The sequence below is a fragment of the Cucumis melo genome, chromosome 6 (genome assembly GCF_025177605.1).
Source record: "Cucumis melo cultivar AY chromosome 6, USDA_Cmelo_AY_1.0, whole genome shotgun sequence".
Taxonomy (NCBI): Eukaryota; Viridiplantae; Streptophyta; class Magnoliopsida; order Cucurbitales; family Cucurbitaceae; genus Cucumis; species Cucumis melo.
Genome location: NC_066862.1, coordinates 22,342,368 through 22,414,456, shown reverse-complemented (window position 1 = coordinate 22,414,456; position 72,089 = coordinate 22,342,368). Strand labels below are relative to the sequence as shown.

Genomic DNA, 72,089 nt, shown 5'->3' with positions numbered 1-72,089 from the left:
TTACTATATCGTGACCCAGTACTATTATACAAACTCATTGCATAGGATACCCTCATTCACATGTCACCTACACGAAATCGTCAGATTATTGTGTTTGTATCAAATACAAAGTGAGTCGTATCCATAATATTATCAAAATAAGGTACCCAACCCTATACTATAGACCCTTTAACATGTACCTCAAACGTTGATCCCTGTATGCCTCTATATACTGTTCAAGACTCATCAAACAACTTAGGATGTTAGTTTATTGGATTTAGGTTATTAAGAAAAAAACTAATAATATAATCAATAACGTTTTATTAAAATTATAATAATCACACTTTATTAATAACGATCAACATATTACATTTACTATCTACGCGTTAGGACATAAAATCCAACAAAAGTATCAAAAATTCAAGGAGAGCATTACACACCTTTCACCGCTAGTATAAATACAAGATGACAAAGATGGGGAGTTCATCATGGGGCATGAATGGTTAACAAATATTCAGACCCGTGTCATGAAGAAACTAAATAATTGAACATATCATGCTGACCCAATATACAATTACATGCAAAGTATGCATGAAACAAATTTCAACTTTATGTACACTAATGACAACGATTGCAATGATCACAATGACTATAGTGATAACCATGTTGCATCGGTTGACTTGGGTAATGACAACCATTCTTGCGATCATGACACTTCACATCCAACTGACAATAACGATCAATACTAGAGGAACCACTAGATGAGAATCCACAGTTATGTATGTAGTAGAACGACGAAACAAAAAATTATGAACAAAACAAACAAAAACAAAAATCGAAATAAAAATAATAAAAATAAACCATAAAATAGATACTTATTTTTCAGAGCATATTTTCTAGAAAAAAAAAAGAAAAAAGAAAAATAGAGTTATGTTATGAAATAAAGAATAATGAAACAAACAAAGAGAAGAATAGAGAAGAGAAACAATTGAACTCAATTGTGGTGTGTCTTACAAAGACACCACTCCTCTATTTATAGGACATATATTAGTATAGGTTACATTACGGAATTCAATGGGATGGATGTTACAATATGGAATTGAATGTGAGAGTTATATGAAAATTGTAACCAATGTAGGTTATGGATATCTACATTTATAATATATCATTATATTTCCAATACTCCCCCTTAGATATCCATATTATATAAAAATAAAGCCTCGTTAAAACTTTACTAGGAAAAAACCCGATGGGAAAAAATCCTAGTGAAGGAAAAAGAGTACACCATTTTATACATTAATAACTGTCTCATTAAAAACCTTGCTAGGAAAAATTCAATGAGAAAAATCATAGTCAAGGAAAAAAGTGCAGTACTCCTATTCCTTGAGGACAATATTTCTACTCCCCCTTATGGATACATCACTTAAGTTCTCTGAGTCGTCGCATTCCAATGTTGTGCACTAGCTTTTCAAATGTTGATGTGGGTAATGCTTTTGTGAATAAGTCCTCCAAATTATCTTTTGAAGAAATTTGTTGAGCACTCATGTCACCATTTTCTTCAAGGTCATGCGTATAGAAGAGTTTTAGTGAGATATGCTTTGTTCTATCTCCTTTTATATACCCTCCTTTGATTTGTGCTATACATGCAGTATTATCTTCAAATAATATTGTTGGTAAATTTTTACTAAAAGACAAACCACATGTTTCTCGAATATGATGAGTCATTAACCTCAACAATACATATTTTATACTAGCTTTATGAATTGCAAGAATTTCTGCATGATTCGATGAAGTGGCCGTCATGGTTTGCTTTAGAGACCGCCAAGATATAGCAGTTCCTTCACATGTAAACAGATAACCTGTTTGAGATCTTGCTTTGTGTGGATCAGATAAATATCCAGCATCTGCATAACCAACTAGATCAAAGTTTGATTTATTTGAATAAAACAAACTCATATCAATTGTCCCTCGAAGATAACAAAGTACATGCTTAACTCCATTTCAATGTCTTTTTGTTAAGAAGAACTATATCTTGCTAACAAATTTACTGAAAATGATATATCTGGTCTTGTGTTATTAGCAAGATAAATTAGTGCACCTATTGGACTAAGGTATGGTACTATAGGACCAAGCAATTCTTCATTATCTTCTCGAGGTCGAAAGATATCCTTTTTTTACATCTAGTGATCGAACCACCATTGGAATGTTCAATGAGTGTGCTTTGTCTATGTAGAAGCTTTTTAAAATCTTTTTTGTATATGTCGATTGATGAATAAAAATTCTATCGGCTAAATGCTCGATTTGTAAGCCAAGGCAAAATTTTGTCTTACCAAGATCTTTCATTTCAAATTCCTTTTTGAGATATTCTATTGCCTTTGAAAGCTCTTCAGGAGTTCCAATTATATTTAAATCATCAACATATACAGCTATAATCGCAAATCCTGACTGTGTTTTCTTAATAAAAAACACATAGACAAATTAAATTATTTTGATAACCTTCTTTCAATAAATATTCACTCAAGCGATTGTACCACATTCGTTCTAATTATTTCAATTTATATAATGATCTTTGTAATTTGATTGAACATAATTCTCTAGAGTTTGAATTATTTGATTTAGGTATCTTAAATCATTCAGGGATTTTCATATAGATTTCATTTTCCAAAGATCCATACAAGTATGTTGTAACTATATTTATAAGATGCATATCAAGATTTTCACATACAGTCAGACTCATTAAATATCTTAATGTAATAGCATCCACCACAGGAGAATATGTTTCCTCATAATCAATGTCTGGTCTTTGAGAAAATCCTTGTGCAACAAGTCGTGCTTTATATCTAGTGACCTCATTATTTTCATTTCGTTTACACACAAATACCCATTTAAATCCCACAAGTTTTACACCTTTAGGTGTATAAACTACAGGTCCAAAAACTTCACGTTTTGTGAGTGAGTTTAGTTCTGCTTGGATGACTTCTTTCTACTTGGGTCAATTCTTTCTATTACGACATTCATCAACAGATTTAGGTTGATAATCCTCATTTTCATGAATGATATTATGTGTAACATTAAACGCAAAAATGTTGTCCACAATTACATTAATTCTATTCCACCTTTTTCCTGTCATGGTATAATTTATCGAGATCTCATTGTTATCTTCATATACTTGAGTCTCTTCTAAATTTTTACCACTAGTCGTGTCCATGACTTTTTCTTGAATGTTTCTATTGTCAATTAAGTCATTTCGATTATTGGTCACTTTTCTTTTTCCAGGATTTTTTTCTTTTGAACCCATCGATCTACCATGCTTTTGGCACAGCGCTAATTCATTAATTGTATCAACTTGCTAAGTTGGGATTTCAATTCTAGATTGAGCATTTGCAGCTGGAATATATGACTTGGTCACTTTTTCAATATCTGTAAATGCATCTGCCATTTGGTTTGCTACACTTTGTAAATGAATTATCTTTTGAACTTCTAGTTCACATTGCTTTGTATGAAGATCTAAATGAGACAATAACGATACATTCCAGGCAATTTCATTTTCCAACTTCTTTATTCCTCCCTCTAATGTTGAAAAAATTGTCTCATTAAAATGACAATCAGCGAATCGTGCAGTAAATACATCCCCGTCAAGGGTTCAAGATATCTAATAATTGATGGGGATTCAAATCCGACATATATTCTCAACCTTCTTGAGGTCCCATTTTAGTACGTTGTGGTGGGAAAATTAGAATAATAAGTGACACTGTATGCAGAACCATTTTGTGATTTTGCCAAACCATTTTGGAATAATAAGTGATTCTGCCAAATCTTTTGTGCATGAACATGAGCTATAGAATGTTCAATTTTATCCCAATTGACATGCAATAATTATTAAATGTTTGGGATGTAAATTCACCAACATTATCAAGTCGAATGTTTTTTATTGTATAATCAGAAAATTGTGCTCTTAATTTGATTATTTGAGCAAGTAATCTTGCAAATGCAAGATCTCGACTTGATAATAAACACACATGTGACCATCTACTTGATGAGTCAATTAAAATCATGAACTATCTAAATGGTCCACTTGGTAGATTGATTGGGCCATATATGTCACCATGAATCCGTTCTAACAATGTAGATGACTCAACTCCCACTTTGGCTGGTGATGGCCTAATAATTAATTTTCTTTGAGAGCAAGCAATACATGATAATTCATTGGATTTGAAGAATCTTCTGGTTCTTTAGTAGATGTCCATGAAAATTTTCAATAATTCTTCTCGTCATTATTGACCCGGGATGACCCAATTGATCATGCTAAAAAGTAAACATATTTAAATTCATGACCTTCGGGTTCACGGTGGCATATGTTTCAATTACTCGTATATTAGTATAATATAATCCAGAAGAAAAAGCAGACAATGTTTCCAATATACGCTTCTCATGTGAAACAATAAATGTAATATAAAAATATTCTTATTGTAAGTATAATGATATTATAAATGTAGACATTCATAACCTACATAGATTACAATTTTCATATAACTCCCGCATTCAATTCCATATTGTAACATCCATCCCATTGAATTCCATAATGTAACTTATACATAAGATGTCCTATAAATAGAGGAGTGTGGTGCCTTTGTAAGACACACCACAATTGAGTTCAATTGTATTCTCTTCTCCCTCTCTTCTTTATTCTTCACTTTTTTTTGTTTCATTATCCTTTATTTCATAACACGTTATCAGCACGACGCTCTACAATTTTGTTATTTACAAAATGTAGGTTATAATATTAGTTTGTTTTTTTTTTTTATTTGTGAATATTGCATGAAATAATCCATGTATACATCATGCATAGTTTAAATGCTTGAGAATGTAATATTTTATACCTATTGCATGTTGTAATTTTACATATTACGTTTACATGGTTATTGTTTGTTAAAAAAATATATATATTTTTAGTTCATGATAAGATTATGAATTAGTTCATCTTTAATTTCTTTATGATTTATATGATCGTTTATGTTTGGTTCTTATATCAATTATTTTAAGATCTATGTATAGTTTATGAGTTCTTTATAATTTGTGTTTATAATTTAATTGTTTATTTTATATTAGTATAAGTTTTGTAATTGTTTTTATGATCTAAATACTTTTATCAATTTACTTAAGTATGTTGTAAAATTAACATTTTTGGTGTGTATTGTTGTTAATTTTCCATAATATGTATATGTAATTTTTATTTGTAATTTTAATTATGGTACATTAACATGCATGTTTTGAATTATTATATATGGTTTCCATTGATTTTTGTATCATGTGCATAATATGATATTTATCTAAGTTGTCTTAGAATGCATGTTTGACATGTTTATTAAATTTCTAATATAAGTTAGTTTATTTGTTCTTTGTTATAGTTTTACCATGTCAAGTCTTACCAAATTAGAATTTCTAGCTCTTGATATCAATGGTGATAATTATTTATCATGGGTACTTGATGCTGAAATTCATTTGGATGCCATGAATCTTGGAGAAACGATTAAATAAGGAAACACGACTTCAAGTCAAGAAAAGGCAAAAGCAATGATTTTCCTTCAACATCATCATCATGAGGGACTAAAGATTGAATATCTTACGATAAAAGATCCCTATGAACTATGGCAAAGTTTAAAAAAAAAGTATGATCATCAAAAAAGTTTGATTCTTCCTAAAGCTCGATATGATTGGATGCACTTAAGGTTGCAAGATTTTAAATCAGTAAGTGATTATAATTCCGCATTATTTAAAATTTGTTCAAAATTATTATTATGCGGAGAAAAAGTTACTGATGAAGATATGTTAGAGAAAACCTTTTCAATATTTCATGTCTCGAATATGCTCTTGCAGCAGCAATATCGAGAAAGAGGTTTTAAAAAATATTCCGAACTCATATCATGTCTTCTTGTGGCTGAACAAAATAATGAGTTATTAATGAAAAACCATGAATCTCGACCAACTGGAGCAACACCATTCCCTGAAGCGAATGTTGTATTTTTAAATAATATTAATGGTCGAGGTCGAGGTCGAGGTCGTAATCGTGGCCGAGGTCGTGACCGTGGTAGAGGAAGAAGTAATTATACTTTACGTGGTAATAATCATTTAGATTTCAAGAAAACCACAAATGATGATCATAGAAGGAAGACTCCACAAAATAAGAAAATTAAAAGTGGTGAAAATCAATGTTTCCGTTGTGGTATGAATGGTCATTGGACTCGTACTTGTCGTACATCCAAGCACTTAGTCGACCTCTATCAAGCCTCATTAAAGGAAAAAGGAAATAATGTGGAAGTAAACTTTGTCTATCCAGATGATGTATTTGACCCTTCCAACATGACCCATTTAGATGTGGCAGACTTCTTTGAGTCTCCTGAAGAGAAAAATGATGTTAATGAAGGAGTAGCAAATACTTCTTTTAATTATGATACTGTCCAAAACTAATATTTGCATTATGTTTTCTTTATTTAACATTTACCAGTTTATTTACATTATTTACATTTCAAGGTTAGTTTTTTTTTAACAAGAGACTTATTGTAATCGTTTTTTTTTTTTAATGAAGAGTTATGGACATTTCTCATATTTTGGTTGATTCAAAGATGAATAATGAAGACTTATGTTTGACAGATAGTGCAACTACGCACACAATACTTAAAAGTAAAAAATATTTTTCTACATTGACAATGCTTGAAGCAAATGTCAATACAATATCAGGTTCTACAAACTTGATTGAAGGTTTTGGTAGAGCAAACCTTATTTTGCCTAGAGGAATAAAATTCACAATTAGTAATGCTTTGTTCTCTAGTAAGTCAAAAAGAAACTTATTGAGTTTCGAAGATATACGTCAAAACGGTTATCATGTTGAAACTAACAATAAAAATAATATAGAATATCTTTATATTACATTTATTGTTTCACATGAGAAGCGTATATTGGAAACATTGCCTGCCTTTTCTTCTGGATTATATTATACTTATATACGAGTAGTTGAAACATATTCCACTATGAACCCGAAGTTCATGAATTTAATATGTTTACTGTTTGGCATGATCGATTGGGTCATCCTGGGTCAATAATGATGAGAAGAATTATTGAAAATTCTCACGGACATCCACTAAAGAACCAGAAGATTCTTCAATCCAAAGAATTATCATTTATTGCTTGCTCTCAAGGAAAATTAATTATTAGGCCATCACCAGCCAAAGTGGGAGTGGAGTCACCTACATTTTTAGAACGAATTCATGGTGACATATGTGGACCAATCAATCCACCAAGTGGACCATTTAGATATTTCATGGTTTTAATTGACGCATCAAGTAGATGGTCACATGTGTGTTTATTATTAAGTCGAAACCTTGCATTTGCACGATTACTTGCTCAAATAATCAAACTAAGAGCACAGTTTCCGGATTATACAATAAAAAACATTCGACTTGATAATGCTGGTGAATTTACATCCCAAGCATTTAATAATTATTGTATGTCAACTGGGATAAATATTGAGCATCCTGTAGCTCATGTTCATACACAAAATGGTTTAGTAGAATCATTTATCAAGCATTTACAATTGATTGCCAGACCATTACTTATGAGAGCAAAACTTCCATTATCTATATGGGGTCATGCTATTTTGCATGCAGCGTCACTTATATGCATAATACCGACATCTTAGCATAAGTATTCCCCAACACAATTAGCTTATGGCCAGGAACCAAATATTTCTCATTTGCGAATTTTTGGTTGTGCAGTATATGTTCCAATTTCCCCACCACAACGTACTAAAATGGGGCCTCAAAGAAGGTTAGGAATATATGTCAGATTTGAATCCCCATCAATTATTAGATATCGTGAACCCTTGACGAGAGATGTATTTATTGCACGATTCGCTGATTGTCATTTTAATGAGACAAATTTTTCAACATTAGGGGAAGGAATTAAGAAGTTGGAAAATGAAATTGCCTGGAATGTATCGTTATTGTCTCATTTAGATCCTTGTACAAAGCAATGTGAACTAGAAGTTCAAAAGATAATTCATTTACAAAGTGTAGCAAACAAAATGCCAGATGCATTTACAAATACTAAGAAAGTGACCAAGTCATATATTCCAGCTGCAAATGCTCCATCTAGAATTGAAATCCCAACTCAGCAAGTTGATACAATTAATGAATCATCGTTGCGCCAAAAGCGTGGTAGACCGATGGGTTCAAAGGATAAAAATCCTCAAAAAAGAAAAGTGACAAATAGTCGAAATGACTTAATTGACAATAGAAACATTCAAGAAAAAGTCATGGACACGACTAGTGGTAAAAATGTAGAAGAGACTCAAGTATATGAAGATAACAATGAGATCTCGATAAATTATACCATGACAGAAAAAATGTGGAATAGAATTAATGTAGTTGTGGACAACATTTTTGCGTATAATGTTGCACATAATATCATTCATGAAAATGAGGATTATAAACCTAAATCTGTTGACGAATGTCGTAATAGAAAAGATTGGCCCAAGTGGAAAGAAGCCATACAAGCAGAACTAAACTCACTCACGAAACATGAAGATTTTGGACCTTAGTTTATACACCTAAAGGTGTAAAACCTATGGGATTTAAATGGGTATTTGTGTGTGAATGAAATAAAAATAATGAGGTCACTAGATATAAAGCACGACTTGTTGCACAAGGATTTTCTCAAAGACCAGGCATTGATTATGAGAAAACATATTGTCCTGTGGTTGATGCTATTACATTAAGATATTTAATTAGTCTGACTGTATGTGAAAATCTTGATATGCATCTTATGAATGTAGTTACAGCATACTTGTATGGATCTTTGGAAAATGAAATCTATATGAAAATCCCTAAAGGATTTAAGATACTTGAATCATATAATTCAAGCTTTAGATAATTATGTTCAATCAAATTACAAAGATCATTATATGGATTGAAACAATCAGGACAAATGTGGTACAATCGCTTAAGTGAATATTTATTGAAAGAAGGTTATCAAAATAATCCAATTTGTCCATGTGTTTTTATTAAGAAATCACAGTCAGGATTTGCGATTATAGTTGTATATGTTGATGATATAAATATAATTGGAACTCCTGAAGAGCTTTCAAAGGTAATAGAATATCTCAAAAAGGAATTTGAAATGAAAGATCTTGGTAAGACAAAATTTTGACTTGGCTTACAAATCAAGCATTTAGCCGATGGAATTTTTATTCATCAATCAACATATATAGAAAAGATTTTAAAAAGATTCTACATGGACAAAGCACACCCATTAAACATTCCAATGGTGGTTCGATCACTAGATGTAAAAAAGGATATCTTTCGACCTCGAGAAGATAATGAAGAATTACTTGGTCCTGAAGTACCGTACCTTAGTGCAATAGGTGCACTAATGTATCTTGCTAATAACACAAGACCAGATATAGCATTTTCAGTAAATTTGTTAGTAAGATATAGTTCTTCTCTAACAAAAAGACATTGGAATGAAGTTAAGCATGTACTTCGTTATCTTCGAGGGACAATTGATATGGGTTTGTTTTATTCAAATAAATCAAATTTTGATCTAGTTGGTTATGCGGATGCTGGATATGTATCTGATCCACACAAAGCAAGATCTTAAACAGGTTATTTGTTTACATGTGGAGGAACTGCTATATCTTGGCGATTTGTAAAGCAAACCATGACGGCCACTTCATCGAATGATGCAGAAATTCTTGCAATTCATGAAGCTAGTAGAGAATGTGTATGGTTGAGGTCAATAAGTCATCATATTCGAGAAACATGTGGTTTGTCTTTCAGTAAAAATTTACCAACAATATTATTTGAAGATAATACCGCATGTATAGCACAAATCAAAGGAGGGTATATAAAAGGAGATAGAACAAAGCATATCTCACCCAAACTCTTCTATACGCATGACCTTGAAGAAAATGGTGACATCAGTGTTCAACAAATTTCTTCAAAAGACAACTTGGCGGACTTATTCACAAAAGCATTACCCACACCAACATTTGAAAAGCTAGTGCACAACATTGGAATGCGACGACTCAGAGAACTTAAGTGATGTATCCATAAGGGGGAGTAGAAATATTGTTCTTAAGGAATAGGAGTAATGCATTTTTTTTCCTTTGACTATGATTTTTCTCATTGAATTTTCCTAGCAAGGTTTTTATGAGGTAGTTATTAATGTATAAAAATGATGTACTTTTTTTCCTTCTCTAGGTTTTTTTTCCCATCGGGTTTTTTCCTAGTAAGGTTTTAACAAGGCATTTATTTTTATATAATATGGATATCTAAGGGGGAGTATTGTAAATATAATGATATTATAAATGTAGATATCCATAACCTACATAGGTTACAATTTTCATATAACTCTCACATTCAATTCCATATTGTAACATCCATCCCATTGAATTCCATAATGTAACTTATACATAAGATGTCCTATAAATAGAGGAGTGTGGTGCCTTTGTAAGACACACCACAATTGAGTTCAATTGTATTCTCTTCTCCCTCTCTTCTCTATTCTTCACTTTGTTTGTTTCATTATCCTTTATTTCATAACAATTCTATATTATTTTTATTGTTAGTTTCAACATGATAACTATTTTGACGTATATCTTTTAAACTCAATAAGTTTCATTAACATCATTTTCTCTTCAAGAGACTTAAAGAAGTCTGCCACATCCAAATGGGTCATGTTAGAAGGGTTAAATACATCATATTGATAGGCAAAGTTTACTTCCACATTATTCCTTTTTTCCTTCAATGAGGCTTGATAGAGGTCGACTAAGTGCTTGGATGTACAACAAGTACGAGTCCAATGACCATTCATACAACAACAGAAGCATTGATTTTCACCACTTTTAATTTTCTTATTTTGTGGAGTCTTCCTTCTATGATCATCATTTGTGGCTTTCTTAAAATCTAAATGATTATTACCATGTAAAGTATAATTATTTGTTCCTCTACCACGGTCACGACCTCGGTCACGATTACGACCACGACCTCGACCATTAATATTATTTAAAAATACAACATTCGCTTCAGGGAATGGTGTTGCTCGAGTTGGTCGAGATTCATGGTTTTTCATTAATAACTCATTATTTTGTTCAGCCACAAGAAGACATGATATGAGTTAGGAATACTTTTTAAAACCTCTTTCTCGATATTGCTGCTGCAAGAGCATATTCGAGACATGAAATGTTGAAAATGTTTTCTCTAACATATCTTCATTAGTAACTTTTTCTCCGCATAACAATAATTTTGAACAAATTTTAAATAATGCGGAATTATAATCACTTACTGATTTAAAATCTTGCAACCTTAAGTGCATCCAATCATATCGAGCTTTAGGAAGAATCACATTTTTTTTTATGACCATACCTTTTTTTTAAACTTTGCCATAGTTTATAGGGATCTTTTATCGTACAATATTCAATTTTTAGTCCCTCATGAATATGATGTCAAAGAAAAATTATGATTTTCGCCTTTTCTTGACTTGAAGTCGTGTTTCCTTCTTTAATCGTTTCTCCAAGATTCATGGCATCCAAATGAATTTCACCATTAAGCACCCATGATAAATAGTTATCACTATTGATATCAAAAACTAGAAATTCTAATTTGGTAAGACTTGACATAGTAAAACTATAACAAAGAACAAAGAAACTAACTTATATTAGAAAGTTAATAAACATGTCAAACATGCATTCTAAGACAACTTAGATAAATATCATACTATGCAAATGATTCAAAAGTCAATGGAATCCATATATAATAATTTAAAACATACATGTTAATGTACAATAATTAAAATTGTTATGGAAAATTAACAACAATACACACCAAAAATGTTAATTTTACAACATACTTAAGTAAATTGATAAAAGCATTTAAATCATAAAAACAATTACAAAACTTATACTAATAGAAAGTAAACAACTAAATTATAAACAGAAATTATAAAGAACCCATAAACTATACATTGATCTTAAAATAATTGATATAAGAACCAAACATAAACAATCACATAAATCATAAAAAGATTAAAGATGAATTAAATCATAATCTTATCATAAACTAAAAATATTTTTTTAACAAACAATAACCATGTAAACGTAATATGTAAAATTACAACATGAAATAGGTATAAAATATTACATTCTCAAACATTTAAATTATGCATGATGTATACATGGATTGCGTTTCATGCAATATTCACAAATACCATAAAAACAAACTAATATTATAACCTACCTTTTGCAAATAATAAAATTGTAGAGTGTCGTGTTGATAACGTGTTATGAAATAAAGAATAATGAAACAAACAAAGAGAAGAATAGAGAAGAGAGGAAGAAGAGAAACAGTTGAACTCAACTGTGGTGTGTCTTACAAAGACACCACACTCTTCTATTTATAGGACATATTATGGTATAGGTTACATTATGGAATTCAAAGGGATAGATGTTACAATATGGAATTGAATGTGAGAGTTATATGATAATTGTAACCTACGTAGGTTATGGATATCTACATTTATAATATATCATTATATTTCCAATAAGTTATGTTTTTTCATAATTCTCCAAATTGGAGAAATTGAAAGTGGCATTATTTTTTAAAAAATATAGTCATATTTCATTGGAGGGGATTCCATTAAAAGAAAATTAATGATAGATAAAATGTAGAGCAAGAAGAAGAAGAAAAATAAGAAGATCATGATAAAAAAAATTCTTGAAAAGAATAATAAGGAAAACATAGTTGGTTAATTGTTTTTCTTTCTTTTTTTTTCTTTTTTTTTCTTTTTTTTCTTTTTTTTTATTAAAAAAATACTAATTGTTATCCTGGTTCATTACTAAAAGTTAAAAATAAAATAAAATAAAATTGTAATTCATATTTTAGTCCAACGAAGATTCGTAGAATTATTGAAAAATAATCAAAACAAAAATAGTAATAAAAAATAGATTATAAAGAGTTTATGAGATTAGACAAAACAACTTTTACCACAAACATAGACATATAAGACCTATTTGGGCCTCAGGTTGTAGTGCTGTGGAGTGGGCTATATATTTGGCTTGCATATTATGCTAAAATTGGGGGTTAGGATTATTTTATTGTTTCCTCCCCATCTTCTCTTCATGCTACACTACTCCCCTCTCCCTCTTCACTCCATGTTGTACTCTCTTATCCCAAATACAAGTCCTTCCCTCTCCTTCTCGTACTCCCTTCTTCGAAAACGATGGTCGTTCTTTTGTCTCCCTCTCGTACTCCCTTCTCTGAAAACGATGGTCGTTCTTTCGTCTCTTTCTCATACTCCCTTCTCTGAAAGCTATCGTTGTCCTTCCTTCTCCCTCTCATACTCCTTTCTCTAAAAGCGATTGTTGTCCTTCCCTCTCCCTCTTCTTCTCGTGCTCCTATCTATCTCGAAATGTCGTTCTTTACCAAAATATTTTGAGATTCTAACTAACCTCACTTTCGATTTCATAGTATTTCACCATATTTTTGTGCCTATCGACTTTTCCTCCCTCCTAGACTATTTTGGGGGTTTAGTTGTCGATCTCTCTCCCTCTTGAGTGTTCTAATTTTTTGGGGTTATTGTTCTATCATTTTTTCCCTTGTTGCTCATTTTTCCACTTGCCGCCCATTGTTCTCCTTGTCGCTTATTTTTCCCACTTGTCGCTCTAATGGAAACCCCAAGAATTTTCCTTTTCCAGTCCATTTGGTTGTAACCGTTTACAAATCCAGTTGATTAAGGATGTTAGATATTTTCGTTTGGAGCGTAGTAGGGGTTCTCTTTCGGATATGAGTATGGTTGGGATGAAAAGAGCATGGTAGGGAGATCATCCCTTCAATTCAAACTTTGTATCCCTTTCTTTGTTATTTTGTAAATGTCTATGATAAGGTCTTTACTCTTCTTATTATTCTTTGTTAATCAATTTTTTTCCTGATTTGTGATTTCTGTGATTGTTTTTTGTTCAAGCCCATGATGAGTTGGAATATATATACTTTTCTAATATGGGATCTTATTGTATTGTTGTTTGTATTCCTTGAGCTATTTTCGATCTGTCATTGTAGTATTAGGAGTTTGTGATTCTTCTTAATATCTCGATTAGTCTTTGATTTTTTTTTTTTTTCTGAATTTGTGACCATCTGAAATTTATTTTGCTTTTGTTTTCTGATATGTCATCCTTGTGCTTCTATTTCGTTTCTTTTTATCATGTATGCTTGTTCTATGAATTTAATTATGTTCAATCATATTATGAGCTAAAAAATGAGAATGAGATGATATGTACTATCGTTGGTATTCCTTGAGTTGTTTCAAATTAGTCATTGTAGTTCTGGGAGTTCACGATTGTTTTTAGTATCCCGATTGGTCTATGATCTTTTTCCCTAATTTGTGACCATTTGAAATTTATTTTCTTTTGGTTTTTGATATGTGATCCTTGGGCTTGTATTCAATTGTTTAAAAGGAAAATCATACTACCTAGTCCAAATCCAATGTCGAACTATCATGGCATATTGTCTTTTCATAATCTTATCAATAAAGAGATGACTAACAATGAAATAACCGACGATTTGGATATGGGTGATTCAAGCTACGCTACAACTGGAGGTGACGAGATTAGTTACATTGAGACTTCAAACAAATCAAGTCATGGAGGGATCGATTGGCGCATCTGATGTTCAATGAATGAAAGTTACATAACCAGTAGTGACTTTAAGCTTATTTAACTATTGTAAACAAATTTGGTATTTTGTCATTTGTTATGAACTGTCAATTTGTTGTGAAATGTCTGCACTAGTAATGCAATTCATGTATGTTTGTATTATGATATTTACTAAATGCCAAATTTAACTGTCTACAATTAATTATGTTAAATACTAACGCTTTTTGTTTCATTTTATTAAATTGTGTATGTTGGAATTTATGTCCTAAAACTCGTACTTTGTTATTTGATTCAATAAAATTTATTATTATAATCTTAAAACCAAATAAATTAAGGTCCCGAGGCTATTTTACTAAGTTTGTCAATACCCTTAAACTTTATGTAAAGACATAAACATGGATTAAGTTCGAGTTAATAGCCCAAATAGTCTATAGTGTATGAATAAGGTCGGACGCCTTCTTTGGAAAAACACTATGGAGGTGCCCTGCTCCGTAGTTAGTACAAATGATTTAATCCTAAATCGTTTATGTAGAGACATGGGAGTAGGGGCGTCTTATCTAAATGGTTTGCATAAGACTAGAACCCCGAAATAGTCACTTTTAGTTATAACACTGTAAACTATAAACTGACTATTTCAATTATGATGACCTAGGTAATCCTGAGCTAATTATGAACTTCTATTCATTCGGTAGTATCCTGAGATCTACATAGGTGAGGGCAACTCATCATCGCTGATCCAATAAGCCTCCTGTTTCAGAGATAAGACTTAGTGGATAGTTAGGGACATAGGGTGCAAGATGGAATTCACTCTTACCCATTTCTTGGATAGTAGATAGGTTGTTCCCTTAAGGACTGAATCCAAGTCTTGAACAAGGAGCCCTACCTTCTCATTGGCTCGAGAAGGACACAAATTTATAGGTTAGACCTTAAACCAATTGTTCAATAGTGGATCAGTGGGTCTTAAGAAGCAAGATGTAATCTTGGGGGTAAAACGGTATTTTGACCCAGCCAAGATTACGAACAACCTGTGAAGGATCAACTTACTCATCATGGTTATATCAGATGAACAGAAATATATCTATAGTGAGGGAAGTGCAACTAAGAGTCTTTAGTGGAATGATTCTTTAGTTAACGAATGTTGATTAAGCTTGGTATAAAAGAGTTTAGCCAGTTAATCTCGAATCATTGGAGCCCATGATCTATAGGTCCATTAGGTTCCCCTACTAGCTCATATGGATTCAACTAAGAACAATACGTTGAAGTAACTCGAATTGTTCGAATTAGGAAAAGAAAGAGAAACTGACAAATATATAAGATATAAGTCGGTAGATATAAACTTTAATCTTTGTGTTTAAATATGATTTAAATAAATATAAATATAGATTTATATCTAGAAGCTTGGAAAGTTTTGAAACGGTCAAAGTTGTAAAAGTCAACATGTTGACTTTTGACTTTAAAAAACAAAACTTTAACCGAATTTATATTCAAATATGATTTGAATTTTAGAAAAATGAATGTGGATTCATACTCGGGAGGTTAGAATTAGTCAAGACGGGTAAAATAGCAAAAAGTCAAAAAGGTTGACTTTTGACTAAGAAAAGTCAAAGTTTGACATTGACTTAATTGACCAAATGGCCAAATTGCTCTTTGACTAATTTCCTTTTTAACTAAATGTTAGTGGGAAATGTGGTAGCTTATAATGAATTAGAAACCACCGATTCCATTAATAGTTAATGGATTAATTAGGTGTTGAGATTATATGAAATAAATTGCATGCATTTTGCATGTAATTTTAAACCTCTCATTTCAGAATGAGAAGAGGACGATGATTCTCATAAAATTATCTAAACGATACACCTACCTCCATCCTTCTCTCTAAAAGATTTACTTCACATAAAGCGAGTCCTACAACTCGGTTCTTGGTCTTGAGATTAGTAGGTCAACATAGAGGTTGTCCTATGCTCGTGATCTATAGGCAGAGAAGTTTTTTGGAACGAAGAAGAAGTTGAGAACTACAAAGGTAAGCTCATCGTTTACTTTTTATATTCTTCGTTTAGGTCTATCACTTAGTAGTTGCATGTTAATTTCTAAATCGTTTAGATGCATATAGAGTAAAGCATGATCCTTTTCTTTTGCTACTGCATGCTCTTTGTTGTTTTTCCCATCAGTGTACGTATATATGCTAAAATAACAAGTTCTTCAAGAGCACTGAAACGCTTGGACTAAAGAGGAAGAAGTAAAACTGGTAGAGTGCTTGGTGAAATTGCTTTCATTTGGTGGATGGAGATCAGATAATGGGATTTTTCAACCTGGGTACTTGGCACGATTACAACGGATGATTGATGGTAGAGAAGTTGCCCGACAATAATATCCAAGGATTGCCAACTATATATTATTATGTGAAATTCCTGAAAAGACCTACCAAGAAATTGCAGAGATGAGAGGGCCATCGTGTGTAGTGACTTTAGATGGAAAGAAAAATACCAATGCATCATCGCAGAAGGATAATTATTCGATAGTTGGGTCAAGGTATTCATTTTATGTACGATGTTATACATTTATAATCACAATCATCAACTAATCTATTTAAATGTTCATATAAAGTCATCCTGCAACCAAATGCCTTCTACACAAATCATGTTCATACTATGTTGGTCTTATGTCTTCGGCAAATATCGAGCTACGAGAGCACGTTTAGAAACTTTTGCTAATGTTAGGTCTAATGTGCCAAACAATTTTAATGATGGTGTGCTCCCCTTGGTGATTCACATAACCCAGACATTCTCATGATGTATAGTCAAGGAGTATATACGACACTAGATAAGATGTAGGGGTGTATATAAGCTAAGTTGAATCAGATTGGAGGAAAATTATGGACCAACCCAAACTATCCTAGTTGACAAAAAATGAACCCTGTCGGTTCAATATGCAAGGGTCAACCCAACCTAACCCAACCCAAAAAATTAGATTGTGTCGGGTTGGGTTGGCGGGTTGGTTTTTTTTTTTCATCTCTCCATAATTTAGACAACTTTTTATATTGTTTTTCAATATGCAATGTGAACAAGTTGTCACTCAAACACATGCACACATACACATATATAATCAAATTGGTCCACGTCAACCTGACCCCTTACTTGCACAATCCTGCAACCCAACTTAACTTGTTTTTCTCCAATTTTCGAATCCAACCCAACCTAACATAAATTTAACTCAATCCTTATGGTTTAGGTTGGGTAATCCGAGTTGGTCGAGTTATCGATTTTCTTGAACACTCCTAATAAGATGTTAGGAACACATGCAAGTTGCGATCAAGTGAAGGAAGAAATGGTTCGAGTGGAAGCAAGAAGAAACGAGGTGGGCAACATTATGAAACGGTAGAGGTGACTAGTTAAAGGCAATTGCAGATTGGCCAAAAGAAAAGTGTGCAACAGAAGTCGAACTGTGTGCCGAATTTGTGCAACAGCTATAAGATATCACTAAACTACAAAGCTGAGAGAGGGTAAAGCTTATGTGAATCATATATTGCAATGTGGATGACATAGAGAGATTCTTATCGATTCCCACGACCTGAAATTGGGGTATTGTAACATTCTCTTGGAAGACAATCTTTGACCAATTGTGCATTTTATTGCTTTCTATTTGCTTTAGGTGATTGTATTTCATTCGGTTTATTTTATGAACTTGTTATCTAACTTCGTATTCTACCAAGTTAATTACGAATGTTATCTAAATTTATATAATATTTAAATTTGGTTAAGCTCATATTCAATAATTTTTTTGTGTTGTTTTCTTATCTAATAAATTCGTCCACAATTTGTAGGAATGTATCTGTAACATAATTTCAAACACAATCACCTGGAGAATATAGTTAAATTTATTAAAAGAACAACCAATTAACAAGATTTAATAAAATCACGTGTATTTCATGTAACATAAATCTATATGATAAAAAGGAATAGTGAAAAAAATAGATATGATATAATCTGTCTCCTGTAATAATCTATATTCTAAACACAGATTAGATTAGATTAGATTGTAATAAACCATGCTATAAAACTCTGCCAAAATAGTCCGAGAATTCCATGTCAATTCACCTATGCCCAAAGTTAAAATGTACTTTTTCATGGGAAGATACAAGATTGAGAGATATTTTTGTTATAATTTAGCATTTCTTAAACAATCATCTATAATTCGGCCGTTTCTATTCTATATCAACTCTTCGTTTAACTGGTCGCCCGCCCCCTGTCTCGAGTCTTTTCGTTCTGTTAGGTTTCCTCCTCCGCCGCACCTGCTCGCCGGAACGCTGTACACCATCTTATTCTTCTTATATCCCTCTCCAGCAACCGCACGCCTCCACTGCCTTCAACGCCAGCTGATCGACGCGGAGTCCCATTTCCCAGTCGCTCGCCGCTTATCTTTTCTTTTCATTTTTGGAATCTTTGATATTAGAGTCGATTTGTTGGAGTATCTAATTTTCCTCAACTCTTCAGATACAGAGAAACCCTAAAGAATTCTCGAAGAAATTTCAATGGGGAAGAACGAATTTCTGACCCCTAAAGCAATCGCAAACAGAATTAAGGCAAAAGGGCTACAGAAGCTGAGATGGTATTGCCAGATGTGTCAAAAGCAGTGTCGGGATGAGAATGGCTTTAAATGTCACTGTATGAGTGAAAGCCACCAGCGCCAGATGCAGATCTTTGGCCAAAATCCCCATCGTATTGTTGAAGGCTACTCTGAAGAGTTCGAGAGTTCTTTCATGGAGCACATTAAGCGTAGCCATCGGTTCAGTCGTGTGGCAGCTACAGTTGTCTATAATGAATACATTAACGACAGACATCATATTCATATGAATTCAACGCAGTGGGCTACTCTTACTGAGTTTGTTAAACATTTGGGTCGAACTGGGCAATGTAAAGTAGAGGAAACTCCCAAGGGTTGGTTCATTACTTACATAGATAGAGATTCAGAGACGCTTTTTAAAGAGAGAATGAAGAACAAGAGGATGCGGGCTGATTTAGCTGAAGAAGAGAAGCAAGAGAGAGAGATAAAGAGGCAAATTGAGAGGGCTGAGCAATTAGCACCTTTGGCTTCTGCATCTGCCGAGCTTTTGGAGGCTGAACAAACAAGAGAGTTGAAATTAGAGAGTGGGGTTAAGCTAGGATTTGCTTTAGGAACAACATCAAAATTGAAGGAGAAGAAAGGAGAGAGTTCCAGGGTGGTTTTTGATGAGGATGAGACGTATGAAACTGCCAAGGGGAAACCTGAAGGGACTTCCAAAAACAGGATAGGTACCGGTGGTGGTCTGTCATCTTTGGAGGAATTGATGAAAGAAGAAGAGATGAAGAAGGAGAAGCTTAATAGGAAGGATTACTGGCTTTGTGATGGAATAATTGTAAAAATTATGAGCAAGGATTTGGCTGAGAAGGGGTACTATAAGCAGAAGGGAGTTGTGCGCAAAGTGATTGATAAATATGTTGGAGAGATTGAAATGCTTGACGGCAAGCATGTGTTGAGAGTTGATCAAGAAGAATTAGAAACAGTGATACCACAAATTGGTGGCTTAGTAAGGATAGTAAATGGCGCATATCGTGGATCAAATGCTAGGTTGTTAAGTGTTGACACCGATAAGTTTTGTGCTAAAGTGCAAATTGAGAAGGGTGTATACGATGGCAGGGTGCTTAAGGCTGTTGAATATGAAGATATTTGTAAACTTGCATCATAACTTTGAGATAGAAGATGAAACTCACTATTTGTAATTTTGTACTCATATTTTCTTTAAGCATATTTGTGCTAGTATGAGATTTGATGTCTTCCAAATACTTCTGCTTCTTTTTTTTCATGACTCTTTTTCTTTTAAAACAAAATGCATAGGGATGTCTGCCCTCCCTCTCCCACCCCACCCTGAATTGTGATCACACATTCTACATATTTCATGTATTTATTCATGGATTTAGTCAATCAAGTTTCTTGGTTTTTTATATTTATGAAGATGTTGAGTATGATCATGTGCGGCCCTAACATTTACTTGAAGAGGGTCTGCTCTAAGAGTTCTATTGTTCAAGTAATAAACCCATAGATTATTTAAACGTGCTCTCTGTTTAGTATCCTTTTGCCTTTGCACCATTAACGTGAAGTAGGATCTCAACTAGCTCTAACTTGCTACATCTCATACTTTTGACAGCATTGAAGAAAAAACTCCGCCCTTTTGGCAGGTACGGGACACAGGTTTGCAAGTATCTCTTTCTTCTTTCTAGAGACGTATAGCTACCCTTACCCCATTTTGTTGCATTGGTTCTCTATCTAGTAGATTGAACATAAAAGGATTGCAATATTAGTTCTTCCCCACTATTTGAGTACAACCGCAAGGATGAGGAATCAAACCTTTGTGTGACTTTTAAGAAGGTTATTTCAGTTACCATTGAACTAAACTCACTTTGTCTGGTAATATTGTTTCTTAGCTTCAAGGGATATGGTACAATCAATCCTACCTACTGAGTGTTGTTGATGAGGAAGTCGTTATTTGACATTCATAACCTCTAATCCTATTTGCAAGAGTGGAATCATAGTTATCTTGAATTATCTTGAATATACTATCTGGTGGAACATGTTGACTAAGGCACTGAAAAAAGCTTTCGGGCTCGAGGAAATCATCATGATCATCATTTTGTTGCAAGTTGATAATGTCATGGAAATCAAAAGAATTGCCATATTGATGCTCAAAGTTTTGGAAATGTTCTATTTCTCTTTTCTTTATGTTTTTAAATAGCGAGAGAGGATTCCTGTAGAACTAGTTAGGGAAGGATCTAAGTTTGCACTTATTTAATAAGAATCATTCTACACTAGTTCATTGCACTAACCTCACTGGAATAATTATTACTTGTATTATTGCTCATATTTTTGCAACACTGAATCGACAGTCTTCATTTTCGTTGCAATGTTTTACTATAGTTTGGGATTTTTTCGATATATATCCAAATCAATGAATCTATTCAATGATGTTGAGGCGACCTGAGGTCTTCTCGCCTCTGTGCCAGTCAAGGCAAGCACCTTCAGTCAGGTGCTTGCCTGCCTGTGTCTTCACCATTGACAAAGGCGTGCGCCTAAATTGAAAATGAGCCAAAAACAGGTTTTATTTTTTATTTTTATTTATTTTATTTACTTTTCTTCTCCTTATTTTTTTTTCTTTTCTGAATTGAAGTTATTTTCCTAAAATGAAAAGAGATGGAAATATGATAGAGGGTTCACTGGTCATGGAGCCGAAACGACAAAAACTCGTCAAGCCATATTCAAAGAACTAAGAGCTAAGGTTTAAGGAAAAAGGGTGGATGGAATGCACATGCGTGCATAATAGAAGTTGTAGACTAAACACACCTATAACATGAAAACAAAAGAAGGAAAAGGAAATCTGGAAAGGTGCATGAACCAAGTCTGAAGACTGTAGTGAATACACTGAAACTAAAAGAAAGAAAGAAAAATTGAAAGGTCGGATTACAGCAAAGGGATAGAAAGTTTCAAAATGGGAATTCAGGTGGTCAAACGTAAATAAATTTTAATTAATTACTGCACTAAAAATGGGTGGGTGAGTGTGTGAGACGTGGTGTTTTAACCTTTGTTACAGTTGTTTCACTGATTTTTTTTTTTTGCCTGTGAAAAAAGGTGGGAACACTCCACGAAGGACGCCTTGGAGATAGAAATTCAATTAATACTCGACATATATTTAGTACTTATTTATCTATTTTAAGGTTTTATTCCTGTTATACTTAATTACTATATTTGATTATTTTGTTGTGTTAAGTTTTTGGTCATATATTTCATTTATATATTTAAAGACTTGACATTTGAATGTTTTTGCTATCTATCTATTTATTTATATTTTCATTCATTCTAGGTTGGTGTGTAAGAGTGTTGAAAATATATGAGGGAATTTTTTTTGGGAAGGGGTGGATGATGGACAAGGATCTCATTTACCCCCTGAGTCAAGGGGCTTAGAGATTGGTAACTTAAAAAATTGCAACAGAGCTTTGTTGGCTAAGTGGCTCTGCCACTTTCCCTTTGAACCCGACTTTTTATGGCGTTGAATCATCGTGAGTAAACATGGCACCCATCCGCATAAATGAATGGAGAAAGGGCTTAAAAGCACTTACCAAAATCCCTGGAAAGATATCTCTTTTGAGTTTTGAGGTTCCAATAGTCCAAGATATCTCTTTTGAGTTTTGAGGTTCCAATCGTCCAAGATATCTCTTTTGAGTTTTGAGTTTCCAACCTTCTCTTGGTATACTCATTGTTCTGTGAGGGATGGGAAGGACACGTATTTTTGGGAGGATCTGTAGGTGGGGGAGAGAAGACATCAAAACTGTTGTTTTTTCTTTATTTCCACATCTTTGTCATTTATCCTCTTCCAAAAACTGTATGATCTCGGTTCTTTTAGTTGGGTATGAGAATCTTGTGTCTTTTTCTTTTGGGTTTCGTTGACCAATAGGGAAACAAAAGAGGTTGCCTCTCTTCTTTCTTTGCTCGAGGGGTGCAGTTTTTAGGGAGGGAAGAAGGGATGTTCGTGCTTGGAGTCATAACCTGAGTCAGGACTATATGTGTCAATTGTTGTTCAATTTGTTATTAGATTACTCCCCTCCTAGGTAGTTTGTTTTTGACGTGGTTTGGAGGACTAAGGTTCCCAAGAAAGTCAAATTCTTTATCTGGCAAGCCTTGCTTGGCTGCGTTAACATTTGTTGATAGGCTTGTTAGGAGAAGGACCTCGCTTGTTGGGTCTTTTTGTTTGCTTTGTCGGAAGGCGGAGGAAGACCTTGATAATCTTTTTTGGGATTGTCAGTATGCTCGAGCTTTGTGGAGTTCTTTTCTGTAGGGGTTCAGAGTTAGCTACGTTTTCCTTCAGAGCGTTCGTGTGACAATTAAGGAATTCCTCCTCCATCCACCTTTCAGGGAGAGGATGATTTTTGTAGTTGGCTGGAGTGTGTGTTGTTATATGAGATGTTTGAGGGAATAAGAACGATTAGGTGTTTCATGGTAGGGAAAGAGTTAGTGAGGTTATGTTCTTGGTTAGATTTCATGTGTCCCTTTGAACTTTGATTTCGAAGACCTTTTGTAACTATTTCATTAGTAACATTTTACTTAGTTGGACTCCCTTCTTGAAGTTGGGGTGTTTTGGTGGGCTGATTTTTTTGTATGCCCTTGTATTCTTTTATTTTTTTTCTCAATGAAAGTCGTTGCTTCTATAAATAGAAATCTATATTCATTCTTTATGCCTTACTTTACTCATGCCTCATCTTTTTGTCTTCTCTTGTCTTGAGGCGATCAAAGGCCTTGTCACCTTTGTTTTGCACCAGACTGAATCTATTATAGTTTGGTTGCACTTATCCAAATTGATAAATCTATTACAGTTTGGTTGCTTTATCCAAATCAATGTTGGATAGGACATAAGCCATATGTCTAACAGAAATTGTTCAATGAGAAGAACCATATTTTGTGAGAATTGTTGGGTGGGAGATTAACCTCTTTGCTATGGATATCTTGGTTGTATCACCTGTCCAAAAAACAAGTTGTATGTGGTGATGGTTCTACCCTCCTTAGACTCTCTCTTCAACTTCTTCGGATTCTTTGGATTTTAGTCGTCTATTGATAGATAAAGAAGCTGTAGATGTGGCAGTCCTCCTTGGTGTGACTCTTGTGTGAGTCCAAGGAGAAAAGATGTTTGGTTTTAGGCCCTATCCTTTCAAGGAGCTTTTCTTCTAGTGTTCCTTTTTACTTAAGTTATGTGGCTCTGCTTGTTTAAATTCTTCAAAAAGGTTGTTTCACTCTTATCCATAGTGATGTTTTGGGATCGTCTAAGGTTACAACCGCTTTTGGGAAACGGTAGTTTGTGACCTACATTGATGACCATGCCCGTCTTACCTGGGTCTTTCTCATCTCTGACAAATCTGAGGTCACTTCCATATTTTGGGACTTTTATCACACCGTAGAAAAGCAATTCAATGTGAAAATTATTATTCTACGGAGTGACAATGGTTGTGAGTTTCAAAACCATCCCTTTAATGAGTTTCTATCCTCTAAAGGGATTGTTCTCCAAAGCTCCTGTGCTTACACTTCCTAACAAAATGGAGTTGTCGAGAGAAAAAATTGTCACCTTATGGAAGTAGCACACTTCCTTATGTTGTCTACTTTCCTTTCCTTCTATCTGTGGGACGATGCTGTTCTTACGGCAACTCATCTTATAATTGGATGCCCTCTCGTGTCCTTCACCTCCAGATTCCCTTAGAATGGAGTCTTTTCCCTCTACCTATCTCATTCCTGATGTTCCTCTTCAGGTGTTTGGGTGCACGACCTACGTTCATAGCCATGGCCTTAGCCAAACCAAGTTCACCCCTCGAGCTCAGACGTGTGTGTTTGTCGGGTATCCTCTTCATGAACGGAGCTATAAATTTCTCCATCCTATTCCCCATAAGTACTTTCTCTCCATGAATATCACCTTCCCTGAGGATTGTCCTTTCTTTCTTGTTAGCCTGCTTCACGAGGTTAAGGTTTGGCTAGTTCTATTCATTCATAAAATAGGTGAGAATGACAAGTCCGATATAGTTGTTTCTGAAGACATGGGTGAAAAGGGCATTGTTGATGAGATTGAGGTCATGGCAGACAAGTGATAGGCTAAACAGGATCGTTTGGGTAACCTCGATGACTATGATCCATCTCCTGACATACCTATTGTGCTAAAGAAAGGTACTAGGTTTGCACGAAGCACTCCATCTGTAACTATGTCTCTTACGAGAATTTTTCACTCTCATTTTAAAGCTTTTACAACCAGTCTTGACTCTACCATGATACCTAAGAACATCCACGCTGCATTAAAGTGCCCTGAGTGGAAAACTGCAATCATGGAAGAGATGAGAGCCCTTGAAAAGAACAAGACTTGGGAGCTCTATGCTCTTCCTAAGGGGCATAAAACTGTGTAATGTAAATGGATGTTTACTCTAAAGTACAAAGCAGATGAAACTCTAGATAGACATAAGAACAGGTTAGTTGGAAAAGGGTTCACTTAGACTTATGAGGTTGACTACTCTGAGACTTTTTCTCTTGTTGCGAAGTTCAAAACTGTTAGGGTTTTGCTGTCTGTTGTTGTGAATAAAGACTGACCCCTATATCAACTAGATGTTAAGAGCACTTTCTTGAATGGAGACTTCAAAGAGCAAGTGTATATGAGCCCTTCTATGGGATTTGCAACCTAGTTTGACCATCGGGTTTGCAAGCTTCGGGAATCCTTGTATAGGTTGAAGTAGTCACCAAGAGCTTGGTTTGACAGGTTTACCACCTTTGTTGTCAAATTCCAAGGATATAGTCAAGGGCACTCTGATCACACTTTGTTCACTAAAGTTTTCAAGGCTGGGAAAATTGATGTGTTGATTGTATACGTTGATGACATTGTGTTATCTGGGGATGACACCATTGATATCATCCAACTAAGAAGATGGGGGATGAGTTTGGGATTAAAGACTTGGGGAATCTAAAATTCTTCCTTGGATAGAGGTGGTTAGATCTAAAGAAGGTATCTCTGTATCTTAGAGAAAGTACACCCTTGATTTGTTGGTTGAAACAAATATGATGGGATGCCGAAATCAGCCTATCGATTTCAATGCTAAATTGGGAAATTTAGTTGCTAAAGTTCCAGTTGATAAAGAAATATTAGTGTCTGATGGGGAAGTTGATTTACTTATCTCACACTAGACTTGATATCCACTATGCTGTGAGTTTTGTTAGTCAGTTCATGTAGGCCCCTTACAAAAAACTCATGGAGGCAGTTAACAGAAATGTGAGGTATTTGCAAACTACTATTGGTAAAGGGTTGATATTCAGGAAGACTAACAGAAGGTGTATTGAGGCCTATACTGATTTTGAGTGAGCAGGGTTTGTTGTTGATAGAAAGTTCACCTCAGGATATTATACTTTTGTGTGGGTGCAATCTCATTACTTAGAGGAGTAAGAAGCAAGGGGTTGTGGTCAGAAGCAGCATTGAAGTTGAGTATAGGGCTATGAGTTTGGGGATATGTGAGGAAATCTGTTTCTAAAAGGTTTTATTCGATCTTTATCAGGATTATGAGGTGCCTATGAAATTATTCTGCAATAAGGCTGCTATTAGCATGATAGAACCAAACATGTGAAGATGGATAGACACTTTATCAAAGAGAGACTGGAAAATGGTGGCATCTGTATTGCTTACATTCCCTCAAGCCAACAGATTACTGATGTCCTCACTAAGGGGCTTCTTGGATAGAGTTTCGATTCTTGCATTAGCAAGTTGGGTCTTATTGACATTTACATCTCAACTTGAGGGGAAGTGTTAGAATTAGTGGGCTTGTGTGTTGAAAGCCCAAGGGTAGTTTTTTAATTTGTGTTACCCTAATTATTCTTTTCTTTTTTAATTAGACTCTTGTTGCCTGTTAGTTTCCCCTCTCGTACTGTTTTTTTTAATAAGAGAAATTAATAAGAAAACTCTAGTGTGGTGTTTCTCCTTGTACTAGGGTTTCTACCTAAATTAGTGTATTATTTTTTCATAGTCGCTTTCAATAGAATTTGTTTTTAATTGATCTTTTAAGTATAAAATTAAAATTCAACTTATTAAAAAGTATATGTTTTCTAAGTCTAGTTAACATACGTAAATTTTGTTATCATTTCACTAGGTCAATTATCAGTCAGCTACGGGATAAGGAAACTAGTTCCAAATTTGGGACCAATTGACATCTTTTTCAATTTTCATGGATCAAACATGCCACTTGAGAATTAAATGGAAACTGCCTTCTAAAGAACAAAAACATATTTGGCTTTAAAATCTATAGATCAAAGATGTATTTATCCCTGGGACTGGGAGTGGAGAAATTTGAATTTTTCAATGTTTAGGAAACTAAGTATTGTTTGAATTTCACTCACTGATTTATTTTTATTTGTTTTTAGTTTGATTTTTTTTTTATCTTGTTCCTTCTCTAATGGTTGGTTTGGTGTTTGGGATAGCCAGGAACTGTCTTAAGTGTTCGATTTTGGTGGTTTTGGGGGTGGATTTTCCATCTGTTTTTGGTTTTTGGATGTAGATTTTTTAGATTAGCCCTTAAGGTGTTTGTTTCTTTGTTTGACCGAAAAGTAATTTGAAATCTTTGTTGTAGAGTTTGTTTATTTGTTTTTGTGAAAGTGCTTCTTGGATGTTTAGCCTTTGCGTGTTGTTTTCTTTGAAGGGATTGGTTAGAAACTGATGAGTTGATTGAATATTTAATAAGGACAAAGTTTTAATTGTTTAAAGGGTAAAGAAGGACGAGGGAAGTTGCGTAGGTGTCAGTGAGGTTCAATGAAGAATAAAAATATGCTGTTTGCGGATTTAGCTCCCCACCACAATCCACCAAGGATTGTGTTGCTGGTGAATCCTCTGATTTAAAACCTTAGGATGCAGATTATTATATTCCTTTATTTGATGACGAGTTGCACTTTCTATCTTGACTAGGTTTCCTCAATCCGAGCAATGAAAGTTGTCTTGTTTGTGCATGAGATATTTAACTCTTGTCAAGAGTGGTGAACTATATAGGATTAGGAAAGCAATTGGGTGCCAAGAGCCACCGGTCTTCTTGTTACCAAGTGGGGAGAGCAGTTGGATGATGTTCAATTGGACTTTCCAGGGATTGTGTTTTTTGTCCTTCCCTCAGATACTTGCTTTTTGGATGCACAAGGAATCCCTTTGTGCTGGCACAGATCTTGTTGTTACAGGTCGAGGACATACTGGGGGTGTCATTTGGAGGTATCCGCTGGTAGGGAACAAATGGATCATTTTATGATCAGCCCAAGCACTACAAGAAATATGCATTTTTAGCATTTTTAAAATATTGCTGTGGTAGAAAATGAAAGAAGTGGAGACTTGGTGCTCAAATTTTAGGAAAAAAAATGAAAATTGGAGTTTTTCCCCTCTCCTCTCATTTTCAATCATTGCCATTTTTCCTCTCTTTTCCTCTCATCTCTCTTCCTGTCTCATTTTCGACCACAACCATTTCTTCCTCTCTCCTCCTCTCATCATCTTCAAAATAATGAAAATTAGGGCTGACTCTTTGGCCTATCCCATCCCCCCTTATCCTTTCATATTTGAATGATGAAAATTAGGGTTCATTTATCAGCTTCTCGCCTTTTCTTCTCTCATTTTCTTTATCCTCTTTAGAGGATGCCTTCAAAACCTCAAGTCAACAAAGATGCCTTTGTGTCATCAATTTCGACACCTAAAGAGCGATTTCTATGGATGTGCGCACTCAATCCGTAATTGATAGTTTCATCAATGTCTTGTTTAGCAATGTTACAGTGGTGGCGAGGTGCAGGCCAGTCCAAGTCTAGTAGCCTTGAGGTAAGTTCTTTGGTGTTGGTTTCATTCACGTAGTATATGTCTATGCGTTGGTGTTCTTTCTGTATGGATTCCAGATCTGAAATGTTTCATAGTTGGAAAAATACTTTACTTTTTGGCAATGTGAACTTTGGTACTGGCTCCCTTTTAATGAGAAACAGTATTTTAATTTGGAGGTTTTTGTTTCTCATATTTCTTGCAATTGATAAGGGACTTTCCCATTTGAGCCAACTGTTAAACATTGTTACAGTATGTTATCACAATTGAAATACGGGTCTTCCTAATTTGGGGTTCTATTTCCATTTGAGAGGCAGTTTTTTGTTTGGTTTATCTGTATACAACGATTGTATTAGATTTTCAATCTTAGCCTGTGGATACTTGAACAGGTGTCCTAAGTTAGATGTATAGAACCACAATCAATTACATATGGTTTTTATTATCGTGTTTGGGGTTTCTAACCAAGAATGAAAGCTGGGGTAGGAGAGGCGCTGGAGTTTGGTGGAGGGGGCCGGACTAATTGGTCTATCTGTATATTTTTGGGTAGGAAACAAAAGATACAAGCGGTAGTGACAATGCCAATTTTTTCCTTTCCTTTCTTTTTTAAACAACCTACTGTTAGATACCTAGATTAGCATACGTGTGTTTATCTTGTATAAGGGTAATTAGATTAGTATAGAGTTAGGGGTATAAGGGTAGTTAGACACTTAGGATGTTACTAGTAGTTATTGCGTAAGTGTGGTTACTAGGGTGGTTACATCTTGTTATAAATGGAGGGAGGGTAAGTGAGAGAGGGGTTATTCTTTGGAGTGATTTAGAGCTTGGGTGAGAGTACTCAAGAGGGAGGTTCCAAGTGCCTTATACTTGGGTTTATCTTGTACTTTCTTATAGTTCATTATAAATTAAGATCTGGTTCTTGTTAGCAAGTGTTCTAACACCTACTAGACCACTGTTAGATAAAAATGAGTCCACTTCTCGATAGGTCAGAAACGAAATTGCAGAATACTGAATCATATCTCTTGGAGGTGTAAGCTATCAGGAGTAGACCTAATGGTTATTGGGGGTGTGAAAAAAAAAAGAGAAGAAAAAGTAAAGGCCAAAAGAGAGAATGAGTTTGAACTAGTTACCCACTTAATTTAATGACAAACACACATAAAAAGGTTAAACTATTGCCTTCCGAGATTTTTTTGGGTGATGACAAGAAGTATTTATTACATTTACTTGCTAATTGAACTCTTGAATGTAAGTTGGTTTTGCATTTTCTTATAGTTTCTTCATATTTCTAGAATTTAAAATAAAAATTTTGAACTATCATTAATTTCTTGATGTAGGAAGGATTCTCTTTCATGAATGATGCTACAAATTCTGAAGATTAATGATACACCCGTGTGGAGATTCCAGGAAGGGAAGTTCATCTCTCTTTGGATTATGTTTCTTGAGTTTGTTGATATTGGCTTTGGTTTTTTGGACTTCATTTTGCATTGCTATGAGTTTTATGAGTTCAAGGATCTAGCTTCATTGTCTTTGTTTGTAGATTTTGAGAAGATGGATTCTTTTTAGTCCTTAATTGTTTTCTTTTTTTATGGTTGTGAGTGATGGAGGGAAAGGTTGGGCTAGATTATGTTTGGGATGAATGATGCATGTAAAGTATTAATTAGAAAACTACTGTTTATGATTTTTTTATTGGAGACAAACATGAATAGTAGCCTTCTTGTATCAAACATATTTTGTATAAGTTCGATTTTTGTTTTTTTTCTCTCATCAGTTATTGGTGATTTGTGCTTTTGAAGCTTGGTCTTGAGTTTATGTTTGTCTTGTTTGTAAGGAATTAAGTACATGGGAATGGGAATCTGAATTTAATTAGGTTTGTGATTGAAGTGTCAAATTCAAATATCATTGTTTTATGGGTTACTAGATTGCATTGATTGTGTAAATGGCTAGTAATTTCTGTGCACTGAGTTTCTGAGTCTACCCTTCAAATCTTGATTTTGTTTGATTGTCTTATTGATTTGTTCTCATCTCTATTTTTTTCTTTAATATGATTGAATTTTGAATGCACTCTTCAAGTTTGATTTTGGTTATTGAGAAAATGGAGACGCTTTTAAGGGGACGATTTTACATCTTATTCTTTTCGTTACTTGACGGCGGAAGCCTTAAAATTATTGTTTTCCATAATATAACCCAATGTATTCATTTAGTTGAGGAGTTAATGACGGATATCAATCTTCTCTGCCTAGTTTTTCAGTTAATAAATAGGCAATGGAATATGCTTTTTATACGTAGGGTAGGTATGTGTTAGCTACTAAAGTATCTTGAATGCTTATTCACCCCATTTGTGGTTCCATTCTCATTCTAAGCGCCATGGGACAAAGAAGCCGGTATTCTGGCGGCTAGACCAACGGTACTTCTCTCGAAAACACCCGGTTAGAGCACTCTATTGGTGCTTCTTTCTGAAATGTTAGAAAACTGACCTTGATACTGTTAGGGTTTTAAGCACTTTGGAGAACCCAAAAGCCGATCGTTGAGGTGGGAGAGCAAACCCATTTAAGTACTACTTGGTCTTCCTATTCTAATCGATGTGGGACAAAGGTAGCTTATACTACCTTGGTTTCTAATTATACGACTGTAAGATTTAGGTGTTTATTTGATCCTTTTTGTTTGTATTGGGTTTCCCTTTGTTTTCTTTATACATTAGCTACTCCCACCTTTTCACAATTTCTGAAGTTTAGTGTAAAACTTCTCTGACTAATTGATGGTTTTAGAGAGTTTTGCTTTTGAGCCAGCAACTGCAAAATGTAGATAAATGCAATAGGTAATTTTAGCTTGGCTGCAAAGAGTTTTAATTGTATGTGCAGATGTTTATTGGGCTGCTCTCTCAACTTGATTTCTCTTTCTTCTTTTCTGTGCATCTCCATCCGCAATCTATATGACTTCACTCTGCTTTTTATTCTCAGCATTACTCAAAGGTGACATTCAATTATTTCATTCTTTTGGGCAACTTGCGTTCCCTCTTTCTTTGAACTTTATGAGTTAGTTTTTCTCGATCTGGCATTATATATACATACATATATATTTTAAGCTGCTTTTGCTTTTGTTAAGGTGACTTTGTCTATTTCATTGTCATTTTAACTTTGTTCAATCTCGTTTTCTGAATTTTTTTTTTTTTTTTTTTTTGAAAATGGAGTTTATATCCATCCATCTCCTAAAGACTATTTGTCTATTTTCAGTTACGATTTTGATGAAGATTCAAATGTTGGTTTAAACAGTGAGAATATTATGTACTCTCTAGCATAAGATGCTTTTGTTGAGGAGTCTAGTGGTTTTCTTTGCAAATGGTTTTGATATTTTGTTTGAGAAGTGTGAAAGTGTTCAAGCAGTATTGCAACCCATAATTCTTACGAAGTTCTCTGCTCCTGCTTTGATTAACAAAAGTAGTTTTCAGAAGGAATCAATTCCTCATTCCCTTTCAGTTAAAGCACAAATTGGTGGTTTTTGAACTAATTTTTTGGATTTCTTGGGTTTATGTGCCTAAGTTTTACTGTTTGTCCTTTTGATTTGTAGTTTGAAAGTTTCGACCTTATTGGACTTCTTACCTCCTCTGCTCATTGCATTTGTATTGTTTTTGGCTTTTTAGTCTGTGTTCTCTAGTTTTAGTTTTATTTCTGAAGTTGGTTTGTGGTTTTAAGTCATTGATAGAGTCATCCAATCTAATAATAATTGTGAATTGTGTGTTGACGGTTTAGGAGACATTTACTTAAGAAGGTATTTACTTAAGAATAGGAAATTAAGTCTAAAACAACATTCCATAACATTTTGCAGTAAAAAATGTTGGTAGTTAAACACTTATGTACATCAAAAGTGATGTCTCATTCCTCTAAAATCCTGTAAATTATATCTTTGATTGCGAAATGGTGTTAAAATTTTTAGGCATATTTAAATATTGGAGCTGGCAAAATGGTACTATTCTGCTTAAAATAAAAGAAAAAGAAAAACTATTATGAAGTTGAATGTTGAATTAAACCTATACTTCTTTTAGGCGTAATAAGAATCATTGACAAATTCTTTCCAACTAGATATGACATGTGGATAACGTATCAAATGAACAAATACATTTCATGTTGTGTTAGTTTTTCTTCCATGAAATGGTATTTGCCCGTTATGGGGAATACATATAGCAATAGGAGTACCATAAAAAACACCAATATGACCAGAAATGTAAGCATAAACGTAAATATATTTTCAACATATTATATTTTTGAAAAATGGATCAAAAGTACTAGAAAGGGTAATATTTTTGTTATCATATGATCTCTAGTGGTACAGTGTCCATCTTGGTAGTTTAAGAAATAGTATGACTTGAAGTTGGAACCTGGAATCTTTTGTTGCTATACTAGTGCTTTCATTATGTGATATAATTAATAAAGGGGTTTAACTCAAATAGCCTAATTTGGCATATGAATTTACACAATGTGCCTAATTTGCCTATATATTACATAAAGGTTTTAAATGGGCTTGTTTTTTACACAAAAGTCTGAACTAAATTACTACACTACCCATCTTTAATAATTTACGAATTAAAAAAAAGGGTAACTGATATGTTAATAGTGTGAAAAAGGGGAAAATTTGAAACACGTACAGAAAGCGGATAACGGACAAAGGCGGAAATCATTCTACTCTCTTTCAACGTTCGTTCGATCATTAGGGTTTTCTCCAGCTCGTTCTTTCGCAGACATTGTACGTTCGGGCAAGTCGACTCTGCAGACATTCTTCCCTTTCGATGCGTGTTTTCCTTTCTATATGGAACTCTATTTCATCAACATTCTTATCTGAAATTAAAGCGGGTATATATGAAACTCCGTTTCATCATTGTTCTTATATGAATTTCCATTACTGTGTTCGATCATTAGCGTTTCCAAAAGCTCATTCTTTCCCAGACATTCAACGTTCGGGCAAGTCGGTTCGATCACTCTATTCGGAAACATTCTACACTTTCGGTTAGTGTTTTTTTTTTGTTCTAATATGAAATTAAATGAGGTATATATGGGATCAAAACGTATTTATTTAACAGTCTTCCATCACTGTGTTTAGAATGTCGAAGAAATTAGGGTTATGGTGATGATTATCTTTTTAAATCACCTTAAAGTGTAGAGACTCTGTGTATAACAAAGCTCAAAAGTAATGCATGTTGTATATATTGAAAGATTAAACCTCTACTTTGAAGTCTGTATATATTGAAGTGTTGATTTAGTGTTTAAACAACCAATTTTAAGTTCAAATTCTCTGTGTAAACCATAAATTAAGCAATGCTTGATGTACATATTTTTTCCTGATGTTTATATTCTTAAATATTAAATGAAATAGGAAACACGAAGTGATTGAGCAGGATAAGGTTGTATTGTATTATATAATATGTAGGACAATATACCAATTTAAAAGTTAATAGTTTATATTGTATGATAATATGTAGGACAATATACCAATTTAAAAGTTAATAGTTTATATTGTATGATAATATGTAGGATAAGGTTGAAAAAAATGATTCGTAGAAGCGAAAGATGCCTAGGATCGAGACTGAAAAATATTAAATCAAACAAGGATGGTCCTATTGTGATCGACGAATATATAAATGTATATTTCTTATTTACTGAATTTAACTTTTAAATTGTAGAAATAGCTAAATACAAATATAATATGCGTATATATGGTAGGAGGAAGTAAGAAATGAAGAACAAATGGAATACCGACCACTATAAACTATATATTCAGAAGATGATGAAGAAGATTTAAGAGGACCGATAGGTACACAGATTGTTGTGTATCAGGACTAGAAGTTTGTGAAAATGGATGTGGTGTTCGAAACTCTGGAAGAAAAATGACAAAAAACAACAAAGGAAAACAATTTAAAACAGTAAGTATATGTTATATTTACTGATGTATATATTTTATATGATTTTTGCTGATTATATATTTTATATGTTTGTAGATTAATGAAGGAGAAATATCGTATGATGTACCACTAAACTTATTTATGATCTGTACAAATTAAAAAATATTTTTTTATACAAATGATATTCAGTTTTATGTATAAATAGAAACTAACGTTAATAATATTCGATTATATGCAGAACAATGTATCAATAGCCAAAAGGAGATTGTTCGAACGTTTGTTGAAGGGAAAATGGAAGGAAATTCAAACTGAAAATATACGTATATATGAAATGTAGGTATGTAAGAAACTATCATTATTACTATAAGTTTTTTATTGTTTATACAAAATGTGGGTATCTAAGAAGAGAAAGTTAAAGAAAGTGGTGAAAGCAAGGGAACAGAAGAAGGATAATAGTAGGAAGATAAAAAAAAAAAAGTGATAAGAAAGAAGAGGTCGAACAAGAAAATACTAATGTGAAGAAATGAGCAAGAAAATCAATTAAAAAGATATATAAAATATATGTATATATAATAATTTAGTTGAGTAAAGTGCAGTTAGTTATCACTAACAAATGATCTTATGTATATAAAATGTATATTTACTAATATTGATTCAGAAATCGACTCAGGAGAAAAGAAAGAAAAAAAAAACAGCCGACGTAGGGGAAGATTATGAGATAGTCATTAAGTTATTAAAATATACTTTTGGTAATGTAATTTAATAGTATATATTAAGTATACATATAATGATATTGTCTTTGAAATTATGTGGGTGGGGTTCATCATTGATCCTAAAAAGAAATCAATAGTCAAGAGTGCAAAAATTAAATATTTATGCAAGATTAGACGTAATTAGAAATATAAAAATAAAATTAAATAGTAGGGGAATAGAAGTATTTAGATATATGACTTTTGGTAGTTTTCTAGACCTCAAATTCTCTAAAATCCAGAGCCGACTCCTGTACTACATAATCGGATGTACATTGACGAAGGATGATTAGTTGTGGTTTAACTTTGAAGGAACTATATCCAAATTTGGCATTAGGGAATTCGAGGCAATAACCGGTTTGAATTGTGATCCATTGCCAACCGTAGATAATTCTAAGGTGAAGGAAAAATTTCTTTTCAAGTACTTCAAGAATGAAGATCCTCTACCGAGGTCAAGAGTCTCATTTTTATTTAATGAATCAAAAAAACTTAATGAGGAAGATAAAATAAAAATGGCAAAAATATAATTCTTAGAGAATTTCCTCCTTGAAAAACAATTCACCACTAGATATGATTTGGAACACATCAAACTACTAGATGATAAACAACAGTTTGATGCTTATCCATGGGGAAGGATAGGGTATAATGTGCTGATCGATTTTATTAAAAAAATCTATAAAAAACCCTTCTGCCCTATCTGTTGAAATTTATGGTTTTGCTTACTCTTTATTAGTATGGATGTATGAGTGCATCCCACTGTTGACCGGTCCTTCAATATTTTGTGCACAAAGAATTGATGATAATAAGATATGCATGCTGAACTACGTAGTTGACAGCCACCCAGAATAGAAAGAACTGGCAGAAAGGGTCTTCAACCATGGACATGTTTGATAGGAACTGTATATTTTATACTTACTGATAATATTTTATATGTATATGCATATAATATAAACTCATATCTGAATGTAATTTCTGAAATAGTTCCAATACAAGACAATGTTTTCTGAGGATGATTTTGTGGAACGAAGCATGTTCCATGAAACGAAAATGAGAGAAGAAACTGATGAAAGATTTTAGCGAGGTGAATGCTCATGACAACCTAAGCAATCCAATGAGGAAGTTCTTGAATACTTCCTCAAATTTCAAGAAATAATGATGGCCAACAATCAATGTTTAAACATGAAATTGGACAAACTTATTCTGGAGGTCGAATGTCTAAAAAATATGTTGAAAAAGAAGGAAAGGGAAACAGTGGAAAATAATGAAACCATACAAGGGGATGACAATAATGATGGAGGTGAAAGGGGTAGAAATAATGAGAATGATGGAGGTGAAGTTGATAGGGATGAGAATAATCAACAGGTGAATTTCTATTCATCTCTATATTATGATTTATGTATGTATGTATGTATGTATGTGAAGGTAAGTAATTAAGTCATTATAGTTATTATTTTTTAATATATATGTAGTTTGAAATTATTATAAATTACGCCTTATGTGTTTTATGTAGAAGAAAAATTTGGAAAAAAGACTTGCTCAAAGACCTGTAGCTGTTAAGACTGCTACAATTACTGTATGTATATTTCAAATGTTGATCATATGTATGTCGTCATATTGATAATGTACATTACTAATTCTTCACTGGAATAATAGGCTAGAGGTAAAGATATTGCTTATCAACAAGCAGTGAGAAAGAGCATGAGGAGAGGAAATTTACCTTCTAGGATATTGAAATCGTCATTCACAACGAAATTTGGTTCGACAAGGCCAAAGAAGAAAAAAATACAGTTGAATAGTCAAGGATTTGAATCACCAAGTTTTAAATTGCTCTCTCAAGGACGGTAGAACATTGTGTTTGCTAATAACTAAAAAAAAAATAAAGAACAACTTTTGAGATTTGGATTTGAAGGAACAACTTTGAAATTTAGAATCTAGCAATTTGGATTATGTTATTTGCAGGAAAATTTGGACGGTAGTAATATGATAATAGACTTTTTGACTGAGATGGTATATATTAAATAATATGGTGTATATCAGGTTATTATACATTATAATTTCAAGTTAACTAAAATGGAAACTATGATAAAATGTTTATGTTAAGTATATTTACAATATTATTACCTATATGATTTTGAAATGCAAAGTTTGATATAGAAAACTAAGGCAAATAATGTATATATCATTTAGAAATATGGAATTTTAAGGAAATTAGTGCATATACAAAAAAATAATTTGGAATGTTCTGTATAATATTTTTCCTATATATGTAATAATATTGTGTATATAATTTGTTATACATTAAAATGGAAAGAATATCATGTGGTTGAAAAATAGGAAAATGTTGCATTGTATATTTTCAATAATATGAAGTATATAAGATTAGATAAGTAAGGAAAATAATGTAAAGATAATTCTAGACATATGGATTTTTTTTCTAAACATAAAATTGAGGATACGTGTATATTGAAATTAAAATTTTAACAACATTATAATATAAAAAATATAATTATAAATATAAAACATAATAAATCAAGAACAATCTAGTTCAATAAAGAAAACTTGTATCTCTTGCGGTTATGACCGACACGTCCACAACGGTCACATTTAACGTGTCTCTTGAACTCCATTCTTGAAGGAATTCTGATCTTCTTCGGTCGACCAACAACACGTTTTACATTAGGTGGAAGGATGACAATGGACATAATATCATCAGGTATTTGCCATTGACGATGATCGCCTAAGGGATTTATTACTTCTTTATATATTAAACTCAAAGTGCTATTCAAGTAAAGGGATGAGACATATGACTTAATTGATAAATGTTTCATGGTCAAAACAACATATGCATGCGCACAAGGTATTTCCAATATATCTCACATCCTGCAACTACAAACCTTCGTAGGTAAGTAAATAACATATTAGGAGGTTCTATCTATGACCTAGTATTTCATGTTATTAGCCGAATTAACCTACATTGCAAATATATAAAAGAATTATATAATGTATATATGAAAAATGGTGATGTATATTAAGCATGCGTAAGTTGAAATAAATTGAGCATACCTTCATTGATCGACTACGTTCAATCTGTTCCTTTAATATACCTTCAATGGTTTTGGTAAAATCATTCACTTGATAATCAACTTCATTTCTTCGTTCAAAAAACCATCTTTGCAACATCATTCGCAAAACCTCAAGCATTGAACATATTGCTAACTCCCTAGCCTTCAGCATCACAGAATTCAAACCCTCGGATATATTAGTGGTCATGACATTATATCTCCTACGTTGTGAATAGGCAAGACCACTTAACAAAACCAATGGATTCAAGCTCCTCATGTATACCAGAGGCAAACGATTCCAACAAACACATTTAGTATTTGAAGTCTACAATATTAAATACCTTCCCACATGCATGAAATACAATATCGACTATTCTTTTATTCTTCAACTTTAGGTTCCTAAGTAAATGAACAAGGCACATGCAATGTAAAACGTTGGAAAATACTACTTCTATGACTTTGCATATACTTTTATGCCTATCAGATACTATGACAACCTCATTCTTGCCACTTATAATTCTCTTCAGTTGGTTGCAAAACCAGGTCTATAAGGAATCATTCTCAGAATCGAAAACATAAAAGGCTAGTGGAAAAATTTGATCATTGGCATCAGGTGTTGAAGTAGTTAACAAAGTACCACCGTACTTATTCTTCATACTTGTTTTATCAACAAAATGACTGGATGACAATGTTGCCAACAAAAGATGGAAGCATGAATAAGTAAAGAAATCTACCATTGACATCAACTTTGTATTCAACAACAAAACCTAGAATATAAAAAAAATCAGAGCATACCACCATAAAATTAATGACCAAGTATATTGCTAATATACCTGGGTTGTTGAGTTTCAATATGTATGCAAATTTAGGTAGCATCTTGTAGGAGTCCTTTGGAGATTCGCGAATATCATCCAACGCAGCCTCACGAGCATGCCATGCTTTTTGGTAGGATATACTTAACCATGTTCAATATGAATGAAAGGAACTATATCTTTGAGAGTTGACAATTCAGAACCAATCGAAGATATTTTGTTCTTAATTAGGTCATTGATAACAGTAAAGGTGGCTTGTCTTTGTTCGGTTAATGAAACATCTACTGAACATGTATGTTTAGAATCAAACCTAGTAAGAATCCATAATGATCTATCCCCATGAATACAACAAGAAGCACGCAAGGACCATTTGCAATTTTCAATGGCGCATTGCAAAATCATAACTTCCTTGTTTAATTTCACAGTAACATATTGAAAATTGTCTCTAAGAGCAATGACTTGTACGCACTGTTTGAACAAAGATTTGGTTGCAAACATATCCTGGACTTTCAATGCAAAATTAGAATCTACCTTAGACATATATAGTTTTAAAAAAATCGACCCCCATCATCATGGATTTGAGTTTGAAAAGAACTAGACGACGATGAACCCAAACAAATAGATAAAGAGCCAACAAAATGAACAATAAGGGCAATATGACGTTCAACACTCGATGTTATTATATGGTAAACCCATTTAACATCATTATCATTTGTTATAGCTAAATCATTCTTAACATATTCTGTAGGACCTAGGCAAAGGTATATATCAATATTGTTCATATTAATAATACTGCCCAACTTGGATCTAAGGCTAGTGTACAATTCTTTATATCACATATGTTCATTAACTGTAATCTCATACACACTAAAACTAACGTAATTGTGCGATTCATTGAAAAAATCATTGAAGTAGACTGCAATTCTGGCCATTCTAACAAACATATTATAAATATATGAATCTATTACTAAATGTTCAAATGTATGTATTGGTAAATAATAAGGGGTATATATCATGATCCTTAATAAATGTATGACAATTTATGTATATTGATATAAATATGAAGGGGTAGATATTTACAAAAACATAGAAGATAAATATCTACTGTATCGGAACTTATATGTCTAAAATACATCGTCGGGAATATAATGTTAGACATTCTAGGAATACGATGATTTAATGGAGTACAAAACATTAGAGGAATTGAGGAATAGAACGAACCAGATATATGTGAAGGCAGTGGAAGAATAAGAAGTTTTTGCGGTGGAGGATTACCGGCTATGGAATAAATTTACGACAGAGAAGAAATTGAATTGGTGAGCGGAAGACGGCGAAAGAAAAACGAAATTAAGAAAACTAATTTTGAATAATATTTTCATATTAAAATATATATTATTTGATATTAATTAAAATGCATTTCGCAAGGAAACGAATTTTGAATCATTGCTTATTAATTAAGGAAATAATAATTTAGACAATTATGATAACAATAATGTAATTAAGGAAATAATTAATTCTTATTTTCGAAATTGATATATAATTAATGCTAATCATAAGGATAAAATCGTCCTAAAAATAACAGAATTCCTATTCATAAAAAAAAATACAAATATAGGGTATTTGTGAAATTTCGTAGGCAAATTAGGCATTTCCTCTAAATCTTTCATTAATAAAATATAACAAGTTTTTCTTGAATGGTGAAATAACTAGATGTTTTCAAATTTGTTTTAGATTTTAAAGATTCGTCAAACCTTAGGAATGTAGCTCTTTTCATCCTAGAATAATAAAAACATCTTCTATCATATTCATTTAACCACTTGATTGCATAATTATGTCTTTTAATGCAAAGGTTCTAAGAAGTTGTTTAGAAGATAGTATCTTGTGAAAGACAACTTCCCCAAAGCCATTACCTTGAATCAAATCCATCAGTAGTATATCCCTAAATTCCAAATGGAATTACGGATACATAGAACCACAAAACCAAACAAAATTGATGTTTAAGTTCAACATGAAGAAATAAATGACATAAAACTAAAACATCTTTATGGTCGGTTTGTAAAACAAACATTAGCATTAGATTTCAATTAGAAATTTAATATTTTGTTTTTGTTTCACGAGATTTTACTTTTTAAAACCAAGATATTATTATTTAAGGAGTTTCAAAATTCATATGACATGGAATTTTTAATAACTTCCATATTTGTGAGATTTTTATATCTGTGAATGAAGAAAGTCTGATCAATTAATAAATTAATATCAATTAATTATTATTATTTGATTTTCACATGAAAATCCTCTTTGGGTCATATATATATATATATATATATATAAAAATGTTCTTTTATAATTTTGAATTTCATTCATGAAAATAACTATTTGTGTTTTTTCATGTATGAAGAAACACAAATAGTTATTAGTTTTCATGAAGTTATGCATCTACTCATGATGCATCTATTCATGATGCATCCATTCATGAAGAAACACAAATAATAATCATTTATTTTAGCAACCCCCATAAATGGTAAGTTGACAAATGAGAGAAAATAAGCATTCCGTATTTCTCCAATAGAGAGCTTGCATGAGGATAAGTAGTATAAACTTTGAACTTTCCCTAGCGAACATCAATCAAGTTTACTTGGTTAATTAGTGGACATGATGCCTTGAACTGTCAACCGTTCTAGAGTAAACTAAAACAATAGATATCCCACAACTTCTCATTATAACAAAGTTTTTTCTTGTGATTGTGTTCGTTTTGACCATTAACACCGTCTGGTCTCATGAGTTTAGAGAATTCACCTTAAAATTCTCATAGAAGCTAAAACAATAGATATCCCACAACTTCTCATTATAACAAAGTTTTTTCTCATGATTGTGTTCATTTTGACCTTGAACACTGCCTAGTCTCATGAGTTTAGAGAATTCACCTTAAAATTCTCATAGAAGCGGCCGCTTCACACTCACATAGATGATTATTGTACAGAACATCGTATATGCTATTTTTTTTTATTAATAATTATCACTTACAGAAATTATTAAAAGCATGATGCTTACCCTAAAATCATACTAGCACTATCTCATCATTCATAGAATGGGTGAAAGATTTTAATGCAGTGCTCATTATGTTATCTAGAGATCGGTTTTCCCATTGAACCTATATCTTGGGATTTTCAGTCAACTAGGTTAGGTTGCCTCTCTAGGTAACTTCATATTATAGGCTTTAATCTCATTCTTTTTTATGAACTTTCAACCAACTTCTTAATTAGGCCTTTAGTAAGTGGATCTGCAATATTATCTTTTGACCTCACAAAGTCAATTGTGATAATTTCACTAGAGAGTAGTTGTCTGATTGTTATGTCTCCATCGTATATATCGAGACTTACCATTATATATAATATTCTGTGTGTTTCCAATAGTTGCCTGACTATCACTATGTATACATATTTCAGGTACCAGTTTAGACCAGTTGGGAATATCTTTCAAAAAATTTCGAAGTCATTCTGCTTCTTCTCCAACCTTGTCTAGAGCTATAAATTCAAATTCCATTGTGGATCGTGCTATACATGTTTGTTTGGAAGATTTCCAAGATACAGTCTCGCCTCCAAGGGTTAAAACATAACCACTTGTGAATTTGGAGTCTTTAGTGCTCGATATCCAGTTGGCATCACTATAGCCTTCAAGTATAGTAGGATAGTGAGTATAGTGTGATCATAATTTTTAGTATGCTTTAAGTATCCCAAAATTCTGAAGATAGCTTTCCAATGATCTTGACCTAGATTACTTGTATAGCGACTTAACTTACTTACAACATACGCTATATCAGGACGTGTACAACTCATGATGTACATTAAAATACCAATGATGTGAGAGTATTCTAATTGTGCTATACTATCTCCATTATTTTTTACCTAAATGGAGACTAGCATCAATTGGGGTCTTTGCAACCACAATGTCATGATTTTTATATTTCGTCAACATTATATCAACATAATGTGATTAAGACAGCACTAACCCTTGTGGGGTTCTAGAAATTTTAATACCTAGAATAACATTTGCGACACTCATGTGTTTCATCTCAAATTTATTGGCCAACATTTGTTTGGTAGTCTTAATAATGTTGATATAGCCATCTATAATTAGCATATCGTCAATATACAGGCACACAATGACATGGTTATTCTTATTGCTTTTGACATATACAAATTTGTCACAGTCATTGATTTTAAACCCATTGGCCATCATTACACTATCAAATTTTTCTTGCCATTGTCTTGGTGCTTGTTTTAGTCCATAAAGAAACCTAATTAATTTGCAAACTTTCTTTTCTTGACTGGGGGAAACAAACCCTTCGGGTTGTTACATGTAGACCTCTTCATTTAACTCACCGTTTAAAAATGTCATTTTGACATCCATCTAATGCATCTCAAATCCATGCATAGCTGATATTGCTATGAGCATGTGAATGGAAGTAATTTTAGTAACTGGTGAGTATGTATTGAAATAGTCAAGTCCTTCTTGTTGCTTGTAACCTTTGACAACAAGTCTTGCCTTATATTTATATATTGACCCATCGATCTTCATTTTTCATTTGAAAATCCATTTGCAACCAAGTGGTTTACTTCCTAATGGAAGACTAACTAGCTCCCAAGTATGGTTACAACATTTATCAAATTTGGTTAATTAGGATGTTCATTTAATAAATTTTGCTTCAAACTAGAATTTCCATTACCACGAGCAACTAATTGGTGCTCGTATTAGGAATTTGACAGAGGAAGGACCAACAAACATAAATGCTAAAAAAAACTCAAATAATAATATTTTCTTTTTTTCATGAAAACAACAATTAATGATAAAAAATTACCATTAAATAAATCAAGGAATTTAATTCATAATATGTAATGATAATATTGAGTTAATCACAATCTATGACCGTTCGGAGAGCATGAGATCACCTTTGAGAATCTTGTAAAAATAAAAAGTGAAAATAGGACTAAGAATGTTTAAATGCTATTTTAGTTAATTCAATTCACATATTTGTTTATACTATTTAGGTTTTCAAAAATTGTATTTAAACTTCTAAACTTTATATATATTTTACTTAGATTATAAGTTTTGTTCATTTAAATTTTAATAATTTTGATTCTAATATGATAGTAATATTATTAACCTTCTTTAAAACTTTAGAAAATTATTATTTTACTTTTTAAAATTTTGAATTTGTTGTATAAAACTATAATTTCACTAACTTGTTTCAAATTAAAAGATGAAAATTGATTTGATGGTCGTTAAATATCCTTTGTCAAGTTAATTTTTCATAAATGATATTACAATCTTTTAATTTTTAATGTTACGCAAATTTTCATCTAACTTTTTAATTAAACCAAATCTTTAAAGATATATATGAACAGAATTCATTTGATATTTTTCTGGTGACATAATTAAAATTTGTAAAATATATAATAATCTTGAGAGAGTAAAAAATAGTGAGATAGAAGGAATGAGAGAGCAAAGCAAGAGAAATAAAAATAAAAAAATGAGTAGAATATTCTTAATCCTAATGTACCTTTAATCTAGTAGATATAAAAATAAAATTAAAAATTAAAAAATGAAAATGAAAATGAAAAAAAAAAAAAAATCAGGCCGGTACGGTATATTAACCCAATGGGTCGGAACCCGAGCCGATGGAGAATTTTAGCCTTCAAAATTTCATTATTCTTCAATTTAATTGAGCGAAGAAAAAAAAAAAAAAAAAGAAAAAGGAAAATAATCAAATTTTGGTTGTATAGAGAAAACAGAGAAATACTGTGAGAAGAGGGAAGCCATTGGGAAAGCGTCCTCTCTTTCTTCTCTCGCTTCTCTCACTTTTCCGCCATTTCATTCTGTTTATGTTCTTAGCTAACAGAAGAGAGCTCCGCTTCTACTCACTTCCTTCGTCTCTGACTGTAAGCCCTTCTATTCACTCCACTTCCCTCTTTCTCTCTCTCTCTCTATATATATATTCTCAATTTTAATTTTGACCCATTCTGTTTTTTCTTTCTTGAATTTCATCCCCAAACCCCTGAATCCGACCTCCCCTTTCGTTTCTGTAATGTGGGTCCTATAATTTGATCGATTTCCGTCATGATTCTCATCGTTTCACCTCTTGCGGACTCTGTGTTTTGGGTTAGGGTTTTTGACGTCTCGATGTAATGTTAGGGTTTTCGCCACGCTTGACTCCGTTTGCTGGAATTTTGAGACTTGGGTTCTGCTGCTCCTGCTCTATTTCTTCGAAGAAGCTGGGATTTTTTTACTGCTAGGTATTTTTCTTCTTCCTGTTGTTTTGTCTCTATTGGATCAAAAGTTGAGATACGCTTGATTGTTTGGGGGGTGGGTTTTTGAGCTTTTTCTGGCTGGACTTGAGGAGGCAATGCTAGAGTAGACTTTTTAGATTTTGTTGGTTTGTAACTGTTCTGGTTAGAGTAATTGGTTAGATAGTGATGTCTATGAACAATAATAACCCGCCGAAGACCCTTGGAGGGGCTTCTTCGTCGCCTTTTGGAAATTCGGGGATGGTTCCACCATCTATGGCAGCAAATTCCACATCATTTTCTCAGCCGCAAGCTCAAGCTCAATTAGGAGCTGGGTTTCAAAATCCATTTCCGCTGTCCACTGCTCAGGTTCTTGCTCAAGCTCAGTACAAGGCTCACGCTCATGCCCAAGCTCAAGCACAGGCAGCTCACGCCCAGTTTCAAGCTCAGTTACAAGCTCAAGGGCTGTCCCTAACTCAGAGTCAAAATGTTGGTGGTGGGAACGTGGGTTCGCCTTCCCCAGGATTTTCCACTCCTGGCCTTGCAGGTGTGAAGCGAATTCCTCAAAAGCCACCAGTTCGCCCTCCTATTCTTTCTCCTGGTACCACTTTTTCACCATTGAAAACAATGGAAATCACACCTGCGGCTCGTAAAAAGAAGCAGAAGCTGCCTGAGAAGCAGCTTCAAGATAAAGTTGCTGCAATCTTGCCTGAATCTGCTCTCTACACTCAGCTGCTTGAGTTTGAGTCTCGTGTTGATGCTGCTCTCGCAAGAAAGAAAGTTGACATCCATGAGGCGCTTAAAAACCCACCTTGCATTCAGAAAACTCTTCGAATTTATGTCTTCAACACATTTGCAAATCAAGTTAACACAATACCCAAAAAGCTAAATGCTGATCCTCCTACCTGGACTCTTAAGATAATAGGCAGGATTTTGGAAGATGGGATAGATCCTGATCATCCTGGAGTGGTACAAAGATCAAACCCTTTGTACCCAAAATTTTCATCTTTCTTCAAGAGAGTAACCATTTCCTTGGACCAAAGGCTATATCCAGATAGTCACATCATAGTATGGGAGAATGCTCGATCACCTGCACCTCATGAGGGCTTTGAGGTGAAGAGAAAAGGGGATAAAGAATTTTCAGTTAACATTCGGTTAGAAATGAATTATATTCCAGAGAAATTCAAGTTGTCGCCTGCTTTGATGGAAGTTCTTGGTATCGAAGTTGATACTCGCCCAAGAATAATAGCAGCTATCTGGCATTATGTAAAGGCTAGGAAACTTCAGAATCCCAATGATCCATCTTTCTTTCACTGTGATCCACCTCTCCAGAAGGTATTTGGTGAAGACAAATTGAAATTCACCATGGTATCACAGAGAATATCACAACACTTGTTTCCTCCACAGCCTATACATCTGGAACATAAGGTTAAGCTTTCAGGGAATAGTCCAGCAGGTACAGCATGCTACGATGTGTTGGTTGATGTGCCTTTCCCAATTCACCGGGAATTGTCTGCTCTATTAGCCAATGCAGAGAAGAACAAGGAGATTGATGCATGTGATGAAGCAATTTGTACAGCTATAAGGAAAATTCACGAGCATCGCCGGAGACGTGCATTTTTCCTTGGGTTCAGTCAGTCACCAGTGGAGTTTATTGATGCCTTGATTGAATCTCAAAGCAAGGATCTAAAACTTCTTGCAGGAGAAGCTAGTCGAAATGCTGAAAAGGAGCGACGATCAGATTTCTTCAATCAACCATGGTACGTTTGTTGCCTATTTTACATATTTTCTATGTTTCTTATCATCGTATTACTCATTTCAAATTCATTGATTTACGACTTTCGTCTTTTTTCTTTTCTTAACAACTAACTCTCTTTTTGTTTCTTACGGTTGCTGTGTGTTAATTGACCCAGAAAATATATTCCTAACTTCCTCTCTTCCCCTGTTGCTGTTTTGTCTTTGCATCATTGACAAAAGTTCTGCTGTATATAGTTCCTTCTTTTATTTTTTCAATAAAAGAGTTTATTCTTTAAGCTTTTAACTGGCGCCCTCACACAAATTTCATTGGATTAGGGATTAATCTAATATTGGGATTTCCAGTCTATCTAGTCCTTTAACCATTTTGAGCTTGATCTTAAATTCATGGTTGATTGAACAGGGTTGAAGATGCTGTGATCCGGTATATAAATCGAAAACCAGCAACAGGGAGTGATGCACCTGGAAGTACATGACTGGGATCTTATTGAGTTGCTATGGATTGCCAATTTTTGATGGGAGCTTCATTGGATTAGCGTGCTAAGATACATGTATGACACCCTTTAGTTTAGTAGCAAACACCTGATGGTTTCAATGCCATGCCAATGATTCATTAGTGCACATGGTATGTGAATTCCACAAAACATTGCTCTTTAGTCCAAGCCAAGCCATAACAATTAGCTGGTGATGCCAATGCTTCATGGACAACATATGGTTTCTTCATAGTCGTTTTCTTAGTGCATCCTTTATTGTAGTATGGAATATTTCTTGTAGTAGAATCTGCAACCATATAAAGTTGAGAATTTTTTTTCCTGGTAAAGCTTTGTGAAGATGAAGGTTCATGATGATTTGTTAATTCCACTTGGAACATTTTACAATCATAACTTGAACATGTAGTTTGTCAATTATTATCTTTTAACAAATATCATGCTTCTTGATATTTGAAGGTGCAATAGAGGTAATTGAGCTCATCGATCTATTTCTCGATTAAATTTGAAACGATTTAATACTATTATCTTTTAGAAATCAACAATGTTTACGTGACAGATGAATAACCAATGAATTTTTTATTTGATGAGAAGATTTTCTCCAAATTATTTAAATGCTGAGATCTTTTTTGAAAGGGGAGATTGGAGACTCCGATATGAGGGTGGTTCAGTCATGTCCCCCTGAAGTGAGTTCAGGCTATTTTATTATCTTTTTATTTATTATCAAGGAATCTTCAAAAAGAAAAGAGAAGAAAAAAAAAATCCAACTGTTTTGGATGACTTTTTGTTCTTTGTTTATAGATTTTTCTTTTTATTCATTTCATAATTACTATGAATGTTAGGAATACGAATATGAATGCCCAAAATTTGTTTCTAAGAAAATAAAAGTAGTGAAATTAGATTTTCTGATTCTATCTTGTATTCTTGGTTTCTGAATTTAAGCAATCAAGTGTTGACACGTGGAATGTAAATTTTCCTAGCTGTGTTCTGTCAGTTCAGTGTTGGAATTGTTGACTTGCCTCTTCTACTTTACTGTGTTTTATATTGGGGATTTTGTTTGTTTGTTTTGAATTGTCTCTCTCTCTTTCTCTCTCCTTTGAATGAAAACCTTGAAGCCGCCGGCCATGTGTGCCGTCAACAGCGGCACAAACACAGGGTGATCGCCGGCAACAGGTTTGATTCTAAATTGGCTAAGAATAGAAGCCACCACGTACTTCATCTGAAGGAAGGCCATCTCCTTCCCCAAACACACCCTTGGCCCAGCTTGAAATATGGGAAACTTGTACGGACTCACCAATTTCACCCCTGTTCTCCGCCCCCCACGCCCGTCTTGTTCGACAACCCATCGGCTTGGCTTGAACTCGAATTGGTCCTTCCCCCACAAAGCCACCATTCTACCCATACCGTATGGGAAATATGTCACTCTATCTCCTGATCGGACGAGAGTACCGTCTGGCAAGTAGTCATCGGCAATGGCATGCTTTGAATCCCATGGGACTGGTGGATACATTCTCATGGTTTCACAGAGGCATGCTTTGAGATATTTGAGCTCCTTCAGAGATTGGTAGTCCAATTTTACTGACGTCAAGTCTATCTCTTCTATTAATTGATTTTCTATGTTGGGATGAATGCAGAGTAGCCAAAACAACCACGTCATTGCAGCGGAAGTTGTGTCTCGACCTGCCATGATGAAGCTTATGACCATGTCTCTGATCTCCTCATCGTCATGCTCGGTTTTAATCAACCTATCGTAATGAAGATTTTGTTCATCATTCCATCATGCATAATATTTAGGTTTCTTCTCGATTGTTGGAAATATTTACAAATATAAAAAAATATATTTTATAAATGATAGATCTTGATAGATTTAGTTAGCCATCTCAATGTATTACTGATAAAAGATATTTTTTTTATATTTGTAAATATTTTCAAAAACGTCATTTAAAATTAACCATTTTTCTAATAGTGTTTACAAGGCAAAAAGTTAGCATTGGAATCTTCATTTTATGAAGAAAGAGGGAGTATTATTATTAGTAAGTTATATTTTGACTTTTGAAACAAAAGCAAGTTTCATTACCAATAAGGGTTAAAATGGTCTTTTTCTCAAAACTTTATTTTGAAATTTGATAAATCAAATTAAAGCATTCCAAATTTAATGACTAAATTGATAATTAATACTTGGAGGGAATTTTAATCCTGAGAAGTTGTATTTATAGGTGTTGTAACAAGAATATTGTTCATCTTAACTCCAATAATGTTCTAGAACGAAAAGTTCTTACTTCCAATTTGTACTAAAAGAAAATATAGTTGTCGTTTTATGTGCTTTTTTTGTTGTTGTCAAGACAATAATAATAAAAAAAAAATAGACTACTTTTTTTTTTTTTATCTTTTTAAATTGATTACTAATATATGGACTAGTTGTGTTTTTTAAGAGAAATTATTAGTTCAATCAAGGAGTTGTGAAGTTTTTTTTATTTGATGTTTAGACTTTTTTATAAAAAGTTTTTGGTGTTTAGACTTTGAGAAGTATCAAATTGACTTTAAATATCCAATTTTATGTAGGTTTTTAACAAATTCAACGTATTTAAAAAATTATTGATCTAGCATGTATGTGTTGGGTCTACTAGATCTGATAACCATATAAATTTTTAACTTCATGTTTAATAAATATGTAAAACTTAGAATATATCACACATGGGTTGTGTGAACTAAAATTATAATGTAGACACTACCAAAATCTACTTATTTGGAAATATCTTACGAAAAATGGCTATTAATTACACAATCCAATTTTTTTTTATTTTCAATGAAAGTTTAAAATAAAACGTAAAAGCCATCTATGAAAAAACCCATCAATCTACTTTCTATATTATATATATAAAAAAGCGTGAGAGAACTCTTTTCTCCAAATAATAATAATAATAATAATAATAATAATAATAATAATAATAATAATAATAATAATAATAATAATAATAATAAAGAAAAAAAGAAAAGAAAAGAAAAGAAAGGAAAAGAATGCATATATATGTTAAATAATATGTATTAATATATGATTTGATGATTTATGTAGTTGGTTACCTGGACAAGAGATCTTGGGTACTGTCATGGATATCCTGGATCTTCTCCTCCTTTCTTCTTTTGTCAATTATGTTCATCACTTTCCGATGAACCTCCGCTACTTCCTTCTTCAACCGCCGTTCTGATCCAACCCCAAGCCATCTCTTCATTTTCCATGTCACGTAAATTGGCTCCATTGCTCGCCTGGCGCTCACCTCCGACGCCACCTCAAAGCTCTTTTGAAGCGCAAAGATCGTCTCATCTTCACTCCCCAAAACTATCTTACAAATTACTCGGAATGCAAACCCTCTTAGTAAATCCTTCAGTGATATAGCTACTAATTATTAGACCACATAATTAAAAATCAAACTCAATCAGCTCAATCATTTTTGTCATGGCTAATTTAACATGGTGTATTAGTCTATCAAAGGTGTAGTCCTAGGAGGTCATCTCTTCTGATCTTGACCACTTGTTAATATTGATTTTTCACTTATTGAAATGTCTACCGTGGGTGCACAATAAAAATAATAAATATTTTAAAAAGAAGTAAGAAATGTTGGTAAATGACAAACTACGCCGTTGGATTATTTGGTAAAATACACCAATGTGATCTATGATCTACTAATTAAGTAAGTTTCTTTTTATAGTGAGATGAAAATTTTATGTTTTTAATTAGATGTTTTGATTTAAAGGAAGGATGAGAGAGAGAAAAAAAAGTAAAAATTGAATTATATAAAATGTCTGTTGATCAGTTTTTATTATTATTATTTTTAATTTATATATGTTGTTTAAAAAGTTTTAATTTACTCTCTCACATATTCACAATAGAGAATTTTCTTTTGTTCTCCAATTTTTTTAGGAAGATGCCATAATATTTTTCATATATATTTTTCCCACTCATAGTAAACTAAATTCACTTCCAAATCCATGTCAATAAAAATATATTCCCCAATCATTATTTTATGACTGCTCATTAATTATTAGCTTAGTTGAGTAAATGTATTCTAATAGAAAAACTTTCAATAAAAAAATTAAAATTTCATTTTTAATATGTTTTTGTTAATTCATGAGAAAATTAAGTGTACATCATTATAAAACTTTATTATCTACTTTTTTTTCCCTACAATTCATTTCTAAACTTTGATTTTGTTTTAAATTTTCGACCAAATTCAAAAGAAATGAAGATTATTGTAAAAATAAGAAAAAAGCAAGACATCAAGAGTAAGTAAATTAAACTAAACAGCAAAGATTATTAGACAGCCATCTACACTACTATATTTAATATCCCATGCTCCATTTGCTTTTATATAAAATTAATTTTTTAGTATTTTTATTTTTTAGAAAATAAATTGTCACACCTAAATTTTCTTTAATCGGATGCATTTTAGGTTCCAGAATAGATTAAGCCACATATAAGTTTTTTTCTCAAGACCAAAACCGTGTTCGTTAATATCATGGAGTGTGTTTTAAACAAACTAATCTTTTGTTCGAGAAAAATGCAAATCATGTTAGAAGAAGAGAAGAAAAATAAATTTGAAAAAATGAACAAAAATATCTATAAAATATATCAAAATACCATCATCATGTACCATGAAGGACGATAAATGAGATAAACTACTGTTGGGTAGTAAACTACTGTTGGGTAGATTAGTTGAAAATAATTTTAGAAGATTTAAAATAATTTTCCAACAAAATAATAGACAGCCATCTCTCTCCTGTTTCTTTCTTTGCTCCACCCTTAATTACCTGTAAGTCCACGACTTTAGCGTTGTGGGCCGACGCCTCGAGGGCGGGCAACAACCGCATCTCAACCTCTGACTTCAACGTCTCGACAACAAATTCCTGAAGCGACTTGGCACTAAATTCATGGCTAGCCAGCTTACGCTGTGTCCGCCATTGGTCACCGTCCACGTTGAAAATGCCGCAGCCAAGAAAGTCATTCAAGATCTCGGTGAAAGGCTTGCCTTTGGGGAAATTATGGAAATGGGTCGTCAAAATATACTCTACGTTAGCTGGGTTCACGGTCACCACCGTGCGTCGACAGCCGAGGCGGCGGATGACGATAGTGCCGGTGGAGGATTCCGACAAGAGCTCGGTGTACCAATCCAACAGGCGGTTGCGGTTAATGTAGAAGGAGATGAGACAACCGATTAGAGGGTACGTCGGCGGGGAAGAAAAGTCGCCGGGGGGTACTGGGCGGAATCTGAAGAGGAGAACAAGGAAAATAGAGATGGAGAAGAGGGAGATGATGATACCCATGAAATGATACTGATATTATTGGATTTGCAAATTTGGGAAAAATATATATAATAAGACTTCGGAAAAAGAGAAATGATTAAATAATTAACAAGTTTCATGTGTATGTGTATGTGTACGTGTTACTTTTTATAATATGATTGGAAGACTTTGGCTTAATATATTGATTAGTTTTGATCTTATTACTTTTAATTTTGGAAAAATGATTAGTGCGGTTTACTAAATTTTCTTATCCTTAGGTTGATAGAATGACCATCGAAAATCAAATTTATTTATAAATTCTCCAAATTAAACATAAAGCACCGATCGATCCCTAAATATCATTAACCACCGAGTTTAGTGAGCAACGTCAAATAGCTCTACTATGAAGATGAAAAGATTAGTCATCACGTAACAAACTTCGACACTTAATTTTTATAGAACGTTTTATTATAGAGACTTAATCGACATAAATTGTAAAATAGAAAGACTAAATTGTTATTTATTAAAGTTGAGGACTAAATTATTTGAAATTATACAAGTTAAGTCGTAACCAACTCAAGTTTAGGATATCCAAATTAATTGTTACTTTCATATGTTCATAAACAAAAAAAATTATGTTTTTAATTTAAGAAACTAAATTTGAGATGGAATGAAAGTATAAACTATATAAAGGATAAAATTACATAACATAACGTAGGTCAAAGTATTATCTAAAAAAATATACTCACACACCTAGGTTAAAGTATTATCTAAAAGTTGAAAATTCTACGGAAACTTTCTAAGTTCATAACCCCTCGTTATGATTTTGGTTCAGATACTCTCTATTGTTATTCAACTCAAATAGAGGTATAAAGTTTAGTAGAGGGAATTAGTTAACATTTTGATTTGTTGATCTTTATTGTCGTGGATAATTATATTTCAAATTTGTAAATCAAATATGAGGAACCAGCATGAACTTAGGTCAGCTGGTAGAGGTTCTGGGTTCAAATCTTTCTACCCCATTTAATCACACCACCTTTAAAAAAAAATCAAATACGAGGATAAAGAGTGAGTGATACAATTGGATGATTTGATCCCTTTCCTTTTGGACGGTGCTAAAGAGAGCAGACAAAGCAATTATTATTGGGTTGTTTTGATTCAATAATTGGCTTGCCTCAAAGGTTGAGGCCAACTTTTCCCCATTCTTTGGAGCCTATTCTCGGTAGGCCCCTCTACGACAACCCATGTGGCTCATTCCAATTCTTGGTTGTCTATGTCTCACAGACGAAGGCAATATGAGTCCTTTTCCTAAAGGATGAAGAAGCAAACCCTACGTTTAGCATCACTAAATATAGAATATAATAGTTTCATATCAAATTAGTTCATTTCTTCTCTAAATTATTGGCGACTCTTGTACTAAAAACTAACATAAAGCATCAGACTTTATATGGCCAAACACCACTTAAAGTATGTACTATTGCGATTATTTTACGACTGACATCTTCCCTAAAATACAAATACACCATTAAGGTTAGGTCGCGTGAATCTACTTGTCCAGTACTTAGTTAATATTTGTATTTTTATAAATACTACCATTTTTATCATCGATTGAATAATGATGATGTGCATCCTCGTCATTCCTATTACTGGGATATGAATTTCCATAGCTACTTGTCCCTTTGACTAAAAACCTTAACTCTAAAAAAATAACTTAGGTATCTTTTAAAGGAAAAAGGACCTAAGTTATTTTGTTCGCTGCTAATAGATAATTTTGAGATGAATCTTTGTGTCCTTTTTAGGTCTTTTCAAAAATATAAAAAGCGGTAAAATATTTACACTCTATAGAACAATTCCAAAAACGGAAAAAGCTCAGAGGCCCACCGTATAAAGTATAAAAAATGTCCCGTCAACTACGTCATCAATAATGCACGCGTAATATATTTGCGATCGTTTATATTTGGTTATTGTTTGATACGCGATCGTTTAGATATTGTTACAATTTATACGCGATTGTCTAGATATTACTACAATTTATACACGATCGTTTAGATATGACTACAATTTATCTTTTTAAATCCATCGTTTAATTTTGTAACACGATCGTTTAATTTGGTTACGTTTAAATTTGGTTATACGATCATTTAGATTTGGGGACCCAAACCTAAATAATTTTTTTTTTCAAAATTTGGTACACGATTTTTTTAATTCTTTTGGTACACGATTGTTTAGACTTCTTTACACGATCGTCTACTTTTTTTTACATGATCTTTTACTTTTTTTTTACATGATCGTTTACATGGCTACCCCAATCCAAATGATTTTTTTTCAAGATTATTTACACACGATCTTTTATTTTTTTATTCGATCGTTTACTTTTTTTTTTAAACGATCGTTTACATTTGGCTACTCCAATCTAAATGATTTTTTTCAAGATTTTTTATACACTATCTTTTATTTTTTTTACACGATCGTTTATATTTGGCTACTCCAATTTAAATGATTTTTTTTTTCAAATTCTTTATACATTATCTTTTATTTTTTTTACATGATTGTTCACTTTTTTACATGATAATTTACCTTTGGCTACTCCAATCTAAATGATTTTTTCCAAGATTCTTTATACACAATTTTTTAGATTTTGCTATTTTTTGTACACGACGTAAAAAAAAGAAAAAGAAGAAAAACGATGAAAAAAAATCGCAGCGAAAAAAAAGAAGAGGAAAAGTATAAAGACGATGGAAAAGCGAAAAAAAAAGAAGAGGAAAAAAAGAAAAACGATGGAAAGATTAAATGACGTAAATAAAAAATAAAAAATTAAAAAAGATGATGGAAAGAAATTGCAGAAAAAAAAATAGGAAAAAAGAAAAACGAAATTACCAGAGGAAGATGATGAAAGAAATACTAGGAGGAAGACGAATGGTAAAAAAAGATGGAAGGACAAATATGAAATATTTAAAAAATGGCTAACTTTATGAACTTTGTTGTACAGCCGTGAAGAGTTTGGTGTTTTGTTAGATTTATGTAAGTTTTCTTTTTCTTTTTTCCTTTTAAAATTTTCTGTGATAGGGCATGAAAACCAATTATTTAAATGATGCATGTTGAACTAGTTGGTGAAGCCGACAAGATGTAAATGAAGAATAGATATAATAGAAAAGGAAAGATAAAATGATAATAAGGACAATATAATAATAAAAAAAGTTTCTAATTTGGGTATGAAGCACGTTGATTGGTTGGATTGGATATGGAAATGTGATTCTCTGCAGTTTCTGATTCTGCCTGCTATGCCTATGGCCACCATCTTCATTGTTTGTGGTTCACTTCAACTTCTACACAACTTTTCTCCAACACAATACAATACAATCCAACTGCAACTACAATAATTCCATTAATCACAAATATAACCAAAAGTTTAGGCCCACTGATCCATCCAACCCCTACGATCACATCCTTCCACTTGTCTTTCTCACCGCCCAATGACTAAATAGTGACATCGGCAATTAATGGAAGACATTCATTGGTATGGTTCCAACCTAACCATGACCCTCTCCTATCCATTTTGTGTGGTTGGGTGGAATTCAATTGTTTTGATATTTTTTAAATGTTTAAATCATAAATGATGTTTTTGTAGTATGTGTCGAAAATACAACTTTAAAAATATTAAAAAGATACTATTATTATTAGTTTTGAATAGAAAGCATTCAAATTCTATTTAAAAAATATATCTCATTGATTCAATTTTTCTATTAATTTTTTCACCAACCAAAATTTAAATTAAAACATAAAATTTAAATTAAAAAAATCTCACAAAATTCTAAAATAAAAATTTCTTCTTAAAACATACTACTTAGCACACACTAAAATTTTAATTTGAACATGCCCGTAAACTTTTAAAATTTTAAAATTTTAAAAATACTCTTAAAATTAAAAAAAAAAAAAAAACACTAGTAGTATAGCACAAGCTGTTAATATCATCTTACTCTATTTTTTTTCTTTCTCTTCTTATAAACAAATAACTAAAACTACACATTTTCTTGAGGTATATTGATTCTAATAAAAATAAATAGAATAATGGAAGCATGCAAGCACCCATAGATTTTAGGACTTCAATTTTTTTAACGAAGTTGTATGTTTAATAGTGTAATGTGTTAATAGCCAAATACAATTTTTTTATTTAACTAATTATTGTTTTAGTATGTTTTAAGGATTCATTTTTTTTTAAATTTTTGTGTAATATCATGATTTAGCTTAAGATTTTAGTTTTTATTTTGGGTGTTGAGAAATTTGGACCAATAAGAGTACTTTTAAACTTTTTCTTAAGTATAAGGGTATTTATAAAATTTTGCAGTAGTTCGTGGGTATTTTTGAAACAAAAATTGAACGATTTCTATATATAGAAAAAACTAACAGTAAGAGTATTCTTTTTTAACCCTTTGTTAAAAGTGTAAGGACATTTTAATTTTTTTTTAAAGTTTAAAAATATTTCTTGAACAAACTACAACATTGATAAACATTTATTCATTTATTTATTTATTATTAATTTTAATTTAGCCTTTTAAAAGTTGGTTAAAAATGGATTTGGTTTTGGTTAATTTTCATAAATATAACAAAGGGGTTTTTACTACTATAGCTTAAATAGGGGTGTCTCATTACAAATTGAACCTAACGTTACCAAAATTTCGTAGATGTCCTAATGAACTTCAATTTTACACGAATGTAGAACTCAGAAGACCAAACTACCCATTTTTATTATTAATAATAAATTAAAAAAATAGAAAAATGAAATAAGGAAAGTGGACCATAGCATGTAATTTAGATTTACATTTAGAAAAATGAAATAAGGAAAGTGGACCATAGCATGTAATTTAGATTTACATTTATTAGATATCCTATGTAAATATGGTATGCGATTAATTCTATTATGATAATTTTATAATCAAAATTACCTCTTAATTAATTATTTTTCTTTTGGTGCTTTTGTTAAAAAATTATTTCCTCCGTCCGATCTCTCTCTTTGTCCATTCTTTCTTATTCCATTCATCTCCTTCAAATTTTTCTGGTGAGCAAGTGTTATATATAAAATTTGTTAGAGTATATGAAAAATATATAGTATATTACGTAGTTCATGTTTTATGGTAAATGAAAAATATATAGTATATTATGTAATTCATGCATCAAAATTTTTTTAGGGTATATGAAAAATATATAGTATATTATGTAGTTTCTGATCAACAAATTAAAGTATATGAGAAAATATATAGTATATTATGAAAAATATATAGTATATTATGTAGGTATATGAAAAGTATAAAACGTGAGAACGAAATGTGAAAAGATTAGTTGAAGGAGATTTCTCTAATTGTGTTACAGATGAAACTGAATAAACGTCAAAACTAATCGGTGAAAACGTGGACAACGCTGAAAAGATGTAAGGTGATTTCTCTAATTGTTTTACGAATGAAATTGAATAAAGTCAATTTGTAAAAAGGGGCGTTCGCAAAAATAGCAAAAAAAAATGTATGATAATATGGTCAATGTCACTACATTTTCTAAATTGCAAAAGTAGCAAATTTAAAAGTGGATAACAATCTTATAACTCTTTGATAACCATCTAATAGTCATTTGATGGTTCTTTGATAGCCATCTGATATATCTAATTACTTGTCATATTTTTTATATTTGCAATATGTACAAAAGAGGCATTATGAGCTGCTTTTTTTCTAATTTTTTTTGTCATATGTTGCAATTTTCTTTGTAGAAATTATTTAATATAAATATTACCATATTAGATTCAACATTTTATCATATTAAAATTATTTCTCCAATAAATGATATCATAATATTAAATACAAATATAAATCTGGATTATTTATTATATTAGTTATGGAAGTTATAAAATAGATAATAAATGTGGTAATAATATAATTATGATATTATATTATATATATTTTTAAAAATCAATTTCATTTATAATAGATGTGAAGGTTAAAATTATTGGTTTTAAGATTATAGCATTCAATAATAAATTTTATTGAATCAAATAACAAAGTATGAGTTTTAGGACACAAATTTCAACAAACTCCCACTTGGACTAAAACTCCAAGTAAGTTAGAATTTTATAATGAGAGAAGAGTATATATATATGAGTACAATAAACATATATAAACTAGGGCATAATCCCAATAAGTCTCTCACTTGTCCTAGTTTACAAAGCACGCAGAACTAAACCATGTAGGTGGCTCTCAAACACTTTAGCCGTGAGAGCTTTTGTAAACGGATCAGCCATGTTTTGCTCGGAGGAAATTTTTGTTACTATAACGTCTCCTCGATGTACAATTTCCCTGATAAGATGGTACTTTCGTTCAATGTGTTTTCCTCGTTTATGACTTCTAGGTTCTTGTGAATTTGCAACTGCACCAGTGTTGTCACAATATAAGGTGATTGGCAGATGCATATTTGGAACAACTTCCAAATCTGTTAAGAACTTTTTAAGTCATACTGCTTCCTTTGTTGCTTCACAGGCAGCTACGTATTCAGCTTCCATAGTGGAGTCGGCAATACAGGATTGTTTTATGCTTCTCCACATTACTGCTCCTCCATTTAGAGTGAAAACTGATCCTGATGTAGACTTTCTAGCATCTTTATCAGTTTGAAAATCGAAGTCAGTGTATCCAGTAAGGATCAGATCCTTAGAACCATACACAAGCATGTAGTCTTTTATTCTTCTAAGGTATTTTAGAATATTCTTAACGGCTGTCCAATGATCACGTACAGGATTGGATTGATATCTACTAATTATCCCCACTGAATAGCAAATGTCAGGTCTAGTACATAACATTGCATACATCAGGCTCCCAACTGCAGAAGCATAGGGAAAATGTTGCTCATATCCTTAACTTCTTAAGGTGTCTTTGGACATTATTCTTTTGATAAATGAATTCCATATTTGTACGGCAACAGACCTTTTTTGGAATTCTGCATCTTGTATCTTGACAACATTTTGTCTATATAAGATGTTTGAGACATGACTAGTGTTTTGTTTTTTTCGGTTCCGAACTATTTGGACACCAAGAACATATTGTGCATTTTCCAAATCTTTCATTTGGAATTGCAGCTAGCCATTTCTTAATATCAGCTAGATGACCTACATCATTCCCAATGAGTAGAATGTCATCTACATACAGAACTAAGAATGCTACAGTAGAATTGATGATCCTTTTGTAAACACAAGGTTCATCAACATTTTGTTCAAAGCTATAAGATTTGACCGCAATATCAAATCTTATATTCCAGGATCTAGATGCTTGTTTTAATTCATAAATGGATTTTTGAAGCTTACAAACCTTTTGTTCTTGACCCTTTTGTATAAACCCCTCTGGTTGGACCATATAGATACTCTCTTCAAGATTTCCATTCAAAAAGGCGGTCTTGACATCCATCTGCCAAATTTCATAATCATAAAAAGTGGCGATGGATAAGAGTATTCTAATCGAATTTATCATGGCAACAGGAGAGAAAGTTTCTTCATAATCTATTCCCTCCTTTTGTGTGTAACCTTTTGTCACTAGTCGAGCTTTGAAAGTCTGTACTTTACCAGCTTGGTCTCGTTTTGTCTTGTAGATCCATTTACAACCAATAGGTTTTACATCATTTGGTTGATCTATTAGAGTCTAGACAGAATTGGAATACATAGATTCCATTTCGAGGTCCATGACTTTGATCCATTGGTCATAGTCCACATCATTCATTGCCTGTTTATAGGTCAATGGATCCTCTATCCCATCATCAGGTATGATGATTTGAGCTTCACTTCAACCCAAATAGCGATGAGGCTGTCGTACAACCTTCCCACTATGACGAGGCTCTCCCAACTCTTGAGAAGGATGTGTTTGACCAATATTCCTAGTTTTATCAACTACTTTAGTAGATGAACTAGGTCTATCGTAGTATTCTTGGAAATTTCTTCTAATACTAGTTTACTACGAGTTTGATGATTTCTTATGTGGTCTTCCTCTAAGAACGTAGCATTTGTCGATACAAATACTTTATTTTCTTGAGGGTCATAAAATAAACCACCTTTCGATTCTTTTGGATAACCTACAAATAGACATAATTTTGAACGACGTTCCAACTTTTTAGGATTTTGCACCAACACGTGTGCTGGACATCCCCAAATTCTAAAGTGACGTAGACTACCTTTACGCCCTTTCCATAGCTCATAAGGTGTTTCAGAAACACTTTTAGAGGGAACGTTGTTTAAAATATAGATAGCTGTTTCTAAAGCATATCCCTAAAAAGAATCGGCAACTGAGAAAAACTCATTATAGAGCGAACCATGTCTAACAAAGTTCGGTTTCTTCTTTTTGATACACCATTCTGCTGAGACGTACTAGGTGCAGAGAGTTGTGATTGGATTCCATGTTCTATCAAATAGTCTTGGAATCGCAAGTCCATATACTCTCCACCTCGATCTGATCGAAATGTCTTTATTGTTTTACCTGATTCATTTTCAACTTCAGCCTTATATTCTTTGAACTTTTCAAAAGAATCAGACTTGTTCTAAATTAGGTAAACATGACCATATCTTGAATAATCATCAATAAAACTAATGAAATATTCGTATTCTCCCCAAGCCTTGACATTCATTAGTCCACAAAGATCTGTACGAGCTCCAAAGATGTTTTGGCTCTAAGACCTTTTCCAGTAAAAGATCTTTTGATCATTTTTTCTTCAAGACAGGAATCACAAGGAGGTAAAGAGTTATCTTCTAACTGACTTAGAAGTCCATTCTTAACCAATCTCTCAATCCTATTGAGATTTATGTGACCAAGTCTTAAGTGTCATAAGAAGGCATTGGAAGAAACTTTTTGTCTTTTATTATGAATTTCAACTGTTCTAAACATTTCAGTATTTAAGACAAAATTTGCTCATGTTGGTCTTAACTTATATAAGTTGTTTTCAAGTATAGCAAAACAAATATGAATACCTTTTCGAAAAATAAACGCTTCATTAATTTCAAAAGATATTATGTACATATGTTCTAACATACAAGAGATAGATATCAAATTTCTCTTCATTTGAGGTGCATACAAGACATTCTTGAGTATAATATATCTATCATTAAAAAATAACTTCAAATCTCCCACTGCTTTAGCTGAGACCATTTCTCCAGTCCAACTTTAAGAGTGACCTCGCCCTCAGAAAGCATTTTCCAAGAACTATTTTCCTGAAATGAGAAACAAATATAATTAGTGACTTCTGAATCTAATATCTAGGTAGAATTTTTGTTTTCCACTAAACATGTTTCAAGAACAAGTAAATCATATTTACCTTGTGCTTCTTTCTCTGCTTTGTTCTGAGCAAGGTATTTTGAGCAGTTTTTCAACCAGTACCCATTTTCACCATAGTGGTAACACTTACCTTTTTTTTGTGGTCTTCTTAACCTTGTTCTGTTTGGGAGTTTTCCCCTTTCCCTTCTTTTCTATCTTACGATTGGGTTTTGAGGGTCTGACTTTAGATTTAGAGAACGATCCTCTTTTTCTTTTTGTAGTAGCAACATTTGCCTCTATTTCTTTTCCTTTATCTTTGGTAAGATTTTGGAACGCTGGAGCTCATTCAGAAGGGTTGTCAGGTTAAACTCTATCTTGTTCAGGGACACATTTGTTTGAAATGGTATGAAGCTCTTCGAAAGAGACTCTAAGATAAAGCTAACCTGATTAGCCTCATCGATGGCACCACCACTTACCTCAGTAATATTGAAGTGCATCATCATGTCTAGGACATGTTCTCTAATAGAGGTTCCCTCCTTCATATGCTTAGTGTAAATGTATTTTATTGCCTCGTGTCTTAGGGACAATTCTGGTTGCCCAAACATTCCTTTTAATGAATCCATAATCTCTTTAGCCGTGGCTAAAGATTCATGTTTCTTTGCTAAAACATCAGACATGCTAGCAAGGATGTAGACACATGTTTTTTCATTTGCTTTTATCCATCGATCATATGCTTTCTGACTTGTTCGATTTGCATTTGAGACAGGGGTTTGAGGACATTTCTCAGTTAAGACAAATCTTAAATCATCAACCACTAGTATTGTGTTAAGATTTGATTTCTATGCCGCATAGTTATCGTCGTTAAGTTTTTCGGAAGCTTACAATTGAAATATCGAGCTATTCATGCTGAAAAACAAACATACTTTGTTTAGAAACTATAATTTAAATAAACCAATCTTTTTAGCAAAACTTTAAATAATATACCCTTTATTATGTTTTGCAATGATAATTCAAAGGTTCAGAATAACCTCTACTGAGGGGTAGCCGATTACTCATCCTTTGAATCAATACAATCTTGACCAAATGCTAACTCACAAATATCTTATATTTACTTAGCATTTAGTTACCGTTTACTTCGGTCAAGAATATACTAACTTTTTTAGTAATTCTTGTAAGTGTAGCCCTCCATTTTCGATCCTCAGAGATGAGAATCATTATGCTCCCGAAAGTGGAAAAACAATATGAAAACTTATCTAAGAGACCCTATCCAAAATATGGAGTTCACGGTGTTCCGAATCCTATAATACAGCCCTTCGAATGGAACGTCGCTCCAGGGCAGACAAGCAGGCGCATTATAAGAATCTCACGGTGCGACTCAATGGAAGAGACCGTGGGATGTATTGTCATATATCCCTCACCCACTTACTATGAACTACTTCCCCTAGTCACCTTGTTCATAGCTCATGCAAACACTTTCCGAATGGAGTCCGCTCTTATGCACGACCCAAAGCCCTGCATGAACCTTGCGGTGTGAACTCTTGGGGATGCTAGAGTTAAAAGTACGATACTTTTCTCCAGCTGAAGTGTTCTAAAATTTTTCAGGTAAATTATTCAGGATTTAGGCAAACTTAAAAAAAATCCTAAATCTAGGTAAAACATCCAAGCATAACATTTATACTGGATCTAACCTATGATGTCTAGGTGATAAACCAATTTTATTACCTTACATCTCTCATGCATGCTCATATAAATAGGTTAACTAGGTTCAAGAACCGATTACGATCTCTAGGTAGGAGGTGTTTCGTATACCGTCAACTTAAAAACCTCCACTCCTTAGTCATCTTATCTGATTTGTTGACAAGATCGAATCAGGTGAGTCTCTTGTAACCTAGTTTTACAAGATATCAACCTAAATCTAATTTTGGAAGATATGGTATTAACCTAGGTGAGCATGCATTTTATCTTTATTATAGATTTTAAAGTCTAGTTTATTTTATAACAATTATAAAACTTTTAGACAAACCTATAATCATTCATCTAGAAAAACAACAAATTAATATGATGTTTCAATAATTGATTAATTGTGTTAAATCATATTTAATAAAATTAATTCAATTATTTTTTAAATTAATCATATTAATTTAACCATTAATTAATCATATTAATTAATTTCCATATTAATTTCTCAACATACATGAACATGTTAACCTATGGTGGGATTTTAAAACTATATGCACATATAATTTTAGAAATAATTAAAACATACATCATATGCAAGATTAATTAAAAAAACACTCTAAAATAGACGGGTTTTGGCTCTCTAAATTAAGTTAAAACTAAATTATTACAATAATAATTTGATGGAGTACGATAACCGCTTGATAATCTTTACACAATCGTTGAGCAGTAAGATGGTATTCACGGGCATAAGCGATGCGCATACCATATGCGATCGCTGAGCAAACCATACACGATCACTGAGCATGTAAACAATCGTTAAACGCTAGGATTTTAGGTAAGCGATCGTTTACAAAGGTGAGCGATCGTTTATAATGGTAAACGATCGTTTAAAGGTGCCAATGACATGCGTACCATACGCGATCACTTAGCATGTAAACGATCGTTTAAGCGCTTAGCGTTACGCGTACCTTATGCGATCGCTTAGCAAATGAGAGATCGTTTATAAGGTAAACGATCATTTAAACGCTAGCAATACGCGTACCTTACGCGATCGCTTAGCGAGTATACATCGTTTCTTATGCAAACGATACGCGTACCATATGCGATCGTTTAGAAAATAAACGATGGGGTCTTGTTTAAACGATACACGTACCATACGCGATCGTTTAGCTGGTTGGGCAACATTCACTGGCACAAGCGATGCGTGTACCATAAGCGATCGTTTGGTGGGTGAACGATAGGCTTGATATATCTCCTGGGTCTTAGCTTCAAAACAACACCTTCTTCTTCCCAAAAGAAATAATTACAGCCTAATTTAACTCTAATGACTCCAATAAAATACAGACTCTTTGCAAAAAATAAATTAAGCCACTAAGAGGGTTAATTACAATAATTAAAGCAAATTAACAACTTAATTTAGAGCCAAATCGAACACTAATCCATTTTAGTTCAACCATAGCAATTTATCATATAAATTGTAAGAACCCACCATATGCATGTGAGTAAAACTATACATGCTCTGATACCACATGAAGGGAAAACATCAAGAGACATGCTGCAGCGGAATAATAAGGATCATGCTTTAGTCTATATACATCTAAACGATTTAGAAATCAACATGCATATGCAATCGATGGACCTCAACGAAGAGCATAAAAGGTAAATGATGAACTTACCTTTTATAGTTCTGAACTTCTTCTTCGATCCAAAGCTTCTTCTTTGCCTGAAAATCACGTGCAAGGACAACCACTAAGTTGACCTACTAATCTCAGGACCAAGAACGGAGTTGTGAGACTCGGTTTTGTGAAGTAAAACTTAGAGAGAAAGGAAGGAGGTGTATCGTTTAGGTATTTTTTTCAGCAAAAACATCATCATTTCTCATTATGTAATGAGAAGTTTATATATGAAACTTACATGCAAATTATATGCAAATTATTTCATATAATCTCAACACCTAATTAATCCATTAAATCTTAATGGAATTAGTGGCTTCTATATCATAATATGCTGCCACATTGCCCATTAACTTTTAATTAATTAAGTAATTAGTCAAATGGGCATTTTGGTCATTTGACCAATTAAGTCAAAGTCGAACTTTGACTTTTCATAGTCAAAAGTCAACTTTTTGACTTTTTACTATTTTTTCTGTCTTGACTAATTCTAACCTCCCGAGTATGAATTCGTATTCATTTTCTTAAAATTCAAATCATATTTGAATATAAATCCCGTCAAAGTTTTGTTTCTCAAAGTTAAAAGTCAACAAGTTGACTTTTACAACTTTGACCGTTTCAAAACTTTCCTAGCTTTTAAATATGAATCTATATTCATATTTATTTAAATCATATTTAAACATAAAGCTTAAAATTTATTTCTACCGACTTATATCTTATATATTTGTCGGCTTGTCTCTCTTTCCTTAGTTCGAACAATTCGAGTTACTTCAACATACTTATTCTTAGTTGAATCCATATAAGCTAGTAGGGGAACCTAATGAACCTATAGATCATGGACTCCAACGATTCGAGATTAACTGGCTAAACTCTTTTAGACCAAGCTTAATCAACATTCGTTAACTAAAGAGTCATTCCACTAAAGACTCTTAGTTGCACTTCCCTCACTATAGATATATTTTTGTCCACCTGATATAACCATGATAAGTAAGTTGATCATTCACAGGTTGTTCGTAATCTTGGCCGGGTCAAAATATCGTTTTACCCCCAAGATTACATCTTGCTCCTTAACACCCATTGATCCACTATTGAACAATTGGTCTAAGGTCCAACCTATAAACCTGAATCCTTCTTGGGCCAATGAGAAGGTAGGGCCTCTTGTTCAAGACTTAGATTTAGTCCTTAAGGAAAATACCTATCTACTATCCCAGAAATGGGTTGGAGTGAATTCCGTCTTACACACTATGTCCCTAGCTATCCACTCGGTCTTATCCCTGAAATGGGAGTCTTATTGGGCCAGCAATGATGAGCTGCCCTCACCTATGCAGATCTAAGGATACTACCGAATGAACAGAAGTTCATAGTTAGTACAGGATTAAGATCAAGTTACCTAGGTCATCATAATTGAAACTACCAGTTTATAGTTTACGGTTAACAAAAAGTGACTATTTCGTGGTTCCAGTCTTATGTAAACTATTTACATAGGACGCCCCTACTCCCATGTCTCTACATGAACGATTTAGGATTACATCGTTTGTACTAACTACGGAGTAGGTCGCATCCATAGTGTTTTTCCAGAATAAGGCGCCCAACCTTATTCATACACTATAAACTATTTAGGCTATTAACTTGAACTTAATCCATGTTTATGTCTTTACATAAAATTTATTGTTTTTGACAAACTCAGTAAAATAACCTCGGGACCTTAATTGCGCTAGTTTATATATGTTTATTGTACTCATATAAAAATGATCCTAAAAAAACATAAAATATCAATTAAGAAAACAAATGAAATTTTGAGACATTTGTGTAGAATCATCTCTAAAGTAGGTGGTTTCTCTAAATATTTTTATAAAAAATACCAAAATATTTACGGCCCATGTAACAAAATCAAAAAGCCAATGAAGCTTGTAGAAATTTTTCATAAATTTCAGATTTGCCCTTAATATTACGGACAATTTGTCACTTCTCTTTGTTTTTCTTCGTTGTGAATTCATCTTCTCTTCCAAATTTCTTCAGCTCTTTCTTCTTTTATTTTTATTTCAAATATCTTCAGCTCCTCCGTTCATCTTCTTTTAGGTAAATAAAATGTAGATTTCTTCCAAGAATTTTTTCTTCTATTTTTATTCTTCATCTCCTTTTTCTTTCTTACAACCCCTCTTCTATAATAGCAAGATCGTTTAAATATCACTTTGATATGATCTAAACGATTGTTTAGATTTGAAGCATTTCCTACACGATCGTGTATCATTTTTCACACGATTGTGTATCATTTCCTACACGATTGCGTATCATGGTTGTTTAGAAAATGAGTTATACGATTAAAAAGAATTATACAATCGTGTATGATTCTACATGATAATGTATAATTTTATGCATGATCGTGTATCATGATCGTTTAGAAGAAGAATTACACAAAGCATTTTTTCCCTCGTTAAAACGAACTATACGATCGTTTATCATTTCCTAGACGATCATGTATCATTTTCTGCAAACAATCGCGTATCATGATCATTCCGAAGAAAAATTACACGTCCGCATGTGACTGATTAATTACGTGTTGACTGGGGATTTTTGTTATTCCGATCGTTGGCCTGTGAACATTTTTCATTTTCAAAATTATTCTATACTGTATAAATATTTTGTCTATAATGTTGGGATTTTGTCAAAAATATTTTATGAGATTATCTTTTATTAATGAGTTATTTAATTCAAAAAAGATAAAAGATCCTCATTTGTTTTAGTAATCTTATATTATTATCTTTTTGAAATTATCCTTGAGGAAATATATATATACACTACGAAACTTGTGGGTTCTGGTACGACTGAAGAACGAAGAAAGCTTTTGGAGATGTTAGTTGAATCAGTATTGCAATAATTATGAGCGGAAGAAGGTAGTGCGATTATCTATCTATGGTCTCACTAGAAGAAATCTGACCTTTAATGTCGAGTGAAAAAAATGAAAAATGAGCTTTAATGTCAGTTTTCAAAAGGCGGATGTTTAATGTCGGTTTTGAATCGACATTAAAGATAGAGCTTTAATGTCAGTTTAAAATTGACATTAAACATCCTGCTCTTTTAGAACCGACATTAAAGCTCATTTTATTTTTTATTTAATTTTTTAAAATTTCGTAAAAAATTGAAGATTTCTCTCTCTTACTTTACTCTTTTCTCAAACTCACAATTTTTCTATCTTTCTAAAACTTTACCAAATTAAAAATTTTTCCCCTTAATTTTTAATTTCCCTCCGACCTATATTTTATTTCTCTCCTTTAAATTTTTTTCCAAATGTTTAAACTTGTGTTTTCTTTTCCCTTTTTCTCTATATTTTTCTTTTTCCCTCATTTCCCCCAAATTTCCTTTCCTTCTCATCTTACCCATGATTTTTCCCTTCTTCCCCTTTCACATGATTTTTCCATTCCTTCCAAAGTTAATCACTCCTGTCCCCGTCGTCGCACCTCAGTCGATGCCTCATCGTATGCCTCCAATGCCAACTCCAGTCGCAAGCTCAACCAAATCTGACTCCTACTGCTACCGTGATGCTAATTCCAGTCGTGTTGCAACATCTGATGCCACCCAGATCCGACTCCAGCCGCCTCCTTCATCTCCACTAGCCCTAATTTTCAAATCCCACAATAACATCCCAATTTGAAGGACTTCTTCTCTTGTATTGATACTTTTGTTTTCTTTTGGATTAGAGAATTATTCGTTGTGGTGGAGCCCTTGATGATGATATGGCAAATATCATTGTTGCTCAACTTCTATACCTTGATGCTATTGATCCCAATAAGGTTCTCTTTCTTTACTCTCAATTCATTTTAAGGAAGTCTTTCAGGGTAGGAAGAGGGAGCATAGTGAGATTTGGTCTTGGGTTAGGTTTCTCGTGTCCCTTTAGGGTGTTCTGGTGGCATATTTTCTTTTTGTATGTCTTTGTATTCTTTCACTTTTTCCCAATGAAAGTCGTTGATTTCATAAAAAAATCACAAAGAAAACGGTCGAGCAAGCTAGGTAACAATTGTTTTTGTCGAGCTTGATTGGATGTAGATAACTATATATCCTTCACATAAGCATAATTTGTCGAGCTTGATTGAAAGTACACATACAATTTCTAGCTTCTTCAGACAATACAAAGATAACATGTACATATCATTCAGGAAAGAAATTCTGTGTATTATATTCATGTGCTTATTCAAGATATTTCTAAAGGTTTATTTATGACTGATAATTGTTCTCATATACCAAGTGACTTGAAATTGGACATTCGTTTTCTTTGTTTTCTTGGGTTGTCATTTCAGATTTTCTGTAGTTTTAAAAAGATAGTTATTAATTAAGTGTTGAATAAAATGCATTAATCTGTAAGAACTTCATATGTTAGACTTCTATTACAATATAAATGAAGATTCATACTTGAAGAGCAAATCCAGGACATGCTTTAATGATATCTGCTGGAACTCTACTGAAGAAAATAGCTTATGAACATAATATAGTAGATGCACGGACTTCTCCAAATTTTAGTATATTGGGTGTGGTTATGATATGTGGTGCTACTAGACCCCCAATACTATTCACGTATAATAGATAAAATAAGAAGATTCATGAAGCCAGTGATGGGGGAACACGTGGGATTAAGGGGAATAGCCATGAAGTCAATAAGGAGAGGGCATGTGGGAGAATAGAGGAAAGTAAGGAGAGCGGGGACCAGCAGGTGGGGTCCACAGTTAGTTAGTAGTGGGAATGAAATAGAGTAGAGAAGAGCAGAAGCGATACAAATAATTTTGGATAGAAATGAGAGAGAGGCTGCAGGCTCCTTTGATAAGAAGAGAGCAGAGTCCAGGTTCCTTTTGTAAAGACCCAACCTTTTATACTTAGTTGAGGACTTTACTTTAAAAGAAAAGAATTAAAATTTATTTAAGGTAAATAGAAAATAAAACAAAACTACGAATTGTCATTAAAATCATAAATAAAATGTACGGAAATAAATTAAAATAAATCCTATCTAGAGCCCTACTAGTTTTTAAGGGAAAGAAAAACAAAGAAATAAATAAAATAAAATAAAATGAAAGGAAATATCAACCCTGAAATCTAAAACATGACGTAAGCGGAAGCAAACGTATCCCTATGGCTCGCCACGATCACTTCTGGTCATTCGCCAGCTTGCCTTTGCTCTTAACTCTGTCTCTACCTGAAAAATAGAAATGGAAAGAGTGAGTATAAAAATACTCAGTAAGGGACCCACTACTAGTCCCGCTAGGTGCCTATTAACTTTCTATTAGAGTCCTGAAGAGTAGTACACCTGAACTGGCACGTTCCCGAACACGTGCAATCTGTGATCCCGTAGGAACAAGCTGGTCTCTAATGAACCCAAGGGAACACCTAAGACGATCGGGCTATGAGTGATCCTGTCGAATCACTCAAATCATGTCTAAGTCGATGTCAATGTCAATGTCAGACTGGTGGTCTCGTCAGTCTACGCAATCATAAGTGTGAGCGATCTCGTCAGATCTCTCAAATCATATATGTGTCAATGTCAATGTCAGACTGGTGATCCCGTCGGACTATACAGTCGTCAAAAAGAGTGGTGATCCCAAAGGACACTCATGTGGGTACGACTCTAATAGGTAAAGCTAACATACACCTTATCCATAACATGCACATAACACATCATCAAATCACATCATAATATATCAGACCATAACATGTCATACCATACATATCCTATCATATCATGTCATATCATCCTCAATCACAATACTGTATCATTAAAACGTAGATGATAACATCAATGCATTATCAGCTCTAACGCATAGTCATCCCGCAGTCAAAATTACAATATCAGTTTCTATTTGTAACCTCAAGTTCTGTAGCTAGCCATCATCAGTACATAACCATTCATACATGCAGTCTCTTTAAATTAAACTCGAGGGTCTAGTAGTAGAATCCCTTACCTGGAGATTAGCTTAGTTGAAATCTAACAGCAAAATATCACGCTTTCCAAGCAACAAAATTCTAATAATTAGAAAAACCCCAAATTTGAATAACTTAACCATCAAACGACCAAAGACCCAAGAATTCAGTCGAATAGCTTACCCAAGGTCGAGGTCCCAACAAATT

The 72,089-nt window shown here is 33.0% G+C and overlaps 3 protein-coding genes and 1 long non-coding RNA gene across 7 annotated transcripts; 3 read left to right on the top strand and 1 right to left on the bottom strand.

The window, feature by feature from the left end:
* Window positions 1-18,779: 18,779 nt before the first annotated feature.
* LOC103491784 (KIN17-like protein) lies at window positions 18,780-30,809 on the top strand. 2 transcript variants are annotated; one of them, XM_051086837.1, is made up of 3 exons: window positions 18,780-28,088; window positions 28,173-29,054; window positions 30,380-30,809. In XM_051086837.1, exon 1 carries the CDS (start codon window positions 19,209-19,211, stop codon window positions 20,400-20,402), a length of 1,194 nt encoding a protein of 397 aa, XP_050942794.1. In that variant the 5' UTR covers window positions 18,780-19,208; the 3' UTR covers window positions 20,403-28,088; window positions 28,173-29,054; window positions 30,380-30,809. The 2 variants fall into 2 exon arrangements, with proteins under 2 accessions (XP_050942794.1, XP_050942793.1); XM_051086836.1 differs by having other exon boundaries at window positions 18,780-29,054.
* A 6,379-nt stretch (window positions 30,810-37,188) lies between these two features.
* On the top strand, window positions 37,189-37,687 carry LOC127150072 (uncharacterized). The gene is made up of 2 exons (XR_007822019.1): window positions 37,189-37,257; window positions 37,338-37,687. It is a non-coding gene; the product is annotated as an uncharacterized LOC127150072 (long non-coding RNA).
* A 7,612-nt stretch (window positions 37,688-45,299) lies between these two features.
* LOC103491785 (SWI/SNF complex component SNF12 homolog) lies at window positions 45,300-48,417 on the top strand. 3 transcript variants are annotated; one of them, XM_008451874.3, is made up of 3 exons: window positions 45,300-45,497; window positions 45,751-47,602; window positions 48,001-48,417. In XM_008451874.3, the coding sequence occupies exons 2-3, from the start codon at window positions 46,032-46,034 to the stop codon at window positions 48,071-48,073; spliced, it is 1,644 nt and encodes a 547-aa protein (XP_008450096.1). In that variant the 5' UTR covers window positions 45,300-45,497; window positions 45,751-46,031; the 3' UTR covers window positions 48,074-48,417. The 3 variants fall into 3 exon arrangements, with proteins under 3 accessions (XP_008450096.1, XP_008450097.1, XP_008450095.1); XM_008451875.3 differs by having other exon boundaries at window positions 45,723-47,602; XM_008451873.3 differs by having other exon boundaries at window positions 45,300-47,602.
* Window positions 48,418-48,973: 556 nt separating this feature from the next.
* On the bottom strand, window positions 48,974-53,460 carry LOC103491786 (cytochrome P450 94B3). The gene is made up of 3 exons (XM_008451876.3): window positions 52,892-53,460; window positions 51,167-51,465; window positions 48,974-49,830 (listed from the first exon to the last, which is right to left on the bottom strand). The coding sequence occupies exons 1-3, from the start codon at window positions 53,402-53,404 to the stop codon at window positions 49,125-49,127; spliced, it is 1,518 nt and encodes a 505-aa protein (XP_008450098.2). The 5' UTR covers window positions 53,405-53,460; the 3' UTR covers window positions 48,974-49,124.
* Between the last annotated feature and the right edge of the window lie 18,629 nt (window positions 53,461-72,089).

Excerpts from the sequence above, each read along its gene's own strand:
- LOC103491785 (XM_008451874.3), top strand. The coding sequence starts at position 46,032 with ATGTCTATGAACAATAATAACCCGCCGAAGACCCTTGGAGGGGCTTCT. Across the intron at positions 47,603-48,000 it reads GATTTCTTCAATCAACCATG|GGTTGAAGATGCTGTGATCC; the intron begins GTACGTTTGTTG and ends TTGATTGAACAG.
- LOC103491786 (XM_008451876.3), bottom strand. The coding sequence starts at position 53,404 with ATGGGTATCATCATCTCCCTCTTCTCCATCTCTATTTTCCTTGTTCTC. Across the intron at positions 51,466-52,891 it reads CTAAAGTCGTGGACTTACAG|GATTTACTAAGAGGGTTTGC; the intron begins GTAATTAAGGGT and ends ATATCACTGAAG. Across the intron at positions 49,831-51,166 it reads ACCCAAGATCTCTTGTCCAG|GTTGATTAAAACCGAGCATG; the intron begins GTAACCAACTAC and ends TCATTACGATAG.
- LOC103491784 (XM_051086837.1), top strand. The coding sequence starts at position 19,209 with ATGGGGAAGAACGAATTTCTGACCCCTAAAGCAATCGCAAACAGAATT.